At 38.3% G+C, this 72089-nt stretch overlaps 2 protein-coding genes across 7 annotated transcripts; one reads left to right on the forward strand and one right to left on the reverse strand.

Annotated features, from left to right (window-relative positions):
• Window positions 1-7738: 7738 nt before the first annotated feature.
• LOC105056269 (pantothenate kinase 2) lies at window positions 7739-39138 on the reverse strand. 6 transcript variants are annotated; one of them, XM_073247364.1, is made up of 24 exons: window positions 38932-39137; window positions 38080-38484; window positions 37521-37733; window positions 36731-36792; window positions 34752-34868; window positions 32162-32281; window positions 31980-32074; window positions 31800-31893; window positions 29625-29756; window positions 28084-28196; window positions 27646-27838; window positions 26862-27073; window positions 25847-25891; window positions 25697-25745; window positions 24155-24237; window positions 19363-19479; window positions 17483-17546; window positions 15374-15520; window positions 15036-15194; window positions 11512-11595; window positions 11167-11358; window positions 10981-11052; window positions 10419-10557; window positions 7739-8019 (listed from the first exon to the last, which is right to left on the reverse strand). In XM_073247364.1, the coding sequence occupies exons 2-23, from the start codon at window positions 38327-38329 to the stop codon at window positions 10459-10461; spliced, it is 2712 nt and encodes a 903-aa protein (XP_073103465.1). In that variant the 5' UTR covers window positions 38330-38484; window positions 38932-39137; the 3' UTR covers window positions 7739-8019; window positions 10419-10458. The 6 variants fall into 6 exon arrangements, 5 of the variants coding, with proteins under 5 accessions (XP_073103465.1, XP_010936708.1, XP_019710079.1 ...); XM_010938406.3 differs by having other exon boundaries at window positions 38080-38337; window positions 38932-39136; XM_019854520.3 differs by having other exon boundaries at window positions 38080-38341; window positions 38932-39136.
• Window positions 39139-40939: 1801 nt separating this feature from the next.
• On the forward strand, window positions 40940-41323 carry LOC140853113 (uncharacterized). The gene has a single exon (XM_073247210.1). The coding sequence runs from the start codon at window positions 40940-40942 to the stop codon at window positions 41321-41323; it is 384 nt and encodes a 127-aa protein (XP_073103311.1).
• Window positions 41324-72089: the final 30766 nt, after the last annotated feature.

Below are 72089 nucleotides of genomic sequence, written 5' to 3' on the forward strand. Positions count from 1 at the left end.
ACCCCCTTCCCTCTCCCTCTCAATCCCCAGTGCGAAAAACCCCCCTCCCTCTCCCTCTCGATCCCCAACGGCCCTCCTCCTCTCGGCCCGCCTCCCTCCTCCCCGATGTACCGTCGCCCCTCCCTCCTCTCAACGGTCTTCGGTGCCCCTCCCCGCCCCACCATCAACTAATAAATAATGTTAATTTATAAATAAATTATCAAAATAATTTTTTACTCGATTGTCTGTTTTTAAAAATTTTGCATTGCATAGAACTATAAATCCATCTTTTGATTAATGTATATATGCTATAGCATCTATACATTTATATATTTTTATATAAATAGGAGAATTATGTACATTGATCAATTAACTATCCAGTTTAGATAGTTTGAGAATTATAATTAATTCTATAGATAATTACAGTAATTAAATGATATGTTAAGGGTTTGAAAGAAATTTCGGACAGCATTTTTCTTTAGTTCTCCTCATACATTTTCAGCCATATGGGGAGAACTAAGGAGAAATACTGTCAAAATTTTTTTCGACCCCTATTGCATATCGTTTGATTACTGTAATTGATCTATAGAATTAATACAATTCTTGAATGGAATAAAACCTTCTATGCCTATTAGTTAATGATAGGATGCATTTATTATTTAAGCTATTTTAAATATTAAGTACTTCCTTCTAGTAAATATATATTCATATGTTCATGCAATTACTTCTCACAATAATTTCCAATGAAATGGATTCAAGTCTTGTCACTATTATCTTCCATTGGGATGGGAGGATCAATCGTGACACTAATAGTGCATATTACGATAGTGAAAGGATCTGGATGATCATGGTGAACCGTAACGTAACATACCAAGAATTTGTGCGAGTCTACTATGCTGTCACCAGATGGAACCCCAATCACTATGGAGTTTTCTTAGTATGTAGATTTTTGATTTATATTGCTGGATAGTATAATTGGCTGTATCTATTGAAGATGATCAGAATACGAATACCATCTTGGGCATCCCATCACAGGAGATTTTTCTAGTGGTTAATATTTTCATTAAGCCGACAATGATAGGAGTTTCGGATGATGGTGAGCAGCATATAAGTGTGTCTCAGACTGTATCTGTCTACTTGCACAGTCAGGGATGGGGGAATCTCTACTTGATGCAGCTCCAATGGCCGATGAAGCTGAGTATGAGTATGGAGGCATTCCTGTATGTACCGTTAGTGGACCAACAGCATCCGTAACTAATAGTCTTCAGTACATGGTAGGGGCAGAGTCTGCATATCAATATCCATATAACACCATATTTGATGATATGGGGATCGGTCATAGTTATGTGGCAGCTACCATGGAGCATGAATCTTACGATCATGTACCACTTAATCAGCTACATACAACACATGCCGAATTTGGAGAATTGAGAACCGCAATGGTCGATACAACTTTATTTAAAAATGAAGCCGCTATTAGTTATGATCCTAATCCTACTGACGATGAAGATAAGGATGATGATGCAAGTCTGATGGCAATGATAGTGAAAAGTCTAGTGCAGAAGAGGATGTCCCACCATATGAGATACTTCTTGTTCCTGAATTCAGGCTAATTGATGCATCTGACAATGATGAGGCCACAACCCATGGAGCATTGCCAAAATATTCATTCTTTAGTGGGAATGAAGAGTTAAGAAAGGAAATAGTATTCAGGTCGAAAGAACAAGTCCAACATGCCATGAAACAATGTGCCATTCGCATCCACCATCTTTTCAAAATCATCGAGTTGGATAGAATTAAATGGAGCGTCGTGTGTAAACAGTCAGAGAGTTGTAACTGGCATCTTCGGGCAAACTGTCAAATCAAGATATAGCGATGGGAGATTATAGTATTAAAGGGCCACACATATGCTTGAATATAGATGTGATGCGAGATCATCCACAGCTTGATGCATGCATGATTGCTGATATCATTAGAGGATCAATTAGGGCAAAGACATCCATATCTATATCAGCCTATCAGGCTTATGTACGTGATACATAACAGTATGAGGCATCTTACAGAAAAACATAGATAGCTAAACAACTTATTATCAGTGAGCTGTTTGGAGATTGGACCGAGTCTTACAACACATTAGGTCCTTGGCTAGCTGCAATTTGTCATGCCAATGAGAGGACTGTGGTAGATTTTGCAAAATTTTCTATGATAGAGTCGAATACTGAGGTGTTCCATCAAGTTTTTTGGACATTCGGATCATGCATTCAGGGCTTTCAGTTCTACCATCCACTGATTAGTATCGATGCAACATATATGTATGGCCAATATAAGAGTACACTCATAATAGCCGTGGGGAGAGATAGAAATGGGAGTATCTATCCTCTAGCATTTGCTATTTATAAAGGCGAGAATCGTGGTAGTTGGTCATGATTTTTATAGCATTAGCGCTATTATATGGCACGTGATCAAATCAAGATCAACAGTCTTAGACTGACATAAGAAAATATTAGCTGTTGTTTCAGATGAATCTATTGGATGGACAACGCTATATGGGTATCACAAATTATGCTTTACACATCGGATATACTGGCCACATTGCCTGAGGTATGTCGATCAGATCAGCATGTATGGAGGACAAATGTACCTCTCATTTGCTTCGACGTCGTGGAGATCTACTGTCCGGAGCATGTGATGCAACAGTTTGGCATGCATCAAGACATCTCCCCATCATGCGACACTCGGGACAGCCTCTAGAGTGTAGACAATGAGGGTGGCATCACCATGATTGGGTTCGAGAGCACTGGGAGCATATTGATGCCTGGAAGCGGTGGGAGGATTTGATTATGGCTCGTCCACCTATGCTCACCACGATAAATTATTATGATGCATATCTGCAATGATATAAGAGCATCACTAAGCGATTCATCTTGCCATTGATAAGGAACCAACCTGAGATGAGGTTCCATCCATCAAGCAGCATGATGGACATTATGGTAAGTGTATTTTGCTTTTTGTCTCATTTTGTTATGTCGTCATTTTTATACTTATCAATAACATATGTTTTCTCTTTTGATACTGATAATTTCAGAGGATCACATCACTATACCACCGAACAAGGAGTAGCTTCTATTTGGTCACTGTTAGATACAAAGACTGAGCACTTACCAATGTCATAGACGGCCTTGTCGATACTATGCGACTTGTCTCTAAGGATAAATGACTTCATACTGTGCCGTCGATGGATGATCCGAGTATCTCATCATATGCCCAGCACATCTTATATTCTGACTTCTCAGACTTCGACCTCCGCATAGATGATGCATCTATATTATAGAGGATTAGTGAGCCGGGAGACACATCACACTGATCCGATGAGCAGCACATTGATCATGCGCATGGGAGGGCCAGAGACAAAGGTAGATTAAGAGTTTCTTGGGGCAGACGTCAGGTGCCTTCCTCTCCATCGATCGATGCCATGACTGAACCATCATTTGTATGGCCAGATGTGACATGCGTCTATGAGAGGAGGATGCGGAGGAGGCCTTAGTATCATAGTATATATGCCTCTCTGAAGGAACCAGATCTAGAGTTTCAGGGTTAGACCTTGAAAATTTTTCAAGATCAAATAGTGGAAGACTAAAATAAATCAAAATTTATCTTATAAAATTAGAGAATCCCTAGATCTAAGATCTTATTACATAATTATTACATGACATTAAATCAAAAATTAAAATATAAAGAGCAAGAACTACATGTTGATCATATCAACATAATTCTATACTACATCTAATATATGTAAAATATAATAGATCAGATCTATTACCTTGCAAGTTAGACGTTCTAACTTTACTGATCCGGGTTTGAGGATGATGTTGCGAGCTGCACATGCGTCCGACCTCTAGGAGTCATGTACACGAGCCCACAAATCACGATCAGAAGTCCTGGTCCAGAAAATCAATACAGTATGCTAGTACTGCGCTGATCCTTCTTCGATGGTTGATCAGATGCCTCCTTCTTCTTGATTTGGACTCTTCCAAAGATGAAAAGTAAGAGAAGGAGTTTTAAATCTGAGACACTCTTAGAAAACTCAAGATGGAGGAAAGAAAGAGGTGAACACAGCAACCCTAGAAGAAGACCCTCTTCTTCTTTTCTTTGCTCTCACCTAGACACCTAGTTTTGTGTCTATTATATCTTCACGCCCCAAAACTCTTTCTCCCTGATTTTCACATGCCCCAAAGGTCTCTCAATGCTCTGTAATCTACAAAAATTTTATGAAAAAATTTATTTTAAATAGAGAGATATGATAGAGTCCTTGTCTAGGTCAAATACCTAATCAAGATATATCCAAACAGGGTAAGATAAGGGGTGCCCAACTCTTGGGCTCTCCTCTTTCTTTTTGTATGTGGACCACCAGCAAAGGACGCATATTATGTGCCATAAAAGCCATGAAAGTCTCAGAAAAAATCTGAGTAAAATCAGTGCCATAAGGAAAGAGTTTTGATTTCCTAAAATTCTATCTTATAGAATTTGAAATCCAAACTAATTCCTACTTTGACTTGATCCACAACCACTTTTCATATAAGAGAGAAAGAGAGGAAACCTTTGGGCGTGCGCGAAGACCTGGGAGAGAATATTTGTCACACAAAATAAGAGAGAGTGGGTGTGGGGGCTAAGGTGGCGTAAGGTGGAATCCTAGTCTTACTAGGATTCAATCTATGACTTGTTCATTTGGTTTCTCAAACCAAATTAAATCAAAACCAAATCAACCCAATTAAAATAGGTCTTAACCTAATTAAGAACCTAATTTAATCAGATTAAATTAGATTTAAATCTGATTTAATTTTTTAATCAAATTAGAAATTAGGTTGACCCAAGTCCTAATTGAACTATGACTAGTTTTTCCTTGTACTTGACTTATCCAATAAACCAATTAGACTTGATCCAATCAAGCCCAAACCAAATCTAATTAAATTATATTCAATTAGACTTAATCTCAGCCCATTGACTTAATCAAATTAAGTCAATTAGCAATCGAATTGCTAATCAATCCTCCTGCAATATTTGCACTAGATTCAATGTCAATCGTATTGATCGTTTAACCCTAGAACGATTCTTAATCGTTGATCAACCATCCGATCGGATCGTGAACTCTAATATGTGTGACCTCATAGGTCCGAACCTAAGCCGGTAGCATAGGAATAAATTTCTGTACTAATTGAAGTGACCATCTAGCAATGGTACCTGACAGTCGGATAGGTCAAATGAGTAGAACAACATCCTTAGAACCCATGCAGATATAGTTTTCATATAATTCATCCTCTTGATCAAAATGCTCATAGGACACCTCAGAGTTCAACTGTCAACTCTGATCAGGTTGTCCATATTGTATTTCAAAATATCAAATCTATCTGATGGATTACCCTGACCAAGGTTTTACTAAATTGAAATATAGCGACTCATGCTTCTCCAACTCTTGGAGTGGTCAATCCCATCTTAATCACACTCTGACTTCGCAAGTACTTGACTGTACCCAGAAGTCTTCTGTCACTAAATTAGAAATTCAGTTAGTCCAGTACCAAAGCACAGTGAGTTGCTTGCAAGTCACTGAGGCGATCTCAGGTCTAAGGGACACTTATACCTATATCCCATCAGAGACATTCTCGACAGCAGAATGCTCTGGAGTTGGTCACGTTCAATGATGATATACCCTTACATCTCACCTGTATGCCATATCAGTGTCTCCACACTCCTTGGTTAAGAGGACAACCAACCCATATAGCCTACAGCTATCTATGCTCGATAGAGACTGTCGTCCTTATTAACAACCTATCATTTGATCATGAATAATTTTAAGGACTAATCGATAAATCCTCTCTTTATCAAACCTAAATAGTCCTAAAGATTTTATCGCAACAACGGAGTTCATTAGAAAATAAAAACTTGTAATGAAAATGTCAAAAATATATTTTATTTATTAACAAATCAATTACAATACAAGATTGCTCAACCGTCAACAGGTTGACGATTGACTTTTGGGACATATTTCCTAACACTCTCGACAGTTATATTAGTTGTATTTTTTTTTTGCTAACAAACTTTATAATAATCAATCATTGGTTTACATTAATTTGAGATTAATGTTACAAATTTTTTGCAACCTGGATGCACATGCTATAATTTTTGTTGGTTGCACAAAAAAATCATTGTCGATCTTGATGCAAATTATATACTTGAAGTTTGGGATTGTCTCATAATTTTTGTCATTAGTGTAATTTTTGTTCTATTTATTATCTTTCAAGAACTCGAATTTTAACACACTCTTATACGGGAAGAATAGGTCAAGGAAAGATCCAAAGCCAAAAATTTTCATGGAGAAGTTTAGGCACTTAGCCCAACGAGATATAGATACTCCGATGTGAAAAAGATAACCTCTTCCTTCAGTCACAAAATAGATCAAAGTATGTTGCAATGTATAAAGAGAAATTTGATAATGGCCATCTAGTGGCTATAAAGATCTCGAATAGTTCCAAAAGAAATGATAAGGAATTCTTCATCGAGGTTATCAGTATTTGTTGCACTTACCATATCAACATTATGAGCTTACTAGGCTTTTGTTTGGAAATATTTACAAAAATACTTTTTCATGAGATTATGGTCAGTGGATCATTTGAAAAATTCATTTACATGGAGTAAGAAACAATGGAAAAGCAGAAACAATACTCAAAATCGCTCTATCATAGGATGACTCTCTGAGTTGCCCTATGATAGGGCGGGTCTCTGATTGATTGCTGACTCTACAATCTATATGACATTAAAGGTGGTGAGTCAGCACACAAAATCGTTTTATCATAGGACGACTTTATTTTGAATAATACTTTAATAAATATTTTAAAAAAATATTATTTTTTAATTTTTTTTAAAATAAATATTATTTAGATAAAAAAATCGATGTTTTTTCAAACGTTGGCTTGTTTAATACATTCAAAGATAAATTTTACATTTTACCTAAAAAGAAAAAAAAAATCTATATGTTCTGTTGCATTATAGATGCATTATAGATCAGGATGGTTACCCGGGCTACAAATAAACAAATTTAAGATGGGAAAAAGATCACCTCTCAAATTCGGAAAAATGGGAATAATCTATAAATTAATACCTCTGACATGTGGTGGCAAATTATTCATTGAAACATTAGAGATTTTTTTACACATACGGAAAAATGCAAAAAATTGTATTTGCGTCCGACGTCTTTAACAATGAGTTCTAATGCTTCCAAGTTTTGATTCATGTTATCACGTTGGATCAGAGAGAAAAATTATCTCCACCATCATGATCCACTTTTAATACATACCCAATGATGACACCCAAGACCAACATTGTTGAGATTTTTTTAAAAAAAAATTGGTAATTTCATGGAAAAACTGGTCACCAGATATGTATCATGAGCGGTCAATCGTCAATTTTCAATTAAAATTAATAATATTTTAATTTTCTATTATTAATTAATACCTTTCTTAATATAACATTTAACGTTACCTTTCAGCCTTTCCTCGCCCAGACTGCTGCTTCAATTCATGACAACGTTCCTTGGATTTTTCACCTCTAATTGTAGATTACCAATTTTCCACCCTCCGACTACATGGTTGCCTTCCCCGCAATTTTCCATTTTCGGCTACATTTGTGTACAAAAGAAGCCTTAAAATATTAGCAGTTCATAAGCTATTATCTATGTATTTTAAAACTTCAGCTGTCCAGTGGCAAGAGAGTCAAGGCCGTATAATTGATTTGATTACTATAACTGAATTTTTACATAGAATCAGAATTATAAATGCTCATGGATCATATACATGACCACAATACTTCAGCAAATGCTATGGTTTTCAGAAAATACAAGCTATATCTTTGTTTTCTTACAACCTAAATCTGTGAGATAAACTGGCACCTTTGAACTGGATGGTTGTTTTATTTCACATGAACTGCTAACATCAAAAATCTGAGACGCAAGCAACCTCTGTGACGCAGATTACTTATTCATAATGGAAGCTGCAAAAAAATAAATTAGCACTTGAGATGTTATATTGACAAATGAAGACATCATCAGCTTATGATTTGTTCAAGCAAGCAAAAGAATGATAAGATAAAATATGCCCCAGAAAAAAAAATGATATTATCGGCTCAGAGGTATATGACAGGTATGAAGGTGCAATTACAAGTGTGAAAATTAGTTAAACCGTTCTTTCAAAATTAAAGCCTGTATTCTTACTGATGAAACATGAATGTGTCGGATGATGAGACAAATCCCAGGATGAAGATATGGCAAACTTAATATGAGATTGTATGACAGTGATGCAATCATAGCGAGGCCACATATGAGAATGCCCCAAAAAATAAAAATACGAGACATCACGACAAACTGCTTATACGGAAAAATATGGTGTAATGAGATTTCGACCATATTATAGTTGGAGTGTATTTACATAGCCCACATGCTTGTGCATTCCACATGTGCTATTTTTGAAGTGACACATTCTAACACATAATCCATCATTAACATAGTACACAATTAGGGCTGCAAAGGGATTGGATGGACCCACTTGAACCGATATGAAATTAATCAATCCAACACAAACCAAAATCATTTGGATAAGGTTTGGATTCAAAAACATGACCAACTTCGAATATGGACTAGATTTGTTTCACTAAATCCCCAATCCAAATCCCACCTAACCTGACTCAATACGAAACTATTATACAATATATTTCAAAACCCACCTTGAACAATAAAAAAATTAGTTTTTCTTTTCACAATGTAGCATAATATAGTTTGTCAATAAAAATTATGTTATTGATTAGTTATCAATCAAATCTGTGGAAAAAAGTCTGCGGAATCGGAACCGGTGGCCAGATCGGCCAGCCGGCGATACAGTTCAGCACGCCTCCATTCCGTTCCGAACCAAGGCGAACCGATGAAGAAAAACAAAGCCGAACCGGTTTAGAAAAAGAGAGAGAGAGAGAGAGAAATAGAGAGAGAGGGAGGAAGAAAAAAAAAAGAGGGAGGGGGGTCCATCGGAGGGGCCGCCGGAGGGCCTCCGGCAGGCCGCCGTGGCCGTCGGGCGGCGTAAACGCCTCCCCTGGCTCCGCGCGTGAAACAGAAGCGATCAACCCTGTTTTCCTTTTTTTTTTAAAAAAAAATATTTTTCAAAATGAAGCCGGCTTCACTTGAGGCAAACCACAAGTGAAGCCAGCAAACCCCATGCCGGTTACATTTTGAAAAACGTTTTAAAAATAAAAATAAATGGAAAACAGAGCGGATCGCCCCTATTCCATGCGCGGAGCCGTTGGAGGCGTTTACGCCGCCCGACAGCCACGTCGGCCTGTCGGAGGCCCTCCGACGGACCCCCCTCCTTCTTTTGCTTCCTCTCTTTTCCTCTTTTTCTCTCCTTTCTTCCCCAGCACCGGCTTGTGCCGTTTTGCATGCCGGAACCATCTCGGTTCCCCGCCGGGACAGCATTCCTTGCTGTGCAGTCTTCTCTAGATGATGTGTACATGTTGCTTATTAATTTTATTGCATAATTGTTTATGATTGATTAACTAATCAATTTACATATTTTTGTTATGGTTTGTGTTTGGATTACTTTTGACCGGATTTGACCCAAAAAAATTCCAACGGATTAATCAAATTAACGTTAAATCTTATCCAGTCCAACCCAAAGGGAATTGGATATGTTTTGAGTTCAAGTTTTTGACTTGATCCAAACTTGGACTGGACTTGGGCTGCACCCATCCCTAATGCAACCTGACCTGCTTGCAGCCATTATTTTGATATAATCCATCATCAGATGCAGATCATATTGGATGGACTGTATGAAAAAGGTCTTAAATAATTATTACAAACCTATGCACCATAAGTAGTGTACAATAGGAAGATAATGTATATGACAGGTTATGCTTTATATGAAGCATGGCATTTATGCCATTGCCTCGCAGAAGTTTTAGTGCATTCTCCCAGGCAACAAGTGCATGCTCCCGGAGCTACTAGAATGTATATGAAGGTTTTTCCAGATTTTTATCACATGGCATATATAGTGACTATAAATTTGGAAGCATTTATGAAAATCTGGCATATTTGAAGTTAAAAGAAACACAAACCAGAAATATAAGCAATAAGCTGGAATTAAGAGCATGACTAATCTACATATGCTATGCTGACTACAGCAAGACCAACAGTAAGGTTACTAGCCCATCATTTCAGATAGTACAGTTAGGTGCAATGAAAATCCCAAAGTCCCAAGTCCTAATAAGGATTACCAGAAAATCTGGATGGAAGCTGTGAGAAAACCCTTAAAGATGCATGCTCCTATTGAGTCTACCTTTTAAATTGAAATAAAAGTAAAGCTGCTGGTCCTTTTGTTGTTTTTATCTATGCAACATAATGAGCTTACTGAATAATAAGTTATGGTTACAAAATCAACTGGAGTTGCATCATCGCAGTTCTCCACCAGGCTCGAACCGACAGACACAGTCATATATGTTTCCATTAAAAAGCTTCTCAGCCAATCTCTGATTCTTAACCATTGCAAGCTGAAAAATAAACCACTTTGTTATTATTGTAGTGCCAATCATGTAAATAGAGAACAGCAGCAATTGATGAACATTAAAAAATATATATGAAAGCAAAATCTGCCACTCATTTTAGCCAGCCATGAACCAGACAGATCAAGCCACCATGATGATCAGGCATGAGTTGCATTATCAGATAATATTATTTGGCTTGCTGTTGATTACCAACAAGTTTGAGATCAATGGTCAAGGGAAAAGTTAGCTGCTTGGATAGGACAATCTTCCACATCAAACAATTAACTGGGCCATGATCTACTATCATAAATGATGTTTTGGCCAGCTAGACTAACAGCCTTTTGCTGAGGGTTGAAAGATAGGAGTATGAAAAGAGGCTCTACAAAGAAAATACAGATTATCTTACTATAGTTTGTGGTAAAGTCATACCTTCAGGGCATCACACTTAAAACAGGCATTGAAGTTCGTATGTAGAGCTCGCCCCATCCCTTCCAAAATTATCTGCATCACACAAGGAACAATTTAAACATCAGCAACATATAAAAAAGTTGCAAGCAATCAAAAAGACAATATGGAAGTAGAGTCTCTGATACTTGAAAATTGTGAATTTCGTACCAAATCTGCATCTTTTGCAGCAGCAGCAAGCTCTGAGCTGACCTGCCGGAAATCTATGCATGGGCTCCCACATCCATTCTCAACAACCATAAGGGGAATTGAAGAGTTATCTACAAGTCCTTCTTCAACACTAACCATTGCATCCACTAGCAGTCCTCCAGCTTCAGCAGCTTTTCGAAGGACATCACAATGCTGTTTTTCAGGAAAAAAGCTGATTATTTTTAAAAAAACATATGTCAAATGCTCAAGCTATGGGGAAGATTTTCAAAATAATTGTAAAGATTCATAGTTTCATAAGATGTAGATAGATGCCATGCAGCATGTCCATAGAGTTCCAATGAATACCTTAGCAGCTTCAGCCACTATTTCAGGAAGCTCATTAGCAGTGACATCATTCAAAGCTGGCAAGGAATTTGCAACCAGAACAACCTGCATATAGGAATATTTTACCATCTACTCTGAATTGGCAATTCCAAGTTCGAGCATGGAGCTTACTAAGAAAAGCATCGGTTCAGAGCAGTTAGAGTTGCTTAAGATGATTGAATATGGTTAAGATAATGTACTGAAAAACCAATTTGATTCAGTCAAATCAATCATGGACTAGTTCCTACTCCATAAAAAATTTGTCTAAAGCAAATTGTGACTCTTGGTAATCAATATGCAACAGCAACATATTTCATGTAGCAGGGTTTCCTTGTGTTCCAACAAGTGAGGAATAACAAACAGCACATAAAAACCACCCAGATGTAGTTAAGATTAATTCATTGAATTTTTCTGTTTGATAATGCATATAAATGGGGAAGATTTTCAAGCTAACAAAAGCAACATAATGGGTCCTAAAATTGTTCCTTGACAGAAGCAAACCATGCACAAATGGCATACTATTTTCGAAGGTCATATCCAGGTAAACGGGGCCAAGTGGTTGGTCTTAAATATATATTATTAGATCTGCCATATTAACCCACAGCAATTATACCATACCATACCAATACTTGAGTTGATTAGGTCCATACCAGTCCGAACCGAGTGAAACCACCCAACACTGCCAGAAACTAAAGCGCATACAGTACCATCCGCACCACCTGTTTTTGGATGGTACTATGATAAAACGTGAGAAAAAGAGGTCAGAAGCTATCTTGTATGGGGTGCATAGCAGTATGGTACCTTGTCTCACTATCTAAATGTACAAATAGCCAACAAAATAGTTCAGTAGCTATTAGACACTTCCAATGCTTTAGTGTTTAAACAATTTCATGCGTTTGAAGAAATTATTATATAGTATTACTTGTACAATTCATGCATAATATCAAAATAAAGGTATAAATTACAAATGTTTAAATATGGTGGCTTCATCAATTAGAAGTTTGCACTAAATTAACAAGATGCAGATTATAAGTAACAAGTCTTTGAGTATTATCATGCATATAAAGGATAAAAGAGTAATACAAGTCAGAATAGACAAAAAGTAGCAGTAATACTAACAATAGATGAAGAAAAAGATGTCAAAGATGGTAGTGGTAGGTGATGAAGAAAGAAGAAAAGAGAAAATAAAAGGTTAATTATGCTTTTGGTCCTCCAAGTTTCGATCAGCTTTTTAAATAAATCCCAAAACTTCAAAAAGTTCAAATTTTGTCTTATTTTTTCTCAATTGTTTTATATGGTCCTTTCCCCAAATTTTGGCCACTTTCTTTGACCGAAAGTTCCTGCTTGCATGACCCGATAATTACATGGCTGATTATGCGGCAAAAACTGCTTAGGTAGGTGATTACATGCCCGATTAGTGATGATGTGGTACAATAGATGAAAAGTTTTATTTTAATGATGCGGCATATGAGTGATGATCCGGCATATGCATGATAGCGTGGCATGTAGATGATAATGTGGCTTATAGATAATGATGTGGCATGTGCTATGAAAAGTGTCGATTCGCGAAGTGTCATGTCATCACCCCTATGCCACATCATCATCTACGTAAAAAATATTTGTGAAACTTAATTTATGGTACATAATTTATGATACATGAGTGATGATGTGGCATATGAGTGATAATGTGACACTTGGCAATTGGATACTTTTAGACAGAAAATTCTACAGCATGTGCCATGTTATTACCCATATGCTACATCATCACCTATATTGCTTGTCATAGGTGATGGCAAACTAGTTTTCAATAACATCATTAAGCAAATTAAGATGGTGACAAATGTTTAGCATAAATGGTTAGGCATCACAAATCCACTTTAGCAGTTGCTCATGTTCAAGTACGAATCTTCATAACCTCAATTAGATGCAATAGTTGATGTAAACATTAGAGCATGAAGAAATATTTCATGGTGCATCATCTAAATAGATTCTATTGTTGCAAGGAGGATAATTTTTTCATTTATTAGATTTAGGGCTGGAAACAGGCCGGGCCACACCCCTACCCGAGCCTAGCCCGAATTTTTTTGTCGGGCTTCGGGCTGAGCTTAGGTCCGAATTTTTTTTAGAATATGAGGCCCGAGCCTAAGCCCGAACCCAATTGGGCCGGCCCGCATCCAAGCCCGAATCAGGCCTGGCCCGTGTCCAAGCCCGAATCAGGCTTGGCCCGTGTCCAAGCCCGAATCAAGCCTGAATCATTCTGTTTCTTTCGCTAAAATAAATTATTGTCACATCCTAGCCAACAAGTCTAAACTCTCATGTGATATATGGCATCCTCAATGAAAAGAATATCACACTCCACATCAAGAGGATTATTGGGGACACTTCAGGCCCTGCCCAAGGCCCCAAATATTAACCTCAAAAATCCTTTCTTAAACAGCAATCATCCAGAAAAATTCCAAATGTCATGCTCACATACTCAAACCTCAGAAAGATTGGCTCCAGCAACGGCAAGGTGTTGAAGCCCAGCACAGTGAACCTAGTCTCCAGCGATACAACTTCAAAACCCTAGTCTCAATAGGAAAAAGAAATACTGAAATGGGGATTGAGGAATCTTAAGATCGGAGATCCAGAGGAAGGGGGATTCGGTAGGATGCATACCTAAAACGGCGAACGGCAATGGCTAAAGACAGGAAGACAAAAGATGAACGACGAAAAATGGCAGACAGCGATGGGGGGAGACGGAAGATGGTGAACGGCGAATGGCGAACGACGATAGGGGAAGACGGAAGACGATGATGGCGGACGGATGCAAACCAAGAGCCAGGAGGCTAGGATTTAAGGCTCTTCAGCCTCTTCGAGACTTCGATGGGGGAAGTCAAGAGAGATGAATGGAGACCGAAGCGAGAAGATGGATGGGGGTTTCAGTCCGTTCGGATTGATGGGATTCATTATGAATATTGGGGCTCGGACTATATCAATTTCGATAAGTATTAGGTCCTATCGGGCTGAATTTTCGAGCTTTTGTTCGGGCCTGTATTCGGGCTCAGATTCGGGCCGGGCTCGGGTCGGGCCAAAGGTATGCCCGAGCTCGACTTGAAAAACAAACGGACTCTGTATTTAAGCCCAAATCCGACTTGAAGTATCTCGGGCCGAGCCCGAAGCCCGACCCGAAGTTGGCCCAACCTGATGGGTCTCGTTCCAGCCCAAGCCCAATTTCAGCCCTAATTAGATTCTTTATAGTTACATATATTAGTTGCTTGCATTTGAGGAAGTTATAGCCATCGTACATGCCATTAGGGTTACTTTAAGAATAATTGGAAATGGTGCAACCTTACTCCTATTGATCTATTTTTCATCAATTAGGCATATCAGATACTTTACCTCCATCGACAATTGCAGCATTGAGCCATATGAGAAAGATAATGCACAATATACCTCAATAAGTTAGAAATTCTAAAAGCATCAAGATAATTACTTCTTAATTTTCTTAGCTACTTTTAACTCACCTCAATTCCACGCTTAAGGAGTTCTCGAGCTAATGGAAGCATTCCAAGAACAACATCAGCGCCTGAGTTATCCACAAAGAGTAATGCTCTTCTATATGGTGAAAGTTTCTTGTCTCCACAACCAAGCATTCTTTTTTTAAACATATCAAAGTCATCCACCTAATACAAAGGGTGCAATTTAGCTGAATCAATGGCCAAAACACGGTCATCTTAATCAAAGATTAAAACAAATGACACATGCCATTACAGAAACTAGCAGAGAAATAACATACGAACTATCAGCAAAATTGTAAAGTTCATTTTTTTGACAGGAGATTTGTTACTATAAGGGAACTTGCCCGCCAAGGCCGTTGCATCTTTTTGCGGCTCATTCGGTAAATTTCAATTATAGTTCCTTTATGGTAAAGATCAACACAAGCACGAGATCCCCAGTCAAATATATTTGCAGCAAGAACACCTTCAATGAGAGCAACCAATCTTTCCTCCTACGAAACAGTAAGTCAGTACAACATAAATCATTTTTGAATGCAGCTAGGAAAAATGTTCAGCTATCCCCATGTGGCCTCTATTTTACCAACTAGTGGTCTAGGATTCATAAATAGCAGCACGTGCACATAACAGTATATGCCAATGAAATCATGAATAAAGGTCATCAAGATAATGTATATAAGTTCCAAGTAAAATAATTTAACATAAGGTTATGTCGATGAAACAAGAACTATCAATGTGTTTTCATGACAATTATTTGATGTAGCCACACTATTCAGTTAAAGCACGAATTAGATTCGAAATGTTCTGCAGCCATATCTAGGTCTTTTACTAAGTATGCTGATAAAATATCAAAGAAATACACAGATATCGAACTCAGTCGCAAATGCAAGAATGAAAATAAGCCCAACTTGGAGATTAGTGGTACCTGTAGGGCTCACATATCTAGGGTATTCCTAACCTAGACGTTTCTCATATTTGGTGTAGTTTGAAGAAAACACCAGACCCATATCGATGGGATGAGGCATGTCACATAGGTGTATATAACCAAATTGCCAGGCACAATGCTAACTAAGCACAGAAGTATCAGGGTGAAAAGGTATGAACCATGGCAAACACTTTCCACACTAATCTAGACAAAATGCAAGATGATAACAGAGCCGTTTTCACAATAGGTTTTACAACTGCATCTAAGGTTTGTGATTTTGTTGTGACTTCTCTGAAATTTTTGTAAGATCAATAAAATCAGACTGCCTATCTTCGTAGAAAGTGATTCAAACTAATTAATCAACAAGGTCCACATAATGAAAATGTAACGTATTTGTTATGTGGAAACAGGTTTATACATAAAATAATTAGATAATTGCATTTATTAGATAGTTTCTACAAATTTAATAAAATCTATTAATAGCAATTTTGTTGAATACAAAAGTCCATTCCAGGTTGATGTTTTGATCACCATGTGTATGTTAAGTGATATCATTATAATGAGATCAATGCTACTAATAATTAAATGACAGCAGGGAAAACACATCATCCTTACAAAAAGGTCCAATGGCATGTTTAATATGGTGATACCTATAACAAGGAATATCATATGGATCAAGTATTTTCCTCATCCAGGAAGATAAATAATGAAGGCTATGACTTGAAAATCAAGGAATAACCTCATTAAACAAGTTTACTAAATTTTTAGGTGTATCTACTTAAACTTCCTTCTAGAAATTTCCATTGAAAAGCTGATAAAGTATCTCAAGTCTCCAAAAGTATTTAGCACATGTATGCTTGCATTCTTCCACCCTTGGCAGTGCAACTAGACTATTAAGTCGAATATCATTCTAGATTAGTAAATGCATATATTAATAAACCATCAGCCCATGTTTTATGCCCAGAGAAGTAGAAGGTTGGATGGGAATCCTCTTTTCCAATGTTTGGCAATTTAAAGAAAGTGTTAAGGAGAAAAATAAGGAATAGTAACAGGCCAACATGTTCTGTCAGGGGCCTAAACATTCTATTTTAGGTAGTGATTTTAAGAAAAACAACAAAAAGAGAGGGACAATGACAAACCTCCAGCATCATAATCACTTTTTCAATAGTTTTTAATGGACTTTTCTTAGTTTAACCAAATAGTAGAAAAAATTAATTTTTCTTCACTTTCATTAACTTTATTTGCTTTCTTTCATTTTGTCAGAAACCAAACAAAGCCTTAGTGTGACATTGTAGGCTGTTTGGCTGTAGTACAATTATCAACTTGATACCAAAGGAAATTAGAGCATTATTTCTTCCCTCTCTAATGTGTCAATGAATCATGTCCAACAACCAACAGACCAACTCACGTTGAAGAGCAAACTTTAGTGTGTGAGTGTGTGTGTGTGTGTGTGTAACCTAACTAGAGCAAAAACATGCAGATCAACCATAACAAAATTTATGTAATGAGGATTTAAATTTGGTGCACATACCTCATTCATACTATCAAGCTCAATAAGAAGGTCAGGTAAAACAGCAAGAGAAGCCTCATTTTCCCTGGACCATGGGGAAAGAAAAAAGGTCAGGAGATTAGATCATATGCATGTGTTCAATCTTCAACTCTGATGCCAGCGCATAGAACTGAAGAGAAAACAATTCAGTTGCATGTACTGCACATGTATAGTTATGTGAGAAGTGAGAACAACAGCAAGAGAAGCCTCATTTTCCCTAGACCTTGGGGAAAGAAAAAAGGTCAGGAGACCATATCATATTGCATGTCTTCAGTCTCCAACTCTGATGCCGGCGCATAGAAATGAAGAGAATACAATTCAGTTGCATGTACTGCATATGTATAGTTACGTGAGAACAACATTTGATAACTTATCTGAACTCCTCCCCATGGCTCCATATAATGTCCTTGTATTATCCATAGGATAGGAAACATATTAAGCTAGGAAAAATAATAATAATAATAATTATTATTATTATTATTTATAGTACAGGCTGGTTCTGATAATAGGAATTAACAACCAATCAATTGCAAGAGATCACCTCTTGTGAATTCCCTGACACCTCAAGCTGAAGTTTTCGCACCATAAAGCTTCTAATGACTAGGAAACATAAAGAGATCAAAAAGATGATGGTCCAAGTGGAGCATATTCCAATGAATAAGTTTTTCTTTCCACCAACCCACAAAGTCTCCTATTCTCTCCTTCCATGCCTGCCATATGATAGCATGCAGATCACATATGTTACATTATGCGTTCCCACCTTATCTTTAGGACTTTGGAACCAAGCTTGCAAAGGTCGGATTGAAGAAAACAGGATAAGCCCTTTTCGTTGCTTCAAATCCCAACACATCTTTTATGAAATTTAAATGAAAAGATAATATAAGAGGCCAAATCCCCTTATTTTAATAATGATTGATTTAAGTATCAAAACTCATGAAATTGTAGCTTTATCATTGAAAGGACACATTAAATAGAACCAAGAATCCTAAGAGAACAAGTTTCTGGAAATTCTTATGCATGACTTATGACTTTAATACCTTGTTTCAAGGAAACAATAATAATTTTTTAAATCCTAAGGCTTGCTAGCAATAACTCAAATATTGGCCTCGACTGCCTGTATTGTACTATAGCAGCTAGGAACCAGTACTAGGCAAATCCTCAGGACTGCATCATGGGTCAACTGGCCCATACAAGCATAAATCCCCCCAAAAAGGTCATATCAACCGTGCACAGCTAGGTATGGAACATAAACGTATTTCTACACCCTTTTTTTTGTTTTGGTACCAGCTGACACACTATGCCAGTATGATGTGTAGATATCAGCCCATGATTGCTGCAAGAGTGTAACATGAGATTTAAATCCATGTTTGCTAGAATCTTGACAAACCAACACAAATGATCCTTTCTACAGATATATTGCTATTAGTATGTACATGTCTTAAAATGCCATGGCAATGCATTCTTTCTGATATTTAACAATTATTTCAGTAGAATCAGCACATAATTCATATGCATCTCTATCTATAATACGAACTGCAGAAACCATGACTCCACCTTAGGTTACAACTCCATTTTAAGTTATTTCTTCACTGCTAGTTTATATTGTGTTTCTCTTGCCGAGCATAATACTATCGAGCGGAACCAGCAAGGCAGCAACCACAGATTCTGTGCAAGGTCATCTCACATGCATCGCAAATGACCATCTCTAGTATTGATCAACAGGAAAATATTTCATTGATGTATTTATTCTTCAAATTACAAACATTACTCCATTGAGCATCAGACAGATCTACAGATAGCAATAGTCTAATAAAAAAATTATATAAAAACATTCCTTAGATTTATCATGTCATGTAACCAACCTTTTCTTGATAGTGACATATGCATCAACAAACTGAAACTCTCGCAAGCATTCTTCCCTTAGCTCCAAAAGATTAGCCAAGCCTAACTTCCCATAAGCAGCAGGCTCTTCCATCAACCTATAACAAGGTGTCGATAACATTTCAGGTGAAAATTAGTGGATAGTTTTGAGAAGAATAATGTTTTCTGGCTGCTTTCATATTAACTTACAATTATAAAGAAGGATTCATGTCATAACATTCTCTCTTCCAGAAGAATCAAATCAGTATATGGAAATCTTTTGCAAAATTAAATGTTAATTATGCAAGTATAAAAGCCAAAAAAAATTAAAATACATAAACAGCAACTTGATTTAGTGTACTCAAGACTTCTGAGTGAACTATCCAACTTTAACTTACTAGGTTAATCCATCGCAGTTCCAGATGCAAAATTACGGCTTAATTCAATTATCCATTAAACTTGTAACAAGCAAGCTTTCTGAAATATTTCATATGATAAGTATTTTATACAAAGTTCGCAGATTTGGTACCAGAGCTCGTACCAGCTGGCTGGCAATATGGATCGATACGGATCCATACCGAATCAGACCGGCACGAACCGACACAGAGGAAAAGAGGCGAACCGAGAGGAGGAAAAGAGAGATAGAGGGGAGGGGGAGGGGGAGGGGGAGGGGGAGGGGGGCGGCAGTGGTTGGAGGAGACACCAATGGTGGCCACAGGCCACCAGCACGCTCAGAGGGCCGTGAAAGCCTCCACTTCATCCACCACTCGACCGAGAGAGAGAGAGATAGAGAGGGAGAAAGGGAAAGAAAAGGAGGGAGGGAAAGCCATCGGAGGGCCTCCGACTGACCATCATGGCCGCTGAACGACGCAATCATAGCCTCCGACACCGCAAGCGTGAAACAGCAGTGATCGCATCTGTTTCATGAATTTTTTTTTTTTTAATTTCTATTACAATGAATAGTGAAGCCGACAATGGTTTCTTAATTTTTTTAAAAAAATTATCCAACAGTGAAGCTGGCAATGGATTTGTCGGATTCACTATTCATCTTCGTTTTTAAAAAAAGCCGACATGTGAACAGAGGCGGTCGTCCTGTATTTGCTGGCTTCATTGTTCATCTTCGTTTTAAAAAAAAAAAATCTGAAGCGTGAACAGGGACGGTAGCCTTTGTCTGCGACTGCAGCTCTGTCCGTGCAGTTTTCAATCCGAAAGCCACTACGGCCACCTGACAAACTCCGATAATCCTTTCGCTGGCAACACCTCCCTCCAGATGTCGCTCCCTCTCTCTCTCTCTCTCGCTTGATTAAGTGCCTTATCGAGCGACGCTGAGCCACGGAGGCCTCCACGGCCCTCTGACGGCCTCAACGGGCCACCGCCAATCTCCGACGGCATCGTGCCATGTCTCCCTCCCCTCCTCTCTCTCTCTTCCTCTCTTTCCCTCTTCCTCCTCCGGTGTACCATTTTTCTTGATCGAACCATCCCGATCCAGCTCAGTATAGGATGTATCAGCCGGTTCGGGCCGGTACGGAATTCCACTTTTATATTTAAGGGACTACCATCAACAGAAGAGTTTAATCATACATTGGATTGTGAATTATATGGTGGCATGAGTGCAACTTTTAGATATATGGAGCCTCCATTAGGATCATCAACCTTGTAATTTTACTAAATCAAAGATGCCAAGTTCCATATATTGCATTACAACCATAGGGATCAATAACCATAACCATACAAGCCTTGTCTTGACTATTGTACTGCAAATATAGAATTCCACAAAAGCAACACAAATCATGAAAAATAAAAAAAAAAAGAAATCAAATATTGCTTTAAGACCACTATAAACCAAGAAAAGAAGAGGTAAAACAAGGACCTAAGCACACTATATAGATCAAGGTTCGCCATCTCTGTATTGGACCCTGGTATAATCATATTACACTGTGACTATGCAGTATGCCGGTACGATAGAAGTCGGCAAGGCATACGAATTCTCAGTATAGTACAAGAATGCATATTGGTATCGTACAATACCAACCGGTATGGCAAACCTTATAAATATGCATTCTTATATAGAAATTCATTCTTGACATGGTATGGAGGAGAACCTTCATGAGCTGTGTTTCTTGTAGATATTCATCCTAGAAGCTAATGACAAGGCAAACATCGAGACACATGCTGGTCTTATATATTCTTGGTTTGATATTATTTTTACATGATTCATGACAGGATGTTATGGTTACCAAAGATTTTAAATCCTGTAAGATGGGACTAACCCAATTTTTTCATAGAATGGGATGCGTCACCATCCCATCCCATCCCGACACTTGGGACAGAGGATGTCCTAAGGCGTCCCGATCGAGACGCTAGGACGCTGGGGGGACGGTCTTGTCCCGACATATGAGATAATGCCCCATCCCGATGTCCTGCGGAACGTTCCATTGGGACTTGAATCCTTGGTTTTACCTAATGGCTGGCCATGCCGCAATATATGTGCATCATTCCAAAGCTTGCTGCTGATATTACATGGTGTTGGAGAATCCAACCAGCACAAATGTTCTGAAACCAACTTTGAAGCCTGAGGATTTGTTGCTTAAGGAAGGCCACTGTTTTGTTGAAGCATCTGATAACCTTCTTTTTCAAGATTGCTGCCTCTAGCCTATTGGATCATTGTCAGATTTGACTTATGCCATCATGTGAAATGATCTGCCTCACCAGAATTGACACAAACTGGCTCTCGATTGTTTTAAGTACCTTTCATCCCTAAGGATAGATTTCTAAATGGCTGTCAATTTCAACCTATTCAGCTCAGCCTATCCAGCATCTGTGGATAGTTTTTGAAACAACAGTATTTCAAATATGTATTTCATTAAGCATTGATACCATCCAAATACAGATAGCTGGAATCTTCTTGGCCTTTTTAATTCACTCATTCATTTGCTCTCTCCAGCCACTGTTTATGTGTTATCAGGCTCTCCTTTAAGCCGTATAGTGATCATTATCTAATCCTTGCTGATATTTTTTGCTTGTCTTTTTCTTTCTACCTCTTTCATCATTGTTAAGTCTTCAAGATTTCCCAGAATCTTGTTTCTTTTTCATTGGAGCATGAGAGTATTATCTTTTACTATTTGTAGCTCTGAGATTACAAGCATTTGACTTTTGGTCTTATCATCTCCAAATGCTTAATGCCTCCCAAGTCCCAACCACTCCCTCGCCATTTACTACCTTCATTCTCACCATAATGCAGCTCTTCATACCTCCCTTCCATGAATGATTAGCCCTCTACTAGATATACCAATTTAATGATATGTGACATCTGGGGTTATCTAAGCTGTTTTAATCTAGACATACGTATACTGTATATATGTATACATACATACAAGGTTCGCGGACTCAGTACTAGAGCCCATGCCAACCGACCAGCAGTATGGGTCGGTATGGATCCGTACCGCACCATACCAACGCGAACCGACACAAAGAAGGGAACTAGGAGGAGAAAAAGAGAGAAAGAGAAAGAAATAGAGAGAGAGGGGGGAGGGAGAAAGAAAAGAAGGGAGAGGAAGGAGCCAGAGGACCATCAGATGGCACAGTCCACGCAAGCAGCGCCGCAAGCATGAAACCAGGGCAACACCCCTGTTTCATGAGAATTTTTTAAAAAATCAAAACTAAAGTGAAGCCAGCAAACCATTTGTAGGCTTCATTGTTTTTGCTTTTATAAAAAAGATTCAAAAAAATGAAACCAACAATCCAATTGCCGACTTCACTGTTCATCTCTGTTTTTAAAAAAGGGCCAACATGTAAACAGGGGCTGTCACCCCTATTCCACAGCCGCGACTCCACCCGCACATTTCCACCGCCCACTGGCCACAGCGGCAGCCCGGAAACCTTTGATAGCCCCTCCACTGTCCCATCCTCCATCCGATAAGTCACTCCCCCATCTCTCTTTTTCTCTCTCGTTTAACAGCCCTATAAGGCGAACCGAGCCGCAGAGGCTTCCGCGGCCCTCTGACAGCCGCAAGGGGTCACCGTCGGCCTCCGACAGCGTCCTCCTCTCTCTCCCTTTCCTCTTTCTCTCTTCTTCTCTTTCCCTTTCTTTCTCCCTCGACGCCAGCGTATGTCACTTTCCCAGCCAAAACCGTCCCGATTCCCTGCTGGTCCGATTTGGCACGCTCCGAACCGTCCGGTTCGGGATGGTTTTGAAAATCTTGCATACATATACATCATATGTGTGTGTATCATGTCCCTATGCCTAGATTTTTGAAGGTTGTCATGTCTGACACTCGAGCATGCTTGGAGACTTGGCATCCTTGCCAAGTATCTTGATAAAATTGTTTCTCCATATTAAGTGTTATCTACCTTCATGTCACCTCATTATCTATTTGCCATTTTCAACCTTCTAGTGCATCATCAGCATTATGCACTTTGTACCTCCTAGTGGTGAATGCTAGATCACTACTAGGTATACCCATTTAGATGGATCTGACATGGGTAGTTATCCTAATTGTTTTGATCCAAAGCCCACCACTTTTATAACAATAAAATTTGCCAATGATGGTGCTAGTTATGGCTGCCATAACATGTATCATGCCATGCCGGGACAAGAAGATCAGAAAAGGATATAATATGCTTATTTCATGAAAATATTTTAAAAAATAATTTAATGTGTCATGCCAACTCATGCAGGTACCATTGGCCCATTACTACCTTGACAAGATACATGCTGTTGACCAGCAAGGACTGGAGGGTCAGCACTTGAAATCAAGGTTGTATTGATATTAATTTGTAATAAACATGATTTACCTTGCCAAGTGAGCTGAGAAGGCATGTGCAAATGCATCTCCCCTTCTTCTAGCATCATCCGTTCCTCCTTCACTTGCTACTGCCTGCATGATAGTGGATAAACAGTAAACTAGTAAACAACTTTGTTATTCAAATAATGATGAGAATGACCAGCATCCTTAGTGGGAAGAAAGTGGAAAACTCAACTGGCATGACAGTTTGAATGAAAAATTAAAATACATGCTTTGAAGATTCACAAATTATGGAGGAGCCAAATGCTACTCAACAAAAATACGTAAATACTGACTTGGATATAGTTTATCGCGATGTCGACAAGCCATCTTCTAGTGAAGATTCATCAGTTATATTGCACTTAAATTTGTAGCTTGAAATCAGAAAGTGGATGCACAAAATTTATTTTCTTGTCATCTGCAGGTGTTTTAATTCAAGCCAACTGAATAACCATACGTAATATGCTGTCAACCATATCACTGCAACCAGAATTCAAAGGTACTTTCAATAGTAATGTAACTAAAGCAAAACTATGCAAATTTTCCATTTTGCTCCCAATTATCTATGCCCAGTTTTCACCAATTGCTGTCTAGCTAAATGCACAAACTACCTCACATCTATTCACTTTCTTCGTTCATTGGTATTTACTCTATATATTATTTCCTCTACATTACAACCTGAAAATGTCAGCATATAAAATATAAAGCATATTTCAAAATTGAGCTGGTGCAGCCTGCCAATGATGCAAGAAAGAAATTTCACAACTCAACAACTAAATAACTTCTGACATGTGTAATCAGTCAAACATCCTGACAATCTGATATTTTATTGATTTGCTGCTGCAACTGACCAATCAATCCTATATAATGAATTTTCAGGTTCCTTTTAGAGTGCAGATTGGTATGTAGTCCAAAATCTGATCTCTTTAGCAATTGTGTATCACTTGTTTTAGGCATTTCTTTCTCTTGATAGATCAAGATTCAAGTTCAAAATGTTGACGGACCTCATTCCCATGTACAAAATAAAAATAGAATATAACAAGAAACAGGTTTTGAAAAGTAGTAATAGAATCTAATAGCACAGTTCTCACTAGTAGCAATGCTAAAAAGAATACACAATTGTGTGATTTGTGTCACTTAAATACATATAGCATAATCATATGAGAAAGATTAAAGCAGAAAATAAGAAAGGTGTAGAAAATCAAGAAAAAAGATGGTACTCCATGGAGTACATTTGTGTGGTGAGCAGCAAAATATATATATATTTCAGACAAAGATATACTAGAGATGAAGGACATATAGCGCTTCATTTGGTACATGGTAGGAATACCAAATTCCTCCATGGTAATAAAAACTGGAAAATGCCAGAAAGAAGTGTAAAGCAGATTGATGTGAAGATGATGAACTTAACAAAAGTAGGATGCTGGTGAAATGAACATATTTTACACAAGAATTTTCACAGTGATATCGTAAAATGAAAGCTACATTTAATCATGTAAATTTCATTAAGGACAATTATCTCAAGAACAATGTACAGTTTTCTAGCACATACCTTATCAACTAGGTCAGGCAAATGCTCTGAAAGCACCACAAACCAATACCTACGGCATGGAATAGCTTGTTAGTATAGATAACATCAACCAAAGTTCCAGTTTGACCATCATTTATTAAAAGTAAATGGTATGATTTCAAAATAACTTACTCAAGCTCACTATGGTCTGATAGATCAATAGTGTTTGGTTCATACCTGCAAATGAAGATCATCATTATAATTTAAGTTGCTTATCAATTAACAACTGGTTGCTAACTCAAAATCTTGCCCTTGTAATTAGATGATCAGCAAAAAAAACTACCATAACCTACAAATCCATGAATGGAGGGACTGGATAGCATAAGAGTATATTATGCATGGTTGTAATACCAATTTACCGAACAATACTGTATTATACTGGTACCAAACCAATATGCAGCATGAGGGGCATATCAAATATCCATATGACTACCCGACCCCATATGACCATACCGACACTATATCATGATGGTACCGGTATCAATATGGGGTCTAATATCGAGATTGTGAACCTTGATATCATGATGTGACCAAGTATTCAGGTCCAGCGGGACGTCTCGCAGGAGACCGGAATGGGACACCATCCCACGTGTCAAGACGGGGTTGTCCTACTAGCGTTCCAGCATCTCAATCTAAATGTCTTGGGACATCTTCTGTCCTAAGTATCAGGATAGGGTGGGATGGCGACGCATCTCATTTCATGAAAAATCAAAACAGCCCCATCCCATGGGATTTAAATCCTTGGATGTGACATAAAAGATAAGCACAGTGGATTTTTTGTGACTGGATCAAAAAAGGTGTTGAAGTTGTTTGTAATTGTGATGACTTCAGGAAGAAAGCTTCCTCTTAGAATATTACATAATGCATATCAACTTCATACATAGATAGCATTTCTTGCATCAAATGCTCACTGATAATTTTGAAACATTAGAAACAAGGTTTGCCGTCTCGGTAGTGGACCCCCAACCAGTACCATCCTATTACAGTGTCACTATGCTGTTCAGTATAGTATTAGATAGCATATCAAATGTTGATATAGTACGAGACACGATATTGATACAGTATGGTACACCTTGTACCATGCAGTACATGGTAGAACAATGGAACATGATTAGGAAGTAGAACCACGAGTCAAGTGGCTGCTTACGTCTTAGGATCAGCCAATAAAGGAAACTCTTCCAGCGTGGGTACAAGATGGAGTACACCAATATTTAATGTAGCGCTTGCATCTGATCTTAGGGTATTGCCCCTAGAAGAAGGTCGCTCAAAACCACCCATACCAGTAGTTCCTGGTGGAGCCATTGGGACAGGAGCTGTAATCTCGGTACCCTTCAAAACAAACTTCTCCATCCAAGATATCTGCAAACAGATAGCAATGATCATGCTCCAACTACTGGTCAAAAATCACAAGAAAAGCCATATAAGAGTTTTCATAAGCACACCCCTGGCAGTTAACATACGTCCAAAGTCCAAACAATGAAAACTCCATGTGCTGTCTAGAAATTGGAATGAACTCGGATATAGCTCCACAAAACCACTGTTACAACTGTAATAGGTATGTGAAAAGCAATTTTCTGAAAAACAAATTTTTTAAAAAAAATTCTTAAAATATTTCCGGCCACAAATCTACATAACCAACTTAGACCTGACATATTATGATATATTCATGACTTTTACAAATGCTGATAATCAGAGGTATAGCCAACAGCAAAGGAAAGGAATAAGATTTGCCCCTTATGATTGAGGCAGAAATAACAACTATATGAGATCCACTTTTAGCTAAGATTTATTAAAAACTATAGATATAGATCAAGTGCAGAAATGATCCTAATGCATATATAAGTAGAGAACCTGAAGCTTTATACTATATGCATTAAAAATGCAGGAGTATATGTAGATAGCTGACTCCATGAAAAGTAATATATTCTTGCCTTCTCACTCAGATCACCCAGACGAGGACCATAAATCTTTCCCCCAACACATGGAAATCTCATAGGGAACCGTTCAACCAGTTGATGTGCCCTCAAGACATCAAGACCGTGCTTTTCATAGCTCATGAATGCACCAAGAGCTCCTAAAAAGCCTTCATGGCGCAAAAACATGGCTTGCGCCTGTCCGTTGGACCTAAGACAAGCTCAATGTTCAGCAGAAGAATATGAGAAGAAACAGTTTCAGTGAAAAAAATCAAATTATATCTCTATGATTTTAATTAATCTTTAGAATGGATTGTGCAACTAAAATCATTCAAACAAAAGGATAAATTGGGAAAGCACAACAATATATTAAAATAACAGTGATAACACTCATCTAGTGCCTCAAAATTCAAAGAAAAGCAAGTCACAAGAAAGCACCATCCCTCCAGTAGTTACCAGAAATGCACCGCAAAAGAGATAGCGTCCATGGTATAAGCATGACCACGGATGAAAAATCCTCCGAAAAAGATTCTTTTGAGCCCATAGCGAAGCGCAATCAAGTAGGAGATCTGTCATACAGGAACTATGAAAGGTTATGCAATATAAACAAGTTTATTTGCATTACAGGTAAAAAAATGTATAGCAGGGAGGGGGGAAGGGGGAGAGGACAAATATAATTAATTTAAGACCACCAAAATAAGTTGCCTGCACTCTGCACTGAAACTACAATTACAAATCCATGAAGTCCAAGTCGGAGTGGCAATGCTTAGCCGGTTTAACTAGATTCAACCTATTATAGGTCAGGCCAGGTTACTTGTTTAATAAAATGGTCAAGTTTGGGTATGGACTTTTGACCCATTTAATAAATTAGTCAGGTGCAGATTGATAGATTTCGAGCTATCCTATATCCAACCCGACCCATATCTGGTCCAACCCAACCCATGTCTGGTTCAACCCAACCTGATTGCCACCCCTAATGTAGAAGGTTACACCACCATGTAAAATCACACAAATGTGCCAGATTAAGATGACAATGAGCTTACATATAATGAGTCAATTTTTTGCTCATATTTTCACCTTGAACTTTCACCAAAAAAATAAATAAATAAATGCATTTAAACAGCAAATGAATCAATTGTTGTGCAGGAAAGGAGGTGCAGCACTTAAACAGTTTCTAAAAAAAAAAATCTCCTAGTACCTTTCTTTCTATACAGTCAACTGATGTGTTGTGATTTCACTTATGATCGGATACTACTGTTTCCCTCAAAAGCTATATTTTTAGTCTCAGATAATATTTGAAGATTCAGGTCTAAACAATCAAGCTAACCAGATCCAAAACTCATGGTTTTCAGTACTTTCAGGCAGTCTCAGCAATTCCAGAGAAAAACTATATGGTTTTGGCTGATACTCCAAAAGCAGATGAAATTATAAAAAATGACCAGCAGAAGCTAATCTGCTGGAAGTCCATGGCTTTGAACTGAAAATGAAATCAGACAAGCAGGTTTAGCAGAAATTGTGAAGACAATGAATTATAAAATATTAAAGAAATCTCGCTTTTGAAAGAGTTTTTTTTTCTGTTTTTTTTTTTTGGAGGGGTCTCCTTCAAAAGAGGTGGTTCATTTCATCACAAAATCCATCTTTTCCTTCATTTGGCAGCAACTGTGCACTTTAGACTCTCATAAATAAGATGGATTAATGTCCCAAAATATCAAGAGAGCCCCTAGTACTAGTGAAATAATTGACTTAAAATGGAAAGAAAAAAGACCTAACGTAGCATGTAAAAGGCTAGTTTTCTTACATCCTGCACAAAACTAGACATAAATCTGATGCTGGGTCCAGACAGCAATCAAATTAAGCTGACATACTTTAATAGAAAAATGCATTTGATTCAAGCATATTCTGATCCAGCATGGGAAAAGTTTATGCTCATATATAACATATATGGTTCTGTCACAACATTGTTTACTTTGATAATAAAAAAACTCAAGGCACCTTACCTGCCCAATATTATATGAAATCATTCGCAGGAGGGAGAGAGAGATATCTTCTGGTCTGTAGTCCAATAGCTCCTTGGTTTCTGCAATCGCCTTTCCAAAACTAGAGGCAATAGTTGATGCTGAAAGCCCAATCTGCCCCAATTTACAACAATTAGATAGACTACCTTATTCAAATTTAAAAGAGGTCTCTGTTTGTGCAATAATATGTAATGAGCTTGAAAATGATCCAAAGTAGAAATCTATAACCTAAAATAAGAAGCATCTCACAGATAGCATGTTTCATATATCTGCAGTAGGAGAAAGTTTGAAGAACAAAGCAACGCGTCAAATTCATCATGCATGAAGCACAACATAAACCAAATACACGCTGACAATAGAACATAGCCTCCCAGAAGCATAGACAAAGTAACACCTGCAATAGATAAACTTGGAATGGTTCTACCAACATGGTACAACTGCATGTAGTTTGTCTTAACAATCTGACTTTCTCCTGCCCAAATGAACCCATAACAAAAAGACAGTAAAAGCTATACACCACAGACTGTTATGCATAAGATATAAACATGGCCACATGGGAGTTAAATCAACAATGAACAAAACATAATTCATCACCCTGGGAGTAGAAAAGATGTCCATGCTTTTGCGTAAACAAGGAAAAAGTGAAAAGGAGAGTATAACCAGCGGATGGTCAATACTCAATTGTTTAGCAAGTATTTTAAAACTTGTATGTTCTGTCAAAAAGTATAGGTAGATGATCATGGAATTAAGTCCAAGCCTGGAATTACATGAGAATAACTTAGCATGTGCCCCAGTAAATCCCGTGAAGATGAAGAGACAAAAGAGCACCAGCACAGCAAAATTAGGAGTCTAATGATGAAGAGAATAAAAGGTAAGATAGTCCTTGCAAAACAATGCCTTGGTAAATGCTCACCATCAACTTCAAAAATATATTGATCAGTAGTAAGCTCATTTGAGAGAAAGAGGGGGGGTGTGTGAAGAAAAAGTGAATTGGGACATATCCTAATGGTCACACCCCTCTGCTTCACAACCAGAGGTTCTTGGTTCAGAAAAGTGAATTGGGACATATCCTAATGGTCGCACCACTCTGCGTAACAACCAGAAGTTCTAGGTTCAAGTAATTGGTGGTTCATCTCCAAATATCTGGACCTGCGTAACTATATTGTGGGTTGGTCTCCCTCCCTTTCTCTCTCTCAGAAAAAAAGAAAAAGAAAAAAAGAAGAAGAAAAGGTATTCATGGAGCGTAGGAGCATTACTTGGGAAATATGTAACCTTTTGATGCAAATTTAGGAAACATTAATGTGACAAGAGAACCAAGAGCCAACATGCGTAATATGGCAACTATATGCATCGAGAACCAAACAGTAAGAAGCTCCAAGATCTAAACCCCACCACGCCCCTCCCACCCATCAATTGTTGCTTCTAGGCTGCTCCACTTTCAATCCTCCTCGTACCTCAAAACCCTGATTGTAATCCTAACCCAGCAAACAAACTGGACTCAAACTATAGATCGGATATCCAATTTTGAAAAGTAAAAGCTCAAGTCGAGGTCTCAACTATCTATCGGACTATTAAGATAAGATCAAGTCTGGGTTTTTTAGCTAACAAATCAAGCCTAAACCTCCCCTGACATGATCAGAACCCAATTTGCTTATAGGCCTAATAAACAGAGCAAATAGTGGGAAAAGACGATGGGTAAGATTACATCACCAGTTGTTAAGTCCAATAGCTAGATAAATGACCTCCTTTCAAAGATAACTAAAAATGCATCATATGCAGAAAAAAAGGACAATCTGGTGCACGGAGCTCTTGTAAGGGAGGATCGGATGTATGCAGCCTTAGCCCTGCACGCTGATAAGCTGTTTCTATATTTCAAACACATGACATCTAGGACATAATGGATTAATCTTACCATTGCGGAGAGGCGGTTTCTGTGCTTCAAATCTCTAAGTCACAAATCAAGCAATCTTACTATTAGGCCAAGTCTCACTCTCAAATTATAAATAATAAATCATAATAATTTATACATAATAATCACCATCATTTTCAACAATAATATCAAACAACAAACAAAAATAGAATTTATTAATAAATTCATTATTTGACAACACAATTAAGCATCAAAAAAAGGATAAGATGGTAAAGCACATAAAATACCTTGGAATAGTCCATACCACCATATATATCTCCAACATGCATGTCAACATTGCTACTATCTCCTTGCTGGCTCAACTCTAACAGCTCATCAAAACTAGAACAAAGGATAAATGTGAACCAAGGATAAAAGGCCCACACATAATAAAATGCCGAAATATGTAAATAAGAAAAGAAAAGTACCTCTTGCATTTTGTCAACAACCTCCCTAATCCCCAATAAGTACCACCACCAACATTAGTCCCACTAACCCGTTGAAATTTTCCATCCCCCTCCACCTAAATGAGCAAGAAATGAGAGTACAAAAAAAAAACATCTTCCACATTAAGAGGAAGAAATACAAGGGCAAGGCATATAAGCAATACCTTAATCATACTAACTCCAGAGCCAATATTAACAAGAAGATAGGGGAACAAATCATTATGATCAATCTGCACAAACTCCTTTTGGCCCTCCATGTGTGTAAAAGCTTCATGGCGGATTGCCTATCTACCACAGCACAATTAGTGTTAAAGTGTATATAATATATATACATATATGAAGAAAAACATGTGCAGATATAGAAAGTGATGAATAATCACAGACATAATTAACAATATTAGAGGTCTCTATAATCCATTAATAACATGAACATCAAGCATAATTGCACGCTTATTTTTATATTTCAACATCTCCAAGGCTTTTCGTATCTCACCTAAATTTCTGGACATCCTCATCGCATTCATCACCTAGTTGTCCCATGTACTAACTCAAAGGACACATTTGGTTGATGGGAATAGGAGGGGGAGAAATTGTGGTCAACAAAAAGAATGAAGGAAACCCTCTTGTCTAGTTGGAGTTTTGGTTGGAGTTTTCGAAGGAGAGAGATTGAAAAGTGACATTTCCATGGGAATAAACTTCCCATGTTTTATGGTAAGGAAAAACCCATGTGGGACACGGGTTTTTGGCTTTCCCATGGCAAGAGAATTGGGATCTTTTTTTTCCAAAAGTGGCTTTTAACCATAAATAAAAAGGGCTAAGATATTTTCCTTTATTAAAGATATAATAGGTATTTTATACAACTTTTCCTGGAAAGTAGATGTTTAACCAAGGATAAGGCATTCTGGAATGTGTCACCTTCTCATAGTTAACCAAACATGCCAAAACTACTTTCTCAGACGTCATATTCTCAGGAATCAACTTTTCAAAAAAAATATTCCAATGAGTGAATTTTCTTCCTACGATACAAACGAGCCCAAGTTTCATTTGCACAGCTCAAGCATTTCCTTAAAATAATTACTAACAATTAGTTCACAAGGAGCAATTACAAGCTCAAAAACATGCTCTTGTCACCCAATATTCTATCTACCCTTTAAGGCAATGTAACTTGGAGGGAAAAAGGTTGTTGGAACACCTTCCAATTGTTTCTATATTTCAAGGTTTCACTCTATAGGGCACTAGTTTTGCGGTCAAGATAAACCTTTGACATAATCAGTTCGACTATTCCTGACTAGCATTCATACTTTTCATATTTGGATTGTGCTCCGACATGTTCCAATAGTTGGCCACCTAAAGATCCCACTAGGTAGTATGGATTTGTGGGTGGTCTCCTGTCTATGCACGTAGTTAAACTGTTAATTGATCATTGCTTTTTACCTTATCCATTACACAACTCTCCTCCACATTCTTCAATTTCTCTATGGAGTTTTACAATTTGTTTTGTATATTTGATGGAAAGTCCCTCATATTGAAAAAGAGTAAGCATTATAAAATGCATGGTTGCATGATGATCCATGAAAGACCAGTATGTTTCTCCATTCTCCACTTACCAACTTGAGCATTTCACTAGTATTGATAACCTTCTTAACTATGGTAAATGACGTGCTGAATACAGCATCCAGTTTCATCCTTCCATGAGCAAGGTTCATTGCACCAATATCTCATATCTCACTGGTAATGGCATGGTATGCCCAATAGGGTAACAGTCAATTCCACTCAGTATATGATTGTTCCATCCCTACATTGGTCAAACCTCAGTATCATACATAATGCCCAGTACCAAGCAATATAGGTTGATATAACAAACTGTGACCACGAATGCATAAAACACATGAAATATGGTGTCATATGTCATACTCATAACTAGTCAAAAACTATTTCTACCCTCCAATCCATTAATCAGTGAAAGGAACTTTAAAACTCATATTACTTCAAATTTTCAGTATGTACCAGGCAACCTAGGCCTATGCTCCACCAAAAGCAGAAACCTAACATGAGTATATATCATAAATGTGCAAGATGTACAATGTATACATATTTTATCACAATAACATTTGCGACAAAATTTGTTGAAGGGGTATAATCAACTATAAGTGGATATATTGCACAGTTAGACATATGATGAATTATTGCATTCGCTTTTGTGCATTCTCAAAGTTCAATTCAACTCCTTGAAAACAAACATAGTGTGCTTCAGGCATAAATATATCATCCATAAATAATTTCTTTCAACTATAATTCTAAAGAATTGCAGGTCTCGCTGCAACAATCTTGAAGAGGCTTATATTAGCATTAAATATTTTTGTATCCATGTACTGTCATGCGCTAGACATGTCCTTGGTATCCAACAATAATAAGCAGTCAAGATGTACAATATGCAAACACACAAGCACCAAGGTAAATATACATATGGCATGCCACTGGATTGGTATTAATGAACAAAATTGTACACTACAATATTAAAAGTGCAATCCACTGGCTCAAATATTATGAGACAGTGATAACAGAAAATTATTCCAGCTTTTGTCTACCCTAAAGAATCGCATAAGAACAATCAAGTATAAAAAGTACAAGCTACCATTGATAAAATAGAAGAGTCCAGCATTTAAATCTTCCAATACTATCTCATCATTTTTTCCAAATTTTCTTAGAATGATGAGAGCATGATATAAACTGATATGGGCAGAAACTAGATACCTTCAGCAAAAAATTAGCACCAGCTACAAGACAAGCCATTTCATCTTCCTTATCAAGGCTAACTCCAAGTCTCTCTTTAAAGACATCTGCAAATTTGTATGCCCCACCACCTGTCGCCTTCTCATGGAATCTAATTAGTAAATAAGCCTCCCTTACTAAGACCAATATAATTCAAATATACATTGAAATAAGCAGTGCATCCATTATGAGTTGCAAGCCAGTTATGGCAGTTCAGGCATCAATAAAGCACCAGATATGCACTAAAGTAAATTTAAGAAAAAAAAAAACTGTTATCACTGACATCGCAGAGAGAATGACAAAGAAATCATACTTGAAACTCAGAAATTAGCTTGTGTGTTAATCACTGAAGTCAAAAACCAGAGAATCTAAATACCCATAGTAGGTTAACATCCTAACACTATATAAAAAGCAAAAGCACTTTGATTTCCCAATTTTTAAATTCCCATAGTAACCCTATCAGATTTCTTCCTTAAATCAATCATGCCTTGACTTCTACAAGAAAAGGATTCTGGCATTGATGGACTTCTAGAAGTCATTTTGGGGAAAAGCTCTCCTTAAGTTAGGATTTTCATGATTTTATACATAACAAGAGTTGTATATCTTCTAAATCATTTGTTGGTCATTGCAAAGCTCAAGTTTATCTACATTGAGGAGCCCTAAAGTGAATAAGTTTTAAACAATTTCCTAAGTCACATAAATTGGTACCGAATACATATTACTTTTTTCAAAATTTTTCCTATATCTAAAATCTTAATTGTAACTACTTGCATTTGCATGTGCATTAGCTAGCAATATTTAAGTCTCGATCATTTAAACTTTTTCCACAAAAACAAATTAAGTGTTCCTGATTGTAATTTTTCAAACTTGACAGGAAGTGATATGCAAAAGGAAAACAATGATTTTTTTTTTTTTTATTCTACATGTTGCATTAGATGTGCAGGGAGTGTTACATATTTTTATGCATCTTGCCAGGATACACATCTTGCATGGATAAATCAGTTTTTGTGCATCTTGGGGCACCTTCCACCTGTTTATAGGTTTCATGCTAGAGCTTAATTACATGGAAGGTAATATGTTACCTCATCAAATAGTGACTGCCCAGATCATGAACTAGACCCATAGTAAATAATAAATGATAAATTTGTTCCTTCTTCCTACCTAAATTATGAATCTCAATTTTGGAAGTGATAAATCTTCTCTTTGCACTGACTAGAAGAGAATTGCTCTGCTCTGGAAACTACATATCCTGCCTCTGCAAAGCAAAATAATTTTTTACCATATCACATAACTTCACTGTTGGACCAAGGGTATGACTATATTTTCAGTTCACCAACTTGCAGAAGATTTTGACAAAAGCAGCTAAGGATATCTTGCTCAAGCTTGAAACTTTTTTCTCTTACTATACACGATTTCCCTTGCAATGTAATTTGCTGTTTGCATAAATGAAAACCATCTACCACAGACTCCATAGTCTGATCGCTCGGGTTTAATTTTGTCAACATATCATTAGGGAAATGACCAGAGAGTTGAAAACTTGAAACTACTTCTGACTATCAATGCATTAGTTCCTCTATCCATTTTAAACATGCAGTTATCATCACTTAACATTGTAATACATGAATTTCTGACAGTAATAACTATGTTTACATGGTTCTAAGGGACTTCAATTAAAGATGAAAATACATTTACCGATCTGATATACGTATATGTTTGCATGCCTAGCACATTTGTGTATGTTTATGTATATATGCATAAGCATATGTAGATACATGCATGCATACATACAAACATGTGTACATGTATTTATGTTGCAAGTTTTTAGCAAGCTCCAACCAAAGATGAACAACTCAAACATATGACATATGCATGCATGTAGCGATAGGAAAACAAAAATAAACTCAATTAATTATAAGAAATTCCAGATAACGCTCATTAAATGTCCTTTCCCTGTTAGTTACCTTGATTATTATTGGGTTATCATGAGGTCTAGTCCCAGATTGCCATGATGGTGAATCAAGTCCTGCCATGTAAAATAAGTCTAATCAATAAAAAAGGAGCACACAAAAATTAACAATATAAAAATCATGAAAGAATTGTGATATTGAAACATAAATAAGAGGTTAGTGAAGCAGAAAATCCCAATCATATTATGTAGAAACACAGCAAGTATTGTCTAAAATGTGGTGGAGTAACACCTATGCAAAACCGTCTCCTGATCTACTACTCATAAAAGTGAACAAGGTATCAATAAGTCATCGGATGAATGGAAGACCATACATAACCTTGATAATGTCACATTATCATTATGTATAACAGTCCAAAACCCAGTTCATAGCAACTAACTGAAAGATAATTTTTTTGCTTTTTTCTTGTGGAATTAGATGGTATTTTTTTTTGTCAGTTCTCTGTTGGTCTCTCTTGATGGCTTGAAGAATAAAACAAAACCTCTTGGCACAATGAAACGTGAGAGTTTCAAAACTACCGAATTTTGTTTCTTATTCTAAGCATCATTTCAGATCAAATGGGCACTAGATTAGCTTGCCAAATGGGGTTATGAATTGCCATGTCATTTATACCAGTGATCCTCAATCAGCAAGGTGCTGAAAAGTTGCTTGGGACTTTAAAAAAAAGGCATTTACATTTCAATTCTGGTGTTGTTGACAGTACTTTAGCAACTCATTGATGTTCAGTAAAACTCTAGCCTCTAGGCCTTTCCTGGTATGTTAAATAAAAAGTAATCATGCATACCTCCACGATGAAGCTGCTTGGATGAAATGAAATCCAGACACTCGTTCAGCTTCCCAGTCTCGAATTTTACAAAGTGGAGCCTTCCACCCAGAACTGGATAGCTCCTCCTGCTTCCTTTAGGGATTCCAAACCTCTTTTTTATTGATCTTTTCCTCTTATCATCAGGTGAATGTTCCTCATGTCGTGAGAAGTAAACCAACTTTATCAGAGAACCTAGCACCATAAATTTATCATAAGACACAGACATATCATACATCTGAAAGGTGATAATTGGAATATACATAAGTTTATGAAACCAAACACTTAAAGAAACAATATCCACCACTTAAATTCCATGTAATCTAAGTAATAATGTTTATGGATGTAATAAAAATGAATCAATAGCATCCATCCCTTCTACAGGTAAGGCAAGGGAAAGGAAAAAGGAAGGAAAAGGAAAAGAAAATACTAGTTTTAAACCAATTTAATATACCTGGAGCACATTATCCTAATAAAAAGGTACCGTTCATCCGCAAAATTAGAGCAACAGAACCAGTAAAGAATAAAGGGAAGAGCAGACCTCCGATATCAAGGGCTAAGTGGGAGATGTCATCAGACTGGTTGGGCAACAGGATCGTCGGGTTCCGCTCCTCCCATTTGTCTTCTATTGTTGCCCTAGTGAGATCGAGCTGTGGCCTTAAGCTCGATTGATGCATCGGATTCAATGACATCGGTGAGATCTCCTTCGTCTCTTCCTTCTGCTCGTTATACTCTTTTGAATTCGCTCCTTTATTGTCAATTTTGTTGTTGCTGCTGCTGCTCCCAGCCATTACACCTCCTGCCTAATCCCAACTGCCTTAGCAACAGTCTTTTATGGCATATCAAAACCTTCAAACATACAACATACAGTGGACTGCTACAACAAAGAGCACATGTTTTATGTTTGGTTTGCACTTCTTGCAGCATGATCGTGCATTAATCCCACCTAAGTGTAGCCATACGTTAAGTTATATTTTGTTCAAAAAAAAAAAAATCAGATAGAAAAACTCAATTTTGCCTAAAAGCCATTATCCAACCAATTACTATGCTCTTTCCATCCTAAGATTGCTTGAAAAAGGTATAGACGTCTATAATATGATCCGCATCAAGAATACGTGCTTCTTCTGCACACACTATAAACGAAACACCAAAACTATTTTTAAAAAATAGCGAAAAGTCGGATCCACTCTAATCAAGATTAAATCTTCCACTGGAATCGGAATAGCAAATAGTCGATAAACTAAAAAAACTTAAATATTTAGAAAAAAAAATCAAGTAGAAGAATCAAACCCACTTTTCAATCCGATAGACGACCGAAAGCACGAATACGGCGACAACCCAAGAAATACATAGCTCATTATCGAAAAAAACAATAAAAAGAACAGAAAATTACCTCGTACGCAGTTCTTGGATCGGAATTAGAGCTCAAAAAAGTAGAAATTTCGCAACGTATAGACCGGGGATTGGTAGATAAAACCTAGTCTGAGAAATTTAGAGTTTAAGAAGGGAAAATGTGAAAAGTAAAAAAATCAGGAGGGGAACTGGGGAAGCGGATTTTCTTTTTTTTTTTTTTTTTTTTTTTTTTTTTGGTCACCAAGGTCCAAGGGTGGAGGAAGCGGGAGAGGGATGGGACCCCGGTGGAGCTTTAAAATATTTTGAGAGATGGGATGTTGTCACGCTCCGGAGATGCGTATGGTGGTTTGCTGCCGTCCGTTTAACGATACGTGGTTGATCTGTTAGAATTTGCAAAAGACAAGACGGTCAATTTGACCGGATTCATGGTTGGAGTCATCAACTTGCTTATGGTTATTGCGAAAAACTAATGCATCGGCCGCCTATTCTCTTGACCGTATCTTCTTGGGGGGACCCACTGGTTACGTTTTGGTGACGAGTTTGTGTGTTTTGCATGAAATTATGGTATCAATTTATTGGCTGTTTAATTACGCAACGTGATTTTGTAAAAGCTTTCAAAATATGACATTATTTTTTTTTATGTTTCAAAATTCTGAGACTTTCCGTAGATTATCAAATGCAAAAGAAGGTTGCTGGGACAATCCAACCGATTTTTGATTCTGACTCTAAATTGATCTTATGAATATAAAATATCGACTAACAATCAATCGATCGATCTATAGTCGGCTATCTTCAGCCATCGACCAACTTAGATACGACAACTAGGCTAATCTTAGACCAATGACCATCGATATATCAGAGTTACTGATCGATGATTATTTGGATCTCCATAACTACTATCAATATACGATCGATGTATTATTATTATCGATATATAGTCGGCTTATCTGAAACTGTCAGTGCAGAAAGCGCATATGGCCAAAATATGATCAATGATGGGTATAACTACCCATCCCATGATCACATAATATCAGAATATGCACGACGCACGTGTCTAACCGTAACAGATGGATACCAACTACTGATCTATAAAAGGAGGTAAATGAACAACATTTGGTAAGGCAATTATGGGCTGATACTCTGTCACTTTCAATATTCTATCTGCTGTTCACCACTCCCTACTGACTAAGCATCGAAAGGTTCCTGCCGGACACAATTTCGGTCAGTATGGACTTCATTTTGCAGGTACTCTTTACCGGCAATAGACGCAACAGGAGATTGGCTGCAACAGAATGGCGCACCAGGAAGGGAGAATATACGAGCAACCATAGCTAAAACCAGAGCTCAGCATTCAAGGAGATCTGCGAGGCAGTCTTCCCACCAAAAAGATATTCCTTCCCCACCTCCATTGACAGAGCCTAGCTCTTCGTGTCCTGTAGTCACTACGGACGTACAAATTGCTGTCCTAATGCAACAAATGAATGTATTAATGGAGGCAGTCCACAGCCTCCAACAACAAGAAAAACAACAATAATAGCAACCGCCGGTGAAGAAGTCGGTGGCTCATTCAGTACCGTCTAGGCACAGCCGCCGTCCTCCACGATGTTCACCCTCCTCATCTCAAAGTGGTGACTATCTCGATACTCACATCGAGACGAGCAACCGCATTCTCAGCACTCCCATTGTGCTGCCCGTCCTTCGTGGCGATCTTCTTCTCCTTCCCATGTATATAGTATTAAAAAAGAAAAAAGATCGCATGAACCTTCTCCTTCTCTATCCTCAAATTCTTCGATGGACTCTACCCCCGAATTATCTCAGCAACGACGGCTCGATGACTATGAGTGCAAATTCAAAGAGATCAACCACCAACTTATCCGACTTCAAGTGGAAGGTCAGAAATCTTCCAGCGACTATACTTCCACACTGCCCAACCTCTCTCTCAATGCATCCTGAATGAGCCGATTTTATCTCAGTTCAAGATGTCGCAGATGAAACCATATGACGGCTCCACCGATCCAATTGATCACCTAGAGAGCTACAAGGCTCTCATGATGATCCAGGGGGCAACCGATGTCCTCTTATGCATCGGCTTTCCGACGACTATTCGAAAAGCTGCTCGAGCCTGGTATTATGGGCTTCAGTCGAGGAGCATAAACTTCTTCGAGCAGCTCGAGTATTCTTTCGTGGCCCACTTCAGTACTAGCCAAAGGGTACCACAGATATCTGACAATCTCTTCTCCGTTAAGCAAGGAGAAATAGAGATGTTGAGAGATTTTGTGGCTCGCTTCAAAGTGACCACACTTGAGGTCAGGGACCTCAATGAAGATATGGTCATATCGGTCATGAAGAAGGGTCTGAAGGGATCCAGATTCACCTATTCTCTTGATAAGACTCTCTCCCGGACCTATGCTGAACTTTTAGAGTGCGCATAATATTCACGTGGATGAGGGTGCTTTTGACCGATGCCAGATAGAAGAAAAAGGTCAAAAAAAGAAGCAGAAAAAAGTGGAGCTCTAACTAAATCAAGTTGGTCAATCACCAATAAGCGAGCTTCACCTCGATGACAGAGTCCAAAGTCGAACAGCTATGGCAGGTATGACTCATATACTCTTCTTTCTGCTCTCCGTACGTAGATTTTGATGGAGATCGAAGAAAATGAGTATCTTCGACATCCCCCGCTAATGAAAGCACCATCGAGGAGCCATGACAGAAAAAAATACTGTCGATTTCATCATGATCATGGACACGATATCGAACAGTGCATCTAACTCAGGGATGAAATAAAGGCCCTGATTCGACGAGGCTATCTCGAAAAATTTCAACGAGATCGTCCGACTCAACCTCCCACCGACCAACAGCCTCAGCCACAAGTTAAGGAAATAATCAACAATCGACCAACGATGAGAGTAATTAATATAATCTTCGAGCGATCGAAGGACTGGGGGGCAATTTTCGAAGAAGGGTCAATGAAGAAACGACAACTTGACAATGTAATTTCTTTTTCGAAAGATGATGTCTGAGAAATACGAACTCTCCATCATGATGATGCTGTCGTTGTCTCGATGACGATAATAAATTATGATGTAAAAAAAAAATTAATTGATAATGGAAGCTCAATTGATATTTTTTTTTACTCGATTTTTCTCGAATGTAACTATCAACTGACCGACTCAGAAGAGTCTCGATGTCATTAGTTGATTTTATTAGAGATGCAGTTATCGTAGAAAGAGAAATTACTCTTCCTTTAACTACGAGAATGGATCTATAATAAAATACTGTTCTCCTGACATTCACAATCATTCGAGTTCCATCGGCTTATAATGCCATATTTGGACGGCCTAGACTTAATGCCCTGAGAGCAGTAATTTCAACATACCATTTACTAATCTGATTCCCAATAAGAAATAGAGTCAGAGAAATATGTGAAGATCAACAACTTGCTTGATGTTGCTTCTTGGTTTCTATGCAGAATAATCGATCTGAAAACTCTTTGTCCATCGATAAATTGGACCAAAGTGAAAATGAAGAATCGGGTGAACCAGCCGAGTAACTGGTTTCCATCCTGTTAAAAGAAGAAGATCCTGAAAAGATGGTCTAAAGTGGATCGTAGCCGTTTGATTCGGAGCGTCAACAACTGATAAATTTACTAAAAGCAAATACCAATATTTTTGCTTGGTCGGCAACTGATATGTCAGGTATTTTTTTGGAAGTAATAACCCACTGACGGAACATTGATCCTAAAATTAGGCCGGTGAGACAAAAGAAAAGATCTTTTGCTCCTAAAAGGCAGAAGATCATTGACGAAGAGGTCGACACGCTCCTCGCAGCTGGCTTTATCAGAGAAGCTAATTATCTCGATTGGCTCACCAATGTAGTGATGATGAGAAAAACTAATGAAAAATAGAGAATCTGCATCGACTATACAAATCTAAATGAAGCTTGTTCGAAGGATAGTTTTTCTTTGCCAAAAGTCGACCAACTAGTTGATACAACTTTAGGACACCGACTTTTAAGCTTCATGGATGCCTTTACAGGATATAATCAGATTCGGATGGCATCCGAAGATGAGAAGCACACAGCCTTCATAACCGACAAAGGCATCTACTGTTATAAAATAATACCATTTGATTTAAAGAACACCGGAGTTACTTATTAATAGCTAGTCAATAAACTATTCAAAGCATAAATCGGATGAAATATGAAAGTCTACGTGGATGATATGCTGGTGAAAAGCTTCCAACCTTTTGATCATGTTTAAGATTTGGAAGAAGCTTTCGACACACTTCGACGATATCAGATAAAATTGAATCCAACTAAATGTGCATTTGGAGCAACTTTCGAAAATTTTTTTAGATTTCTTGTATCACAATGAGGAATTAAAGTCAATCCTAAGAAAATAAAGGCTATCATCAATATGAAGCATCTTAACTTCAAGAAAGAGATACAACAACTTAACGGAAGGATCACCGTACTTAACCAATTTATCTTAAGATCAGCAGAAAGATGTTTGTCCTTTTTCAAGATCCTGAGACAAGCAAAAAACTTCTCATGATCAGACGAGTGCCGATAATCTTTCAAAGATCTAAAATGATATCTAGCATCTCCGCCACTACTTACAAAATTGAATGTGGGAGAAATTTTATATCTTTATCTGGCAACTTCAATAGAGATAGTTAGTTTGGTGCTCGTCTAGAAAGATGAAAATCGAATTCAACGATCTATTTACTACACCAGCAAGATGCTTCATAATACCGAAATAAGATATTCAAAGACGGAGAAGATGATTTACGCTCTAATTATATCATCACAGCGACTTCGTCCATACTTCTAAGCACATCCCATTATTATCTTGACAGATCAGCCATTGAAGGTGATTTTATACTGACCTGATATTTCAAGTAGAATGACAAAGCGGGTAATAAAACTCAGCGAGTTTGATATTCAATATCGCCCATGTCCATCGATGAAGGCATAAATTTTGGTCGATTTCATCACCAAGTGTACCATACCTGACAATAATCCTAAGGATGAATCCAATAATAAAATAAAGCAAGTTGAAACTCTTGAGTCCAACTTAACATTGGTATAGGTGCTACATATTGATGGAGCATCTAACGCACAAGACATTAGAGCCGACCTCATCCTCACCAATTTTGAAGGAATTATAACCGAATATGTCCTTCTATTTAATTTTAAAATTTTAAATAATTAAGTCGAGTATGAAGCTCTCCTAGCTGGCTTGAAGATTGTCAAAGAGCTTAACATTGACAACCTAAAGGTCTTCATCGACTCACAGTTGATTATCGGGCAAGTTAATGGCGAATTTAAAGTCCGAGACCCCGTTATGGTGAAGTATCTTCAGAAAATGAATGATCTTACATTAATTCTAAAATATTTTGAGATCTCTTACATTCCAAAAATGGAGAATGCTAGAGCTGATATACTTTTCTGACTTACAACTACTTCATTCAACTCGCTGGGTCGGATATTCATCGAATATCTCAAGCAACCAAGCATTGATAAAGTCGAAGAAGTGCTACAAATCAATGACGAGCCATGCTGGATGGACCCGATCATCTACTACTTGACTGATGAAACTCTATCTGCAGATCCTTCAGAAGCCAAACGACTTAGATGGATGGCCTCACAATATATTATGATGAATGGACAACTTTATAAAAGATCACTCTCTCTTCCCTTACTGAAGTGTTTGAGACCAGCAGATGCTGACTATGCACTTTGAGAAGTTCACGAAGAGATTTGTGAAAATCACTTGGAGGGCAAATCTTTAGCTTATAAAGTTTTAAGACAAGGATATTATTGGCCCACCATGAAGAAGATGCAGCAGAACTCATCTGAAGATGTGAACCATGTCGAAGTATACAAATATACATTATCAACCGACCAGTCAGCTGACATCAATTGTTGCACCATGACCCTTCGTATAATGGAGAATCGACATACTCGATCCCTTCCTTCCAACATCTGGTCAAAGAAAATTCATAGTAATTGCCATTGATTACTTCACCAAATGAGTAGAAGCTGAACCTTTGGTATAAATCACTGAAAGTAAGATGGAAGACTTCATTCAGAAGTCAATTATATACAGATTCAGTCTACCATATACCATTATCACTGATAATGATCGATAATTCGATAATCAAAATTTTAAAAAATTTTGTGTGAAATTTTATATTACGCACAAACTCACATCAGTCGGCCATCCATAATCTAACGATGAGGTGGAGGTAACCAACCGAATAATTCTATATAGTCTCAAAACTAAACTGAATGAAGCTAAAGACCTCTGGGTAGAAGAATTGTATCCGATCTTATGGGCATATCAGACAACTCCTCGCATACCGATGAGAGAATCGCCATTCAATCGGGTCTATGAAACAGAGGTGATGATTGCACTTGATATCGGATTGCCATCAGCAAGAGTGGAATAATATAATAAGCCGAGTAATTCAGAATGTCGGAGAGCCAATCTAGACTTACTTTCGAAAGTTCGACAACAAGCTCAAGTTAGGATGACAGCATATCGACAAGGAGTAGCCCGATATTATAATGTAAAAGTTAAGCCTAAAGTCTTTCATCTAGAAGACCTAGTCCTAAGAAAAGTAAAAGTTTCAAAGTCTCTGGAATAAAAAAAAAATTATCTTCAAATTGGGAAGGACCCTACAGAATAATCGAGACACTTCGATCGGATGCATATCGGCTAAAAACTCTTGATGGAATAACTATCCCTCAAACTTGAAATGTCGATAATTTGAAGATGTATTATCAATAAAGTTGTTCACATGTACAATGTTCAGAATGAAATATTGAAATTTAAAATTTTGAAAGCTTCAGTCAACTACATCTACAAAATGACATTAGATCGATAAATAATCGATCAATTTTTACCGACCACATCTCAATTTTTCACTATAAGAATCGACATACCAACTATATTTTGGTTTTCCATTGTAAAAATTGACTCCAGTCGAATGACTATTTATGCTGACTTAATTTGAACTAAATAGAATATTATGCTAATTCAACTCCGATCGAATCGAAAATACACCGACTTGACTATGATCAGTCGAAGGATATTTGGCTTACCACAATCTATCAAATATCTAAACATACTGACTTGATTATAGTCAGTCAAAGGATATTTAGCTTATCATCATCTATCTAAATGTCTAAAAGGCGTATAAGGTATGTCAACTAACACTCGACTCATGGACAAATGCTACTACAATTATTATTGAACATCCGATTCACAAATGGATAATCGGTTGTTCGATTATGATTCCACAATATTGAAAGTACCAATATGAAAAGAGAGTTTACACATAGAAATTTTTTTTTTCATTCATTGAAGAGAAGGTTACAAAATTAGATCCAAAGTCTGATTATAAAATTTGTCTGATCATAAAAAGGAGAAAGAAAAATGTTACACTGATCACCAGTCGGTTTCTTCATCACCTTGCTCTGGTACAACCTCAGTAGTTGGAGCAAATCCTGGTGTAGTCGGTGCATCTCCTTCAGTTGGTATGGCACCCTCTTCAATAGCCTCTTCTCCTGAACTAAGAGGAATGATGCTGCTCAAGTTCAAGTGCGGATATAATTTTCCGACCGCATCTTGACCGTCCTCGTATCCAACACAGTAAGAGGCGAATCCGCCCTCGAAAATTTTCTTCTTGAATTCTTTTGAATCCTTGAAGTTCTTGATAGCCAAACTAAGGGTGCATTTCGCTGACTCAGCTTCAACCTTTGTGGAAGCTGATTCAGTATCGGCCAGTGCCAACCTCTCCATGGTGGCCCGATACTTTCCGTGCTCTACTTCCAACTCTTCAATATATCTATCCCTCTCTCTAGAGCCAATTGATGGAGTGCTTCTTACTCCTGATCCGAGATTCGAGAGATGTGATATTCTGATGAGCCAACTAAAGCTCGGCTCTAGAGGATTGTAGGTCAGCTGTCATACGGGAGATCTCTTCTTGAAGCTTCTTCTCCCGTTCAATTGCCGTCTGGAGTTGTTCGACCGCAGTAGTCCTTTTGGCATTGACGGTCGCCACCTTATCCATCCATGACCAATAAAAGTCAGTAATTTTTCGATATCCGCTCTTTAAAGCGTGCTTATCGTGCACCCATTAAAAAGAAAAAAAAAAGTCAAGCTAGATCAGGAAAAAAAAGAGAAGGAATGTCAAAAAATTATCCCAAGTATCGTCGGATAAAAGAAAAAAAAATATCTCGAACACCGTTCGATTCTTCTTGTTCTCTCTATCAGTCGGGAGAAGAGCAGCTTCGATGAGTCATCTAGCCAATAGTGGATTAGCCAGAGCCGACTCATCAGTAAAGATTCGGATGTCGAAGAATGTAGGAAGGCTTGCGGACAACCCATCGTCAGCAGAGGTTGCCAGTGCCTTCCCCCGATCTCCAGTCGATGCTCGCACGCTTGAGACCACCATGAAGTCCTTGCTTGACTGCACCCGAGACCGTGACTGCTGATTTGATTTGACCCCCACTAATGGAGCCGCTGATGGTTCTGTCGCGGCCCCTTCATCTCTCGCCTTCCCTATTCTGGCGGACGGTGCATCAATTGGAGGAAGCGTTGTTAGAGCCGACAATGCTAGGACCAGCTTGGGAGCTATCTCTGATGGAACATCGAGTTCTCTTGCCGATATCGATGGAGTGTCAACCCGACTCTTTCTCGACAGTCGAAAAGATCCAACGTCAGTCGCTGCCCTCTTCTTGATAGCATGCAGGCAGATGTCGACAGTCGAAGCTCGTGCCCTCATCCACATAGTTGTAATCAAAAGAAAAAGATCAGTACAGAATTCAGAAACAAACAAAAGAAAAAGTGAAGTGATCGACTATGTTATACCTAAAGAAGTTACCGAACTAAGTTCGACATCATAAAGAGCCTGTTCGGTCATCAGCTCTCATTGCGGAGGAAATTTCATATCTTTCAGTCAGAGAAAGTCTTCCCAATCAATAGAATCCACTTGACTATTCTCGTTGGAGCCGGTTCTCGAATTGCTCCAACACAAAGGAAAGGTCCAAGGAGATGAAGAAGAAGCAAAGAAAAATTGATTCTTCCATCTATGAATGAACGATGAAATTAGATAGAAGATCGGAGATAAAAGAAAGATCTTTTTTCGGATTGAAAAACCACCAACCCTTGGCCTTAGGGTGAGAACGGAGAACAAAGAAAGTTCAAAATAAAGAAGGATGAGGATCAGTTGGGATAAGACAACGTAACAAAGCAAAACTAATAATCAGTCGGATAAAATTTGGAGCTAACTAAGCAAGATAAAGACCATAATAGTCAAGAAGATTTTGAATGAATTTTGAAATTCAAAATTGAAGACCGGCCTAAAGGTCTTCGATATAGAACGCAACCTGATTCGAAAGAGAAGAATTCATCCAACCATCCGAATCAGGAGCGAAAAGCTGATATTTCTCCGAGATACAGTACTGTTCTCAGAGCCGTTCAATATTGAGTCCAGATAAGGAAGAGACTTCCATCTCCAGACCTGAAAAAGAATCGTCGATCGAATTCTCTAACCGACTATCTCAAGAAGATGAAGCTTTCTTACTTGCCATTGAAAATGAGAACCAAAAGAGAAAGAAAACCCTAAGAGAAGGAAAGGGGAACTCAACCTGGAGCCAAAGATGATGCAAGGAACAAGAAAGCTTCGAAAGCTCCTAACACTGGGGTGGAACCTTCTATTGCAGAGGAAAGCGACAAATACAAAAGTAGAGTCCAGATGAAAGTGACTTTATATATATAAGACCCCTCGATGGTCCAGATGTAATCATTCAAATCAAGATCTCCTTAGATGACGACACATGGCTATATTAAGACCGACCATTGATCGGACCGTTCGATGCACCTACTCTCAAATCATGCTACCTCACCATAATCCATGTGAACGATACAGAGCCAATGACATCTAAATACGTGGTCAAGATCTACTAGTCAGAATCAAATCATCTAGATTTTTTAGACATTGAATTATCTTTTCGAAATGACATCTCAATGATGGTTTCACAGTTATCAAAGCAACAAAATAATTGAAAACCTCTCGTATTTCAAAAAATCATTAATGCTAGCAGTCGAATCAAAATTCGAAACAGCATGTAACAACTTCCTTCATCTAACGTGATAGATCATATGATAATATGTATGTCAGACTATCTTGGACTTGAGAGTGAAAGGCAACTATTGGAACAATTCAACCGACCGTCGATTCCAACTCTATATCGGCCTCATGGATACAAAATACCAACTAACAATCAGTTGACCAACCTACAGTCGGTTATCCTCAACCATCGACTGACTTAGACACGATAACTCGGCTAATCTTAGACCAATGACCATCGACATATCAGAGTTACCGACTGATGATCATTCGGATCTCCACAACTACAACCGACATACGATCAACGTACTATTATTACCAAATATAGTCGGCTTATCTGAAACTACCAGTGCATAATGGCCAAAACATGATTAGTGACGGGTATAACTATCCATCCCACGATCACATAATATCAGAATATACGGGACCCACGTGTCTAACCATAACAGACGGTTACCAACTACTCATCTATAAAAGAAGATAAATGAACAGTATTTGGTAAGATAATTCTGGACTGATACTCTATCACTTTCAATATTCTATCTACTGTTCACCACTCTCCACTGACTTAAGCATCAAAAGATCTTCGTCGGATACAATTTCGATTAGTATGGACTTCATTTTGCAGGTGCTTTTTACCGACAGTAGGCGCAACAGGGGATTGGCCGCAACAAAAATAAATAAATAATTTGATCTTAAAATTTGAGATTTTTTTAATAGATATAGGTTTCAAAAAATAATTATAGTGAAACTAAAATCTTGCAACACGGCCCTACTTAACAATCTCCAAAAATTTTAAAAAAAATTGATGGAGTGATGTGAAGGCCAAAATTATGTCCTTTAAATTTTTTTGGATAAATAAGTATATTCTGAGACATGAGTAATGCATTTAGTTCCATTTTATATAGAGTGTATATATGATGTTTCCATAATATACAATGGTAATAAATATTTAAATATCTTTGTTTCTAGCTACATTAAATGTTTAGATAAATGTTGAATGACAATAAATGCAAACAAAAAAAAATCAATGAAGATTCTAGATATTATTTCACCATATGCTAATCATTTGAAGAGAATAATTATGCAAATGGAGATCCATCAAACTTTTTATCTCTAATCTTGAAAAGTTGTCGAGATCTAGATGAAGTTCTATAAATTTAACTGATGAATAATCAAAGTAAGAAATAAAAATATATTTGCTGAAAAGATTAGCATAATATCAAAATCTTCCCCGATAAAAGGAACTTTCATCTTTTGCACTTTTCTCACCACTCCTTACCCAATTTCTCCTTCCTACTTTCCCTTTCAAATCCATCCTCCCCAAAATGTGTTGGAATTGGAGATAGGTTTTATACACCATATTTTTCTATTTGGTGTATAAGAGACTACTTGCCTTTCTTAATTTATTTCCCTATTCCTTTTCTCTTTTCATTTTCTACATTCTACATATACTTGATTGAGAGATGTGAGAGGAGTAGTAATTAGTTTGGATCTCTCTCTCTCTCTCTCTTCAAAAGTAAAAATGATTAGAGTTTGTAATTTCATCTTGTTAAATCTATTGATGCAAAAAATCGCTCGATATCGGAGCACTGGAGTTAATGACAAGATAGACCTCCTAGGCGCGCGACCTACAAAAAAGTCCAAACTAGAGGTGGCTCCGACGAGAACCCTCCGATGCTTAAGTCAAAATCTCGTTCAACAAAAAGAGAAGAATGAGAGGCAGAGTTGTTGCGTACCTTTTTTGAAGGTCCTTTTTTAATCTCCTTTATGGTAGAGAGTTGGAGCTTTAGTTAGTAAGTTGGTTGGTACGATCAGGGCACGATTCGTTCGACACGAGATTGTCACTCGATATTTTCGAGATGGGGCGATTGGGATTGCCTTATCGTCCAACAACAGTTATTGCTTGGTGGGTCCGTATTTTGAATGGAGTTGCCAACCTAGATGCTGTAGAGATGAGGACTAGTCCGCAACGACTAAGGGTCGGTCGTCTTGTGCCATCGTCAAGATCTGCTCCATAATGCATGAGTGGTTGGTCGATAAGAAGTCATCGATGATGACATGCAAGGGTTGTCAAGTCACTATCGACGAGCAATGCTCTAGTTGAACAATCTCAGAAGACAATCGACGAAAGTAGTTGCCGACCTTGAATCGTCAGAGAAGATGGTGGCTGACTTTGGATCGTCGGAGACCCTTATTGATGGGCCTGCTGGATGCATTTATTTTGGACTTTGGGCTTTTTCATAAATTCGGTCCGTATGAAATTTTTTCCAATACATGTCTCCTACTCTCGAGTCCGACTTTAGTTGGGTGAAAGAAGTACAACTGTCATTTTTGGATCGATGTTGTGAAAAAAGCTCTATGACTGATGAAACGTGCACGACTATCCAGAGCAGGCTTGAAGCAGCATGACTTAAGTCATCATGACAGAATTAAATGTCCGTCACTGCATCGTCTGCTTTTAAATTATGATACTGATTTACATAACCAATGACAGCGACTGGCCGAATAGGGGAATGAAATATGTGCCATGTTCTTCGACTTGTTGAAGAAGAAATGATTCGATATCTGGACTTTATCTTTTCACGGCTATAAATAGAAGAAGTGCTTGTCTTTGGTTTCTCTAATTATTATCAGAGTCTTTTATTCCCTCTTTCTCTTGTCCATTACAATAGCTTTTTGAAGCAAGGGGTGCTTCTTCTTCTTCCATGATGCCACCCTTTTTGAAGGATTTTCGAAGGCTTTCCGGCTATTGTTTTGTTCCTTCCATCTCCTTCCTTTGCTCCTAAGTGAGTTTTTTTTTTCGCCCATCTATTCCTTCGTTCTTTCTTTCTTTCTTTAGGTATCCTTTCAGTCTTTTTTTTCTTGAAAATGGCTGAACCGAGCGAGCTAGGTCCCGATGACTTTCGCTCCGTACTGAACCTGGATGACTTGAGTCGAATCCAGATCTAGCATGGGATCTCCTTGGCTTTCGATATTAGACTTCCAGGGATCGATGAGCACATCAACAACCCACCCCCTAGTCAGCTTGCCGTATATGAGGAAGTGCTTTAGATGGGCTTAAGGTTTTTCATTCATCTGTTTATCTTTGATCTCTTCTATTTTTGTGGTTTATCTTTTTATGCTGTTGTCCCAAACTCCTTTATATTTGTTGTAGACTTTTTGGTTCTTTATTTTATCGCTAGCATCCAGCTGTCTGTCGATCTCTTTTGCTCCTTCTTCACCATCAAAAGATATTCTCACTCTAAAGATTGGTGGTATTTTTCCTCCCAGAGAGGGATTTCTCCTTTGATTAAGGGTGCTCCATCGTCAGTTCATGGTTGGAAAGAGTGATTTTTGTTTGTTTTAGCTCCATGGTCAAGGACTGGAACTTGCCAAGCTGGGGTCGACCGCAGGCTTCAGCATTTAAGATTCCAAAGCTAGAAGCCGAGGAAGAAGGTTGCTTCAAGGTCCTTAGAGACTTCGAGACTCGCTCGACCAATGAATTGGTGTCCGATGAGGCACTGTTCAATGTTGGACTCAGCCAGACTAACTCCAAGGATGAGTGCTACATCTATTCTCCTTACCCATCTCTAGGTTTAGTACCACTAACTAAGTTTACCTAATTGCAGAAATGAGGCCGGAAGGTATTGCCAAGATGAAGTGAAACCTTTTGAAGAAAAGGAAGGCTCCTGCATCTGAAAGTGCCTCCAAAAAGTTGGTGACCTCTCGAGGAAATGATGCGAACGAGCGTGGCTCATCGGCTAAGGACCCTGTTGTCTTGGCAACTCCTCCTACAAGCTTGACTTTTTCAGCTATGGCTCCGACCTCTGCAGTCGCTCCAGTACTGATGTCTCCTCCACTCATGATTTCTTCGCTTGCTGCTCTGATGCCTCTTCGGGAGACTGTGGGTCAACCTTCTCCCGCTCAGCCTTCCTCTGCTGCAGGCCCAAGTAATGTGCATCCTTCTTCTGATGAGATGGATCCAGATGCCCGCCTTGCCTTTATTCTTAAAGATGCGACCTTTGATAACTGGAGAGTTATCAAAGAGTTGACCAAAAAGATGATGCTTCCTCAGTAGATGAGGGGCATCGACCGCATATCCCTTAGCACTCAACAGCGATTCTCCGTGACCGCCATTTATCAGGTGTCTTTCTTATCTTTAGTCTCCTTCCTGAGTTTTTCTTCTCATCCCTTTGCTGATCACAACATCTCTATAGATTCTCCATTTTTTGGTCGATGCCTTGGATTGTTCACTTAGGGAGAAGACGAACAAGCTTTTGCTCAAAAGAGCCGAGTTCAACGTAGTCGAGGCACGTGAATGAATCAAAGTGGCCAAGACAGAGGCCGATAGGTTGAAGGAGTCCTCAAAAAAACTTCCACCGATCTCGTGCGGTGGGGGGAGAAGCTTCAGTCGGCCAATGTGAAGCTCACTGAGGCTGGACAGAAGGCCAAGAAGCGAGCGACGGAGGCCAGGGATCAGATCACTAAGGTTAGGTGGGAGGCCGGGGAGAAGATTGACGAGGTCCGCTGCTCGGCCATGGAATCCTTCAAGGCTTTGGAAGATTTCAAGCAGGAGCTGGCTCAAGCGGTTGATAGCTTCAAGGCATCAGAAGAGTATTATGATGCCCACATTGCATTCGATCAGGAATCCTTCAACGTCGGACATAGGATCGGACTTGAAGATTATCATCGTCGGGTTGCCATTTGATTTTTTGGCATCAATTTCTCCTTCCTAGATGAGGATGAGGATGATGAAGAGGCTGTGGAGGAGGCAGCTGCTTCCAATTTCATGGTCGGTCCATCGAAAGTATCTCTGGGTCCACCAGAAGCCATGTCTGATCCTTGAGATCTTTAGGGTGAGGTCAGAAAATGAAGCCTGCATTTTCTTCATTTCTTTCCTTTGTAGAGAAATAATCATTAATGAAATAATATTTTATCCTTTTTATATTTTCTTTCGCTTATCCAGCTTCACCTGTGTGCTCTTATCAAGTATACTCCTATAGCTCCTATCGCCAAGCCTTTATCAATGGAGCCTTTATCAGAGGCATCTGCAATAAGAATCAAATCCCGCAGGGGAACCTTAAAAAAATCATTAAGAAGTTAAATAAAAAAATTTTTGCATGAAAGAAGGAGCTATCAAAGATTAGAAAAGCTCTAAATGAGGCTTTGGCAGAAGCTAACCAACTAAGGACGATCAATCATCGGAGTGTCGTGGCATACTCCATCGAGAAGGCTCGACTTACCATCGAGTTTGTACAACTATCAAAACTTATCAAGGATGCCACTTAGGGTGCCGCTGTTCGGAAACAAGATCTCTATGTCTAGCTTCGTTGGTCTGAAATAGAATTTCAGAGCTGAAGTCATCGAAAGTTGCTGCAAATGAAGTGAGAAGATATTTTGCCAATCACGTGGCACAGCTTCAGAAAGATCTCCACGCTACCTAGGAGAAAATATTCAAGCTCAAGTATTCGAGGAATGTGGTCGTTAAATACGATCTGAGAAAGAATCTACGACAACCAAAGGATCTCGAGGCCGGATCGGACATGAATCAGTCGATCTCATATCTCCAGATGACACGATCAAGCGTATGTTCGATGTGGGGTACACGACGGGCTTTTGGATGTGCTGAAATTGGATCAGGATGGCATTTTCGAGACTCAATCTCTCCAATATTTCTCTCGATCACGGTGCTGAGACCTCCACCACTCAAGGTAGATCCAGAAGCATAAAGATCCAAAAACTTGATCCTTCTGGTGAGGAGCTCCATGAAGAGGCTCCCGATGAGACTTCGGAGAGTGGAGCTGGTCACGATTGAATATAAAAATTTTTTGAGATCGTCTTGTTCATAATGATGATGTTCCTATGATCATGATGAGTTAAATAGATGTAATAATAAATACTTATCTCGTGTCGCTTTTTCTTTTATTATATGATGCTGCATGGTGTCGTTGCCGACCTTTGCTCAAATGACCTCACTCTTTGGATGAGGACTCCTCGGTTCCTTTTTTCACTGGATCTTTTATGCATTAATTATGGACAGCCTTCCGACATTTTGTGATTCCCACGCACTTAAGCTGGATTTGACCAGAGCTTATGGTGACCGTGGGGAATGTTGGCTACTGCCTCTTTCGATGGAATGATATTTCAAGAAGAATGTCGGGCTTGTGAGAGCACCCCACATGGTCATATCGTGGTTCACGAAGCATCACTTGAATTAATTTTTAGAGTTGAGAAGACATGTCATTTATGGCCCGATGGGCAGCTGCACTTCCCTCATCGACGATTGGGGATTGGTGTGGGTGCTGGTGCCTATAAATAAGGATCAAGAACTGGTTGAACTCCATCTTCCATCTTTTTTTTTCTTAGTTCCCGCAAAACACTGCTTCTCCCCTTCACCATCATGATGCCCAGTCTGAAAGCTATCAAAGACAGGGTGAAGAAGAGGAAAGCCATCGAAAAAGTGATCCAGAAGAGGGTTAGGCAGGCCGATCCGTCCTCCTCTCGTAGGGCACCCTCCACCTCTCGGTCCTCGCCATCCTTTGGGGGTGAGGGTGCCCCCCAATTCGAGTGAATTCCTTCCAAAGTCTGAGTGTGCTGCATCCAAGAGTTTCGGACCTTCACAGTGCTCGAGAGGGAGGCCATCGTATTTATCCTCGGCTTTGAAGACTGTAAGATCTGCTTGTGGCAGATGATGCTGCAGCTGGACCTCCACCATCTCCAATCAAAAAATAGTGACGAGGAGGTGGGGGCCTTCTCCTCAAATAAAGACTGAGCTCTCTCATCCTTTCTTCTGCTTTTTTTTTCTTTCTTTTTTCTTTCATTTTGTAAAGTGGTGCTTTAGGCACTATCTTTTTTTCTTATAAATACTGGAATAAAAAAGGTTATCTGACTTTTCTTAGTATCTCTGTGTATCATGGAAGCATACTTTTGGATTTGTCACTTTTTTTTTCTTTGGTCGATCAGAGATCGTCGCTGTCTCCAGTGACTGCCCAATCAAAGATCATCGTATGATCTTCAACTAACTGATTGATCAAAGACCGTCGTATGGTCTTCAATTGACTGATCGATCAAAGGCTGTCGTATGGTCTTCAACTGACTGATCAAAGGCCATCGTATATCTCCTGTAACTTGATGAGAAGACAAGGAACCGATATCATTTTAGAAAATTAAAATTTTATTTAGGAGGATTGTGTGATACATCATTGATAATTGATTCGGAGGTTCTCCGAATTCTACGATCGAGGGAGTGCTGTTCCATCAAGTTATCTTAGTTGGTAAGTTCCTGTCTTGACAACCTACTCCACTTGATATGGGTCTTTCCAATTTGGGGCTAGTTTGCCTCACTCCGCTAGTTGTGATACCTCCACCCTACGCAGCACTAAGTCACCGACTCTGAAAATTTTGTTTCAGACTTTGGCATTGTAATTGTAGGAACCAGATCTAGGGTTTCAGGGTTAGATCTTGAAACTTTTTCAAGATCATACAGCGGAAGACTAAAATAAATCAAAATTATTTTCTAAAATTAGAGAATCCCTAGATCTAAGATCCTATTACATGATTATTACATAGCATTAAATCAAAAATTAAAATATATAAATATAGCATGAACTACATGTTGATCATATCAACATGTTTTCATACTACATCTAATGTATGTATTAAACAATAGATCAGATCTATTACCTTGCAAGTTAGACGTTCTAACCTCGCTGATTCGGACTTGAGGATGATGTTGTAAGCTGCACACGCGTCCGGCCTCTAGGAGTCATCCACACGAGCCCACGAATCTCGATCAGAAATCCTGCTTCAGGAAATCAGCACAGTATGCTAGTACTGCGCTGATCCTTCTTTGATGGTTGATCAGGTGCCTCCTTCTTCTTGATTTAGACTTTTCCAAAGATGGAAAGTAAAAGGAGGAGTTTCAAATCTGAGACACTCTCAGAAAACTCAAGATGGAGGGAGGAAAGATAATGAAAACAAAAAAACCTAGAAGAAGACCCTCTTCTTCTTCACATTTTTCTCTCTAGACACCCTAACTTGCGTCTTTTATATCTCCACGATCCAAAGGTCTTTCTCTCTAATTTTTGGATGGCACAAAGGTCTCTCAAATATCTATCTTCTTTGAAAATTTTATGAAGAAACTCATTTTATAGAGATAGATATGATAGAGTCCTTGTCTAGGTCCAATACCTAGTCAAGGCTTATCCAAACATGGCAAGTTAAGGGGCGCCCAACTCTTGAGCACCTCCTCCATATTTTCATGCATGGATCACCAGCAAAGGGTGCGCAATGTGTACCCTAAAATCCATAAAAATTCCAAAAAAAAATTGGATAAATTTGATGCAAAATTGAAAGAGTTTTAGATTTTTAAAACTCTATCTCATAGAATTCTAAATCCAAACTTATTCCTTTTTGATTTGATCCAAACCACCTTCCATGTAAGAAAGAAGAGAGGAGACCTTTTGTGAACGTGGGAGAGACCTGGGAGAGGGCTTTTGTCACACAAAATAAGAGGAGATTGGCGTTGAATGAGAGAGAGGGCGTGGGGAAGGCTTATGTGGTGCAAGGTGGAATCCTAGTCTTACTAGGACTCTATCTTATGACTTATTTTAATTTGGTTTCTCAAACCAAATCAAACCAAAATTAGATCAACCTAATTAAAATAGGTCTTAACCCAATTAAGAACCTAATTTAATCAGATTAAATTAGATTTAAATTTAATTTAATTTTTTAATCAAATTAAAAATTAGATTGACCCAAGTCCTAGTTGAACTAGGACTAGTTTTTCTTTGCACTTGGCTTATCCAATAAACCAATTGGACTTGATCCAATCAAGTCCAAAATAAATCTAATTAAATTATATTTAATTAAATTTAATCTCATCTCATTGGCTTAATCAAATTAAACCAATTAGCAATCAAATTGCTAATCTATCCTCCTGCAATACTTGCACTGGGTTAAATGTCAATCGTATTGATCATTTAACCCTAGAACGATTCTTAATCGTTGATCAACCATCTGATCGGATCATGAACTCTAATGTGTGTGACCTCATAGGTCTGAACCTAAGCCGGTAGCACAGAAATAAATTTTTATACCAATCGAAGTGACCATCTAGTAATGGTACCCGACGACCGGATAGGTCGAATGTGTAGAACAACATCCTTAGAACCCATGCGGATATAGTTTTCATATAATTCATCCCCTTGATCAAAATGATCATAGAACACCCCAGAGTTCAACTGTCAACTCTGATCAGGTTGTCCACATTGTATTTTAAAATATCAAATCCATCTGATGGATTACTCTGGCCAAGATTTTGCTAAATTGAAATACAATGACTCATTCTTCTCCAACTCTTGGAGTGGTCAATCCCATCTCGATCACACTCTGACTTTGCAAGTACTTGACTGTGCCCAGAAGCCTTCCATCCCTGAATTAGAAATTCAGTTAGTCCAGTACCAAAGCACAGTGAGTTGCTTGCAAGTCACTGAGGCAATCTCAAGTCTAAGGGACACTTATACCTATATCCCATCAGAGACATTCTCGATGGTAGAATACTCTGGAGTTGGTCACGTTCAATGACGATGTACCCTTACATCTCACCTGTATGCCATACCAGTGTCTCCACACTCCTTGGTTAAGAGGACAATCAACCCATATGGCCTACAGCGACCTATGCTCGATAGAAGCTGTCGTCTTTATTAACAGCTTATCATTTGGTCGTGAACAGTTTTAAGGACTAATCGATAAATTCTCTCTTTATTGAACTTAAATAGTCCTAAGGACTTCATCATAACAACAGAGTTCATTAGAAGATGAAAGCTTATGATGAAGATGCCAAATATATTTTATTTATTAACAAATTAATTACAATACTTGGTTGCTCAACCGTCAACAGCTTGACGATTGACTTTTTGAGACACATTTTTCAACAACTCCCACTTGTCCTAAAACCACTCGGCATAGTATCTAATACCCATCTTCGACTTGTGGTTGTCGAACTCCTTTATCGCCAGGGCTTTAGTGAAGGGGTCGGCTAGGTTCTTCTTTCCGTCGATCTTCTGAAGGTCGACGTCACCTCGATCCACGATCTCTCAGACCAGGTGGAAGCGGTGCAAGATGTACTTTGTCCGCTGATGTGCTTTGGGTTCCTTCACCTGAGCTATGGCACCATTACTGTCGCAGTAGAGCAGGACTGGACCATCGAGGGAGGGTGCTACTCCGAGCTCGTTGATGAATTTCCTCAGCCACACAGCTTCCTTCATGGCATCCGATGCTGTGATGTACTCCACTTCACAAACAGAGTCTGCCACAGTATGTTGCTTGGAACTCTTCCAGCAGATGGCTCTACCATTCAGAGTAAAGATATAACCTGATACGCTCCTGCTGTCATCATGGTCAGATTGGAAGCTAGAGTCTGTGGACCCCATAAGTTTCAAATCTGACTCACCATAAATCAACCATTGGTCCTTAGTATTTCTCAAATACTTAAGGATGGCTTTAACCACTTTTCAGTGATTTTCTCCAGGATCAGATTGGTATCTACTCACTACTCCTAGTGAGTATGCCACATCTAGTCTTGTACATGTCATGGCATACATGATAGATCCCACAGCTGAAGCATATGGGACTCTACTCATATGCTCTCTCTCTTCAGGAGTTGTCGGACAATCCTTCTTAGAGAGAGAAATTCCATGGCCTATCGGTAGATAGCCCTTCTTGGAATTCTCCATGCTGAACCTCTTCAGCACAGTATCTATGTACATGGACTGGGATAACCCAAGCATCCTTTTAGATCTATCCCTATAGATCTTCATCCCTAGGATGTAGGATGATTCACCCAAGTCCTTCATGGAGAACTGTGATGACAACCAAACTTTTATTCCCTATAGTGCGGGGATGTCATTCCCGATTAAGAGAATGTCATCCACGTACAAGATAAGAAATACCACAACTGGACCATTTGCCCATTTATAGATGCAGGGCTCTTCTCCATTCTTAATGAAGCCATACATTTTGATCACCTTATCAAAACGCATGTTCCAACTCCGAGAAGCTTGCTTCAGTCCATAAATGGATCTCTGAAGCTTGCACACCTTGGACTCATCTGTGGATGTAAACCCCTCAGGTTGTATCATATACACCTCTTCAGTCAGCTCTCCATTCAGGAAAGCTGTCTTTACATCCATCTGTCAGATCTCATAATCCAGATGGACAGCTATTGCAAGCATTATCCGAATGGATTTAAGCATTGCCACAGGAAAAAATATCTCGTCATAGTCAATACCATAACATTGACGATACCCCTTGGTGACCAGACGGACTTTATAGGTCTCCACCTTTCCGTCTGTGCCCCTCTTCCTTTTGAAGACCCATTTACACCCAATGGGTTTAACCCCTTCAGGTGGGTCAACCAATGTCCATACATCGTTGACCTTCATGGACTCCATTTCGGATTTCATGTCTTCAAGTCATTTCTCAGAATCAGGTCTCTGCATTGCATCCATATAGGTGATCGGATCCTCATTATTCTCATCAAGTTCGATGGGATCTCTGTTCCGGATCAAGAAATTGTAGTATCTGTCCGGCTGACGCGGTACTCTACCGGATCATCTTAATGGTGCAGGTATATTGGACTCCGGATCTGATCTAATCATATCCGACTCAGGTTCAGCTATTGGTGTCGGTCCTTCTACCTGTTGAACTTCATCAAGTTCAACCTTAGAGGCAACGGTTCCTTCACCAAGGAACTCTTTTTCTAAAAAGATTGCCTTAAGGCTGATGAACACCTTTTGTTCATCAGCATGGTAGAAAAAATATCCTTTTGTCTCTTTGGGGTACCCTATGAATGAGCATTTGTCAGACCTAGGTCTAAGTTTGTCTGTGACTAATCGTTTGACATAGGCTGGGCACCCCCAGATCCTAAGGTGTGAAAGTGCTGGCTTACGTCCCGTCCATATCTTATATGGAGTCTTAATTACAGACTTACTTGGAACCCTATTTAACAGATAACTGGTCGATTCGAGTGCATATCCCCAAAAGGATATCGACAAGCTAGCAAAACCCATCATGGATCGGACCATGTCTAACAAAGTCCGATTCCTCCTTTCAGACACACCATTATACTGTGGTGTTCCTGGAAGAGTCCATTGGGAGAGAATCCCATTCTCTCCTAGATATGTGAGAAATTCACTAGAAAGATATTCTCCTCCTCGATCAGATCGAAGAGTTTTAATACTCTTCCCAGTTTGTTTTTCTACTTCACTTCGGAATTGTTTGAACATTTCAAATGAATCCGACTTATGTTTCATCAGATAGACATATCCATATCGGGATAGATCATCCGTGAAAGTTATGAAGTAGAAATATCCACCTCTAGCACTGGTGCTCATGGGCCCACATACATCAGTATGTACTAGGCCCAAGAGCTCAGTAGCTCTCTCACCTTTTCCAGTAAAAGGTGACTTGGTCATTTTACCAAGAAGACAGGACTCACAGGTTGGAAGTGATTCACAATCACTGACTTCGAGGATTCCCTCTTGAGTCAACCTGTTTATTCTGTTCTTATTTATATGACCTAGCCTACTGTGCCATAAGTAGATATCTGACACACTATCTAATCTAGGGTGCTTGCCAGTAGAATAGACTCTTATCAGGCTTGATCTTTTTGGTCTGGCTTTGCACTGATGTCCTAGCCTGAACTTGCACCTTCTTCACTTTCTTCTTCTTGTTCTTCTTTCCTTTCTCAAAAGGTCGAGAACCAGAAGACGAACCTCCCACTAAGTTCACCGACTCCTTGTAAAGTTGGTGATCCTTCTCAAAGTTCTGAAGCAACCCCAGTAACCCGTGGTAGTTCTCTTCAGGCTTTGTCATTTTATAATGAGTGAGGAATGGGAGATAAGACTTGGGAAAGCCGAGCTTGCTCATGCAAGGAAAAGCCGAGCTTGCTCAATCGTTCCATCAGCTCGATCATGTACAATACATGATCAGTGACAGAGGCACCATCCCGCATTTTGGCGTTGAAGATGGCACAACTAGTCTTGTGCCTCTCTACGTCATCGGGTGTGCCAAAGGCATCCTCCAACACTTGAAGCATGTCCTTTGGCTAAGCCGTCTCGAATCTGCAACTGAACTCGTCGCTCATGGCAGCCAGCATGATACAGCGCACCGTGGTCCGGTAATTGAGCCACTTCTGATAAGTGTCTCTGACTGTTCCACGTGCATTGACAGCTGGCTCCTCAGGTGCAGGATCCATTATCACATATAGGATCTGTTCATGCTCTAGGACTATCTTCAACTTTCGATACCAGCTACCGAAGTTGGGTCCCACCAACTTATCATTGTCCAACAATGATCGGAGCGATAGGGAAGTGGCCATATTTACACAAAGGAGAACCATAACCTAATTAGTAATTGATTCATTAAATCTAAAGATTTGGACTTTAATCAAAAGATTTCTCCCACTATTTTATTCGAATTGGTAGCCTCTACCTCCAATTCGAGGAATTATCCTAATTCCTTAGCGGGTACTAGAATCCACTTAGACTGCACACAAGCCCAACTTTGGTTGGCCAACCCATGTACATCTAAGGGTAGGTTCATAACCAATTATTTCTCTGAATAATTTTTAGTAATTTTAATTTTGCCCTAGAAACCTAATCAGTAGGCTTTGGCCTCCACTGTAAGGATCCAGTTAGGTCCAACCATTAACATGATCATACTTGGTGTATCTAACCAACGAATGATTAAGTCCAACTTTGGTTGGCTCACCTAACCACCATTAGAGAGACACTTCCAAGTCGTCATATGATGAGTGATAATTTCATTAGTCAACAAGCACCAGGCCTTTGGGTCTGCAATGATTATTGAGTTAATGGACTCATTATCAAACACCTTAATGGGAGGCAATGACTCAGTTATCTCTATAACTTTGTCATTTTAAAGACCTAATAATTTTAAAGAATTTAAATAATATAGAGGATGAGGTCAGATGAACCAGCTTATCATGATCCTCCCACTGGCTTCACCAAGTCAGCTTAAAGGAGATCATTAAAAGGGCTGGTCTAGGAGCACCTAAATCAGTCACACTGATTTATCTAGCTGACATGGGTCAGCTCGAATAGTCAAGTGATCCGATCAAAACATAATTTCACCAAGAGGCCAGGTAAGTTCGATCAGTGGGAGGGGCTGCCAAAGCTTGCCTTAGACACCATCAGAAATGGCCAGGTAAGCGGGCTCCCAATTAAAAACCACCGGTCTGGTTTACCTTAGACACCAACTGGTTTAATTAGTTTCGATTAGATCAACCTAACAGTTCGTGTTAGACCGCTTAGCCAAGAATCAAGTCCATTTGGTTCTCGTTAAAGACATGGACTTGACCAACTATAACTATTGTAATTGATCTAGAGAATCCTTGACCTAATCTAAGACAACAATTGATTAGATTTAGTCAATTTTCTAATTAAGTCCATCTTTAATCTAACCATAGGTCTAACCCAATTAATAGACCTAATTCCCACTAACCCATTAATCCAATGTGTTATGATTTGTGTCTTAGGTTCTTCAATTCACAATCCTAGAACCTAATCAAACAACTTCTTAATTCTTAATTAAGTTTTGGGCTGAGGGTTGTGTTCGGCTTTTCAAAAAATAATTTTCATATTTGTAAAATAATTTTACAATATGATTCTACCAACCATATTGCATGTTTGATTCATAATCAAGATACAAGTGAAATAAACATGAAACTACTTTAGATCTAATCTAAATAGGTTCATGTAATTGAAACAGTTTTAACTTTAAACAATTTCTTTACACAAAAATTATTTAACAAAGAGATTTTATTTCAGATTTAAATACCTTTTAAATCTAATAAATTATAAATTTAATCTAGATCATATCTAACAAATTTATGATTAAAGATAGATCTACACAAACTAGGACAACCTTTGTACTGTAAGGGGTAAACCTTACAGCAGGACAACCTTGCAGTTCGTGATTGATCTAAAATTTTAATTTTAGATTTAATAATCAGATTATAAATTAGATCTAATCTAAAAAATAATCTAAGCATGTATAAATAACCATGTAATAAAGAACCTAGGCTCTGATACCAATTGTAGGAACCAGATCTAGGGTTTCAGTGTTAGATCTTAAAACTTTTTCAAGATCATACAGCGGAAGACTAAAATAAATCAAAATTATTTTTTAAAATTAGAAAATCTCTAGATCTAAGATCCTATTATATGATTATTACATAGCATTAAATCAAAAATTAAAATATATAAATATAGCATGAACTACATGTTGATCATATCAACATGTTTCTATACTACATCTAATGTATGTATTAAACAATAGATCAGATCTATTACCTTGTAAGTTAGATATTCTAACCTCGCTGATTCGGGCTTGAGGATGATGTTGCAAGTCACACATGCGTCCGGCCTCTAGGAGTCATCCACACGAGCCCACGAATCTCGATCAGAAGTCCTGCTTCAGGAAATCAGCACAGTATGCTAGTACTGCGCTGATCCTTCTTTGATGGTTGATCAGGTGCCTCCTTCTTCTTGATTTGGACTCTTCCAAAGATAAAAAATAAAAGAAAGAGTTTCAGATCTGAGATGCTCTCAGAAAACTCAAGATGGAGGGAGGAAAGATATGAAAACAAAAAAATCTAGAAGAAGACCCTCTTCTTCTTCACGTTTTTCTCTCTAGAAACCCTAACTTGCTCTTTTATATCTCCACGACCCAAAGGTCTTTCTCTTTTATTTTTGGATGGCACAAAGATCCCTTAAATCTCTGTCTTCTCTAAAAATTTCATGAAGAAACTCATTTTATAGAGAGAGATATGATAGAGTCCTTGTCTAGGTCAAATACCTAGTCAAGGCTTATCCAAACATGGCAAGTTAAGGGGCGCCCAACTCTTGAGCATCTCCTCCATATTTTCATGCATGGATCACCAGCAAAGGGTGAAAAATATGTACCCTAAAAGCCATAAAAAATTTAAAAAAAATTTGGATAAATTCGATGTAAAATTGAAAGAATTTCGGATTTCTAAAACTCTATCTCATAGAATTCGAAATCCAAACTTATTCCTTTTTTATTTGATCCAAACCACCTTCCATGTAAGAAAGAAGAGAGGAGACCTTTTGTGAACGTGGGAGAGACCTGGGAGAGGGTTTTAGTCATACAAAATAAGAGGAGATTGGCATTGAATGAGAGAGAGGGCGTGGGGAAGGCTTATGTGGTGCAAGGTGGAATCCTAGTCTTACTAGGATTCTATCTTATGACTTGTTTTAATTTGGTATCTCAAACCAAATCAAACCAAAATTAGATCAACCTAATTAAAATAGGTCTTAACCCAATTAAGAACCTAATTTAATCAAATTAAATTAGATTTAAATCTGATTTAATTTTTTAATCAAATTAAAAATTAGATTGACCCAAGTCCTAGTTGAACTAGGACTAGTTTTTCCTTGCACTTGGCTTATCCAATAAACCAATTGGACTTGATCCAATCAAGTCCAAAATAAATTTAATTAAATCATATTTAATTAGACTTAATCTCAGCCCATTGGCTTAATCAAATTAAGCCAATTCGCAATCAAATTGCTAATCGATCCTCCTGCAATACTTGTACCCTAGAACGATTCTTAATCATTGATCAACCATCCGATCGGATCATGAACTCTAATGTGTGTGACCTCATAGATTCGAATCTAAGCCGGTAGCACAGAAATAAATTCCTGTACCAATCGAAGTGACCATCTAGCAATAGTACCCGACGACCGGATAGGTCGAATGTGTAGAACAACATCTATTGTCCAGCTATGCAACCCAAGAGAGGAGGGTGAATTGGGTTTCTAAAAATTTTAAGCTTAACTTATGACTTATGAAAAATGTTTGACAAAAGCTAAATAAATAGGAAGAGTAAAATTAATTCAAGGCTAATGGCTAAAAGCTAGAATGCAAGAGAATAATGAAGAGTTATAGAAGAGCAATTAGGCACACCACAAACAAAAGGATTTATAGTAGTTCGGTGCCAACCTTGCACCTACATCCACTCTCCAAGCTCCTACTTGAAAATTTCAATCCACTAATCTTGTATTCAATCTGAATACAAACATCGGAAACTCTGACTCTAGCTATCCCAAGCTAGTCCACTTATTTTCTGGGTATAAGCCAACCCAATACACTCCTATTCAAGGTTCGGATCAACCTTCCCTTGTTTTGGAACCCTTCCAAAATAAAAACAATAACACAAACAAAGTATAACACTGAATAGCACAAGTAAGCACAAAGAAAGCTCCTTTAATGAGCGTATGAGACTTTAAATACTCTTTACTCAAGAAGAAGAAGACCCTTTTTGATTTCCTCAAGGTGGTTGGAGACTAGAATGTACACTTGAGGAGTTGGTGAGCTTGGATCAAAGGCTTCTTGAATGCTTTGAGTGAGCTTTTGCTTAGGGCTGAAAAGTTTGCTTAAAATCTCTTTTTCAAAATCTCTCTTCTTGATTCTTGTTTGTGATTTCCACCTTTTTGTCCCTTTTATAGCTTCAAAAAATAGTGAAAAATATTCTAGGCTGAAATAGAGCCGTTAGACCACATTTAATGAGCATTAAAAGTACTTAAAATGGATTAAAAACTCACCGTTGTGAAAAAATCCCATCACAGGGGTCGACTCATGGGTCGATTCATGCCTGGGGGTCGACTCATGGGTCGACCTCTGTGAAAAATCATCACAGAATCGAACGGGATGCAAGATTCTGTAAAACTGGCTTAAAACCCACAGAGGTCGACTCATGGGTCGACTCATACCTTGGGGGTCGACTCATGGGTCGACTCACAGGATGTGCCAAGTCTGTGCCGGCCAGAAATTTCAGCGTGCCAGTCATCTCATGTGCCATGAGTCAACTCATGGATCGACTCATGATTTTCAATCATGCATATCTTTCAAAATACAAGTCCAAAATCAATAAAATTTTTACCAGTGGATCACAAATCTTTTGTTCTATCATTTGATACTTTCAAATCAGAGTTTTGATAAAATTATAATTTTGCCCCTGAAGAGCAATAAGTCTTTTTCAAGTGAGAAACATTAGTACCCCTTCAACTGCTTTGTAATCATCAAAATCAATTTAAGGAGCAACAATCTCCCCCTTTTTGATGATGACAAAATACATGAACAAAAGCATTTATATGAATCAATGATCATGAATTTCAAAGGAATGAAATGCATTATAGGTAGTTTGAAGATAAATAGAAAATTTACTCCCAACTTATGAGTGCATTTGCTTGAAAAGAAGATTGATTCTTTTGACATGTGATACATGTGCCCATTTGCATAAATAATTTGCCTATTGCTTAATGATTTGAAAATTTGCTCATTTGATTATGTGATTTTGGTATCAGAGTAAAAAAATTATTTTTGTTATCAGAGCAAAGCAGAATTTACCTTAGGATTTGAAAATTACGTATTTGAAAATATCTCATTTGCTCATTTGCTTGTTTTTCAAATTTCTTAACATCTTGAAAATTTGCTCATTCTCATTTGATTATTTAATTTTAGTATCAGAGTAAGTTTAACAATTAAGTGTATCAATGTATGTCTCAGAATTAATTTTAAAGCATATCAGAGCATGTCAAATTTTAAGTGTATCAGAGCATGTCTAAGAAGTAATTTTAAAGTTTGATACTTTTCTTAAATTTCTCCCAATTCACTCATTTTATTTTTAAGTCTTTTATCAATCTTGCTTTTGATATTTTTCTTTAATTTCTCTCCCTTTTTGATATCATCAAACATTGTTAACTCCCCCTCTTTTTTTGAATATATTTTCTCTCTCTTTTTATTTCTTCAAACTTCTTGTGCTAATCATTAATTTTACTAACATTAATGTTTACTCCCCCTGAATACAGCAATTATAAAACAAAATATGCCATTGAGTACCATAGCTGTGAAATAGCAACATACATTAAAAGTCAAAGAGTGGATATATAATCAAAAAGTGATTGGTACCATAGCTGTTCCAATACATATTCCATAATATAAAAGTCAACCAGTTAATATCATTACATGGCCCAAAAGATAGATCCTAGAAACAAACAACAGACAAGGCTAACTACAAGGATCTAGTAGAGCTCAATGACTAGATGGATCAGAATCAGATGTATCAGAGATGGGGTGGGGAGATGATGGATCACGACCAAGAGCTCATCCTCTACCCCGTCTGCCTCTGCCACGAGTGGAGGTGTTGGCACGAGTAGGTGGGCGAGATAATCCTGAAGGCTGAGAAGCCATAGACTGGACTGCAAGAGAAAGCCTGATGGTATCAAGAAGGTTCAGAGCTCTCGAAACAGACTGAAGCAGTGCAGTGAACTGTGTAGAAGCATGCTCACTAGAGCCTCTGATCTCTCTCCTCAAGAAATCAAATCCACCCTCCAATACACCTCTAAGTCTACCAGCCTCCACAGTTAGGTCTGTGACCTCAATAGTGCACTCCTGTGGCTGTGGATGGGCGAGAGCTAACACTTGTCCCTGCAAGTCAAGTACTCTCCCAGTCAGTCTCAAAATGTAATCCTCGAACTGCTGAATCCGAACAGACTGATTTGAGATCATCTGAAATACAGTGGAGATATGGGGGATCAAGGTCTGATCAGATGCATCTAATGATGTAGATCCCGATGCAAAAGCTGAAGTGCTCCACTAACGAGAAAGCAAGGAAGCCACACGCTGAGAAATCAGCTCAATCTGATCATCAGCCAATCTGAACTCTGAGGGAGGTGCTCTGCTGTCTGGCTGTTGAACTGGTGTGTGCCTCCTGGTGGACTCTGAAGGGCCAGCCCCTGGATCTGAAATAAACTGGATGTCTGGAGATACTGCCCTGAAGTCATGGAGAGGTGATGAGGGACCTTCTTCCTCAGCTCTATCCTCAATTCTGTCCTCAGCTCTCTCCTCAGCTCTTTCTTCTGTACCTTTGATTCAACCACCATCAATCCTAGTGAATCCAATGTGGTGCAGAGTGTGTTGGTTGATGGTGTCAGCATGAGAAAGCCTAGCAGATGCCTCCTCCTCAAAACTAACTCTAAACCTCCTGAATACCAGTGTGAGGGCCATACCAAAAGGCAGATGTGCCTTGGATCTATTCAGTGTTTCTCTCATGGCCTCAATCATTAAAGCACGGAGGTTTAAGGGGGTTTGGGTGATCACATGAAACATTATACATATGTCTCGGCCAGAAAGGAGGTCATGTCTACCACTTCTCAGGAAGAAAAGTTTTGTCACTAATTGATGTAGAATTCTCATTTCAATTGACAAGATCTTGGCTTCTAATTTATTTAAACTTCCCGAGTAAGTTCTTCCTAAAATCACATTGATCCTTTCTTCCTTCACTGGGAGTTCCATGTTAGAATATCCCTCACAGGGCAAATGTAGAATCTCTCCCAAAATAATAGGATCTAAGCAGATATCAATTTCTTTAACAGAAGTTACTGTTCCATTGTCATAGTGCAGATTCAGATAAAACTCTCTAACCAAATCACATATGTAACTTCTTTGAGAGAACAGTAAAATCTCCAACCTTGATTTTTGATCTTTGAACCAAAGGAGAAACCTTCTTTTTCAAAGAATCTGAAGTCCACATTCTTGTCGGTTTCTACCTTTCTGTCAGAGAGTGGAATTTTGCTAGGGCTGAGAGGAGACTGAGAGGAACCTGGTGCAGATGTTGAAGCAGGAATGGGAGCAGAGGAGGTCTGAGAAGCTTGCCTTTTCCTGCACACGCCTTCTTCCAGCTCACGGACTGATTTTCTTCTTTGAGGGAGTTTCATTTTTGGGGCCATTCTCACCACAAGAGCAAGCAAGGAGACTCGGAAGATCAAATGGGTGAGGAGAAGGAGGGTTATTAGAAGATGGAAAAAGATTTTTGGCAGAGAGAAATCACGATTTTGAGAAGAACGGTGGAAGCTAGGGCACGCTCCAACTGCTTCAATCAAGGGAGAAAGATGCGAAAAGCTCCTTTTCCAAGGGGTGATTTGAGGTGGAGAGGTGATGGGAGAAGGATCTTGGGCTAAAAACTTTGGATTTGGAGAGAACGAAGATGAGGACGATGAGTTTTGGAGGGAGGAAGACGAAGAAGGAGGGGTCGGCTCATGAACGGGCTTTAAGTTAAAAAGAAATGAACCTGTGGGATGTTGGCCAAAAATTTTAAGTATGCCATTGGGTCGACCCTAGGGGGTGACTCATGATTCACAAAATTTCAAGAAAAATATGAATAAATTTCGAAAAAATCCAGAATTTTGGGAGAAGAATTTTTGCTCAATGACAAGTTATGAGAGGTATAATCTTGAGCGTTTAGGTCCAAGAGAGATGATGAAAATTGAGCTCAAAAAAATTTTGACATCGATTCCTTGGAATTGAAGAAATATTTAGGCAAATGGATCAAGAATTCCTAGATTTCTCCTTATTTCACAGAATCTATCCTCACTTAGGGCCTTTATAAAGATATCGGCTAATTAATTTTCAGTGTAAATATAGTCAAGAATTATATCTTTATTTTGAACATGTTCTCTTATAAAATGATGTCTTATTTCAATATGTTTAGACCTTGAATGTTGAATTAGATTTTTAGAAAGATTTATGGCACTAGTGTTATCACATCTTATGGGTGTTTCATTAAGTTTGATACCAAAGTCTTCGAGTTGTTGCTTAATCCACAAGATTTGAGCACAACAACTTTCGGCTGCAATGTATTCGGCCTCAGCCGTAGACAGTGCTATCGAATTTTATTTCTTGCTAAACCAGAAGATTAGGTTAACTCCAAGAAATTGGCAAGTTCCACTAGTACTTTTTCTGTCTAATCTACATCCAGCAAAATCAGCATCGAATATCCTAATAAATCAATTAGTGAGTCCTTAGAGTATCATAATCCTAGAGTTTGAGTACCATTTAAATATCTAAGAATTCTTTTAACAGCATTCAAGTGAGACTCTTTAGGATTAGATTGAAATCTAGCACACAGACAAATACTAAACATGATATCAGGCCTACTTGCAGTTAAATATAATAGAGAGCCAATCATACCTCTATAATATTTTAAGTCTACACATTTACCTTCTTCATCCTTGTCAAGCTTACATGAGGGGCTCATGGGTGTGCTGATTGCTTTGGAGTTCTCCATTCCAAATTTTTTGAGTAATTTCTTGGTGTACTTGCTTTGGATGATGGAGATTCCTTCCTTTGTTTGTTTGATTTGGAGTTCGAGGAAGAATGTAAGTTCTCCCATCATGCTCATCTCGAACTCCCCCTGCATGAGCTTAGCAAAGTCTTGACAAAGAGATTCATTAGTAGACCCAAAAATAATGTCATTAACATAAATTTGTATAATTAACATATCATTTTGATTTCTTTTAATAAAGAGAGTTGTGTCTACATTACCTCTTGAAAAATTATTATTTAATAAAAATTTGCTTAGCCTATCATACCAAGCCCTAGGTGCTTGTTTTAATCCATATAGAGCTTTATTTAATTTAAAAATATGATTAGGAAAAGCATGATTTTCAAAACCTGGGAGTTGTTCTACATAGGCTTCTTCAGCAATATATCCATTCAAAAATATACTTTTGACATCCATTTGAAATAATTTAAATTTCATAAAGCAAGCATATGCAAGTAGAAGTCTAATGGCCTCTAATCTAGCAACAGGTGCAAAGGTCTCATCAAAATCAATTCCTTCTTCTTGATTATAACCTTTAGCAACCAATCTTGCTTTATTTCTTATTACATTTCCATGTTCATCTAATTTGTTCCTAAAGACCCACTTTGTGCCAATTATTGAATAATTTTTAGGTCTTGATACTAAAGTCCATACATTATTTCTTTCAAATTGATTAAGTTCCTCTTGCATTGCATTAATCCAATTATAATCATTTTCAGCTTCTTCAATAGTTTTTGGTTCGAGATGAGAGACAAAAGCACAATGATTAAATACATCTTTAAGTGAAGAATGAGTTTTTACCCCATGCATAGGATCACCAATAATTAACTCCTTAGAGTGATTGTGAACATACCACCATTCTTT

Source organism: Elaeis guineensis, chromosome 13 (assembly GCF_000442705.2).
Source record: "Elaeis guineensis isolate ETL-2024a chromosome 13, EG11, whole genome shotgun sequence".
NCBI lineage: Eukaryota > Viridiplantae > Streptophyta > Magnoliopsida > Arecales > Arecaceae > Elaeis > Elaeis guineensis.

Coding starts and splice junctions, on each gene's coding strand:
- LOC140853113 (XM_073247210.1), top strand. CDS start 40,940: ATGATGATCCAGGGGGCAACCGATGTCCTCTTATGCATCGGCTTTCCG.
- LOC105056269 (XM_073247364.1), bottom strand. CDS start 38,329: ATGGCTGGGAGCAGCAGCAGCAACAACAAAATTGACAATAAAGGAGCG. Junction 32,282..34,751: donor GTGCTAATTTTTTGCTGAAG/GTATCTAGTTTC, acceptor TGTGGTAGATAG/GCAATCCGCCATGAAGCTTT. Junction 10,558..10,980: donor TTAAGTGTGATGCCCTGAAG/GTATGACTTTAC, acceptor TTTATTTTTCAG/CTTGCAATGGTTAAGAATCA.